The sequence below is a fragment of the Sceloporus occidentalis genome, unplaced genomic scaffold (genome assembly GCF_023333645.1).
Source record: "Sceloporus occidentalis isolate IW3139 unplaced genomic scaffold, rSceOcc1.0.p SCAF_7, whole genome shotgun sequence".
In the NCBI taxonomy this organism is placed as follows: Eukaryota; Metazoa; Chordata; class Lepidosauria; order Squamata; family Phrynosomatidae; genus Sceloporus; species Sceloporus occidentalis.
The window spans coordinates 83,510,357-83,582,445 of NW_028316987.1; positions in this window are offsets into that span (position 1 = coordinate 83,510,357).

Here is a 72,089-nt window from a genome sequence, read left to right on the forward strand (position 1 = left end):
TGGTGTATCTATTGTTGAAATTCATTCTACTGATGAAGAGCATCAAAATGATTTCACATGTTTCTGGTAGTGGTTGTCAATATCATCTAAAAAAATTTGCTTGCATTCATAGAATGTATTCTACACACCAGAGTTAATTATGTGTTACTCCAGACTTTGTTATGAGTAGGCAGAATAGTGTACCGAGTGCTTCCTACCTTTTAAATAAAGAGCAGATGGAAACTCTATTTAAGGCCTCCATCTCTATTTTTGTGAGCATTGTTTGTTATCTGCAAACTGTTTATTTGAATGTCTTTAGCACTTTTTCATAAACTGTATTTTATGTAGGACTATATTCAACATGTGTTTCTACAGATTATGTTAAATGCAGTTGATAATATGAATTAAGATTTAGTAGTTGACAGTCTATGTCGTGAGTAATCTATTTTATGATTTCAGGCCTGCATATCTGTGATGGCATCCCATTATTTCTTATCTGCATAGGCCAGTGGTTCCCATCCTTTGGTCCGCCAGATGTTTTGCACTTCAGCTCTCATAATTCCTGACTGTTGGCCAAGTTGGCTGGTGCTCCTGGTATCTGAAGTCCAAAACAAATAGAGGACCAAAGGATGGGAACCACTAAGCTGCTGTTTTGACTGGAATTGTTGTCCTCTGTTTAGTCATCTCTGTCAGGGACGTAGCCGGGGGGGGGGGATTCTTGGGGTCCGGACCCCCCCCCCTTCCATTAGAAAAATGAATGGTGCGTGCTGCTGCACCGCCGCACCCAAGCCCCATTATAATGGTGGCACTTAGTCTGGACCCGCTCCTTCCTAAAATCCTGGCTACGTCCCTGCTCTGTCTGACTTAATCATCACTGTTCAGTTATCACTGGCTTAGTCATTTAATGGCTTGTTATTAATACTGTAATTTCCATTTCCATTTTCTTCTACTGGCATGTGTTTCATGCTTTTTAGTATTTTCATGCTTTTTTTTAAAAAAAACTTTCACATTGTGGAAAAAACATATACAGTGCGCCCGCGTCATACACAGTTGCGTTATACACTGTTTTCAGCGTATGCTTCTTCCGGCATTATGCACCAGAAGAAACAAAGGCACATGCACCAACACCGCGCGCCGCCACCACACGTCACTGCCACGAGCATGAGCCCCATTACTTGTAATGGGGCTCGAGCATTTTTTTACATGGGGGGGGAACGGATCCCCTGCGTAAAACAAGGGCGCACTGTAATTGTTTCTCATATATATTTTTACTGCTCTGTTTAGTATGTTACTGTGTTTGAGAACCTTACCTTTTGTTATTGTTACCATATTTGTTTTACATACTTTTACCCCTAAGTTTGTTCTGTGCCATATTGGCAATTAAAGAAAAAGAAAAAAGTCCAACAATTCACTTTTCATTTAAGCACAATTTTTCTCTGCAACACACACTGTTCATATATAGACATTTTTGTATCCATTTCCCGTAAAAATATACATGACTGCATAGATTTTTCCCTTCAAAATGTACATTTTTGTCAATTTTAAGCCCATTTTTGAGCCAAGATGGTACAATGACATTACCATTCTAAGATGCATAGGTCAGACAATTCACAATGTGGTTAGTTCACTTAAAAATGAGGACAAAAAAAGGATAGCTAAACACATGCCCACCAACATTTCACAGATAAAAATCAGAATACTTGCATTCAAGCAACATTAAAGAGTGGTTAAAAGTTATTAATAAAGTAGAAAGAACATGCAAGCTAGGAGATTTTTCAGCTTTTGCTTCAGCCTGCAGAGCAAGATTTCACCTCTCCTCTCCTCTTGTCTTCTCCTATTGAATTAACTGAGTGCAAACTAAGGCCCGTTACAGACAGGCCTCTAAGTACGTGCTGAGCACGTACTAGGGTTAGGAAGCAGCGGCACTTCCGCACACCCCCAACCCTAGTACGTGCTCAGCACGTACAAAATGGCGGCGGCTGTTCCACACGGCTGCTGCCATGACTACGTCACGACCGCGCAGCCTCCAAATGAGGCGGCATGGTTGTGAAGTAGTGGGGCCACGCAAGGGCGCCTAGTGTGCCCTTTTCGTGGGCCCGGAAGGAGCTCTGTTTCAGAGCTCCTTCCAGCTTTGCATCGCTGGGCGCAGCCTTTAGATTGCTGCGCCAGTGACGCAGAGGAGAAAGGGGTGAAGCGGCCCCTTTCTCCTCCTCCCCACCGTCGCCGGGTGTCCTTGGGGCTTGAAACCCCAAGGACACCCCTTTCCAAGCCTTTTGCCGCTTCCCCGCGGCCTGAAAAGCAGCAGATCGGGGCCTCGGAGGCTGCCGTTTTGGCAGCTGAGGCCCCGATACACCAGGGAAAGGAGCATCTACAGGCCACCCCAAAGGGGCGGTCTGTAACGTGCCTAAGTTTGCACTTTGAACTCAGTTTGTAGCAATTGAAGTAAACTGAGAACCAAAGGGAAAATGAGAGAAGAGGGGAGAAACTAGGATATTTTAAAAACAGCTGAAAAAGTGAAATGACAGAATTAATCAAGACTGTCCCTGTCAAATTGGGGCAGTTGAAGTGTATCTAAGCATCCCAAGTATCTAAGCATCCTAAACTGAAAGCTGACTTTTAATAGATTAGACTATTTGTCCATCTAGCCTAGCATTTTCTGACTGGCAGGAGCTCTACATGGCTTTGGATAGGCTTTTAGTTTAGTACTAGTTCTTCTTACCCAATTTAGAAATATTTATCAGTTTATAACAATATTTACCAGTTGGTGACAAGATTCATGCCATCGTTATGACTGTGCTCTGTGATGAAAAAATGGTGCTTGAGGGAGGCCAGATAACAGCTACAAATGTCTGTTAGACAGAACAAGTTCTATGCATAGGCTTCACACATCCTACAAGAAGGAACTAGCAATCGCCTTTCTGAGGCTGCAGCCTTTGGTTGCAGCTAAAGGATAATATTCTTCTGGGAAGTGATGGCTAAGCTTAATTATTATGTGACTTGCTTACTTGTTATGGGTTGCACGTGTCGTGTAGGAGAAGGTCCTTGCATCAGTCCTAATTGTAAGAAAAATCCTATTGGTGAGTTTGACCATTCAAAAACATACGACTGTGAGAAGATCTATGTTGGTTCTCTCCAAACTCTATCTAGTTCAGTGTACTATTTGCATAGTGGCCCACAACTTGCCAATGGAAACCTGACAGAAGGGCATGAGTACAATTGAACCTTTCACCTTGCAGAATACCTGAATTTACCCATATTAATCTCAACTAGATAATTAGACTTCAATGATGATCAATGATGAATGCTAAGATGCAAGGTTAAGGTCTTTCCCTCAAAAGCAAACGACAACAACAAAAAAGCGTATCCACATACTAATGCTGAATATTATCCAATTAAAAGCAGGGCACAAATCATTTACAAATACTCACTTGTGGAAATGATTATAGGTTTCTCAGTCAATACATTGACTGTCCTCAGTTTGTGACACTGCCATATTAGCCCAAGTGCATCTATTACAGCTTTTTTATCCAACCTTTGCAACTTTGATTTAAAGTCATGCATTCTAATATGTTTTGACAAGTAAATTGCTTGCCTTTTTTCCTTTGATAGCCAACCATATAAATAATGCATGCATAGTAATAGTGTGAGCAATAATGTAAAAGTCAAGTAACACTGCATGCATGGAATGTTAATGATAAAGGTGCCCTATCAATTTCAAAGGGGGAGACAAAATGAAAAGTGAGGGATGGCTGAGCCCTTGCCTCTTGGAATGGGCAGTTGTGTGATATACTGACTCTACCTTTCAAATAAATAGTCTGGGAGCATCCTGAACCAGTTTCTCAATTGCATTTATACCTTTGGCCAAAGAAAATGTTGGCTTAGCCTGCCTAGGCATGAGAAAAATGTTTGTTTTAGTTTTTTACAAGAATCAACTAAAATATGATTTCTTTTTCAAATATAGGCTGAAAAGAACATCAGGCAAAGGCAAGGTTACTGCTGAAAACAAAGAAAACAAAAACAATGCCCATGGAGGATGTACATAAATTCAACCTAAATAAAAAGGAAATCAAAATAGTTAAACATTTCCCATACCTTGGATCAAATATTAAGCTGAATGGAAACTGCAGTCAAAAAATTAGAACACTAAGAATGGAAAGAACAGCTATGAAAGAACTAGATAAGATCCTAAAGTGCAAAGATATACAACTGAACACTCAAGTTAGAATCATCCAAGCCATTGTATTCTCCACGATCATGTATGGATGTGAGAGCTAGACAATGAAGAAAGCAGATAGGAAGAAAAGCAACTCATTTGAGATGTGGTGCTGGAGAAGAGTGCTGAGGATACTGTGGACAGCCAAAAAGAAAAAGAAAAAGGAATCTAGAGCAGATCAAGCTTGAACTCTCATTGGAAACCAAGAAGACAAAACTGAGGCTGTCATGATTTGGTCACATCATGTCAAGGTATGACTCATTAGAAAAGATAATAATGCTAGAAAACATAAAGGGTAGTAGATAGAGAGAAAGATGGCATACCAGATGGATAGACACAATGAGGGAGATCACAGGCCTGAGTCTGCAGGACCTAAGCAGAGCCATAGAGGATAGGGGATCTTGGAGATGTGTCAACCACAGGGTCACCATGAGTTAACAACAACAAAGTAAATCTGGCCTAATTGTCAATCATACTTTACAGAGAGCTCTGGTCCTAATATTCTGTCCAGTGTGTGTTTGTGCGTGTGCGCACTTCTTCAAGTAGCCTGTCAACTTACGATAACCTCCTGAATTTCAGAGTTTTCCTAGGCAAGGAATACTCACAGATAGTTTTGCAAGTTGTTTCTGTCCAGTGCCTACCTCTTTTTGCCTGAATATTTGAGTTTTTCAGCCTAGATCTGAGTGAGCATAAGACTGTCAATTATGCTTAATACAGAACATAAACTAAGCTCTGCATTTTATTTTTAATTTTGAAAATTAAACATTCTTTTGTTTGCAGTGATAGGCTGGTGATTAATACTAATACGTGTTCTGGAACACAACTCTGCACACAATCTGTTTCTTTAATAAAAAGAAAAGAAAAAAACCAGAGCAAAGTGGTTTAAAATGTAATTATTAGTCCAATAAATGTTGCAGATGCAAGGGTGCATGTTCCTTTTGTTTCTCATTTTTAGTGCAATATCTAAACTGCCAGTATTTCTTTCTGATCAGTTTATCACCATATAATTTAAATGCTCATATCTTCCCAGAGAAAATGTATGATTAGCCACTTAAATACCCCCCATTTTATTCTTTTAAACAATTGCAGTAAAGAGCATCACACTTCTGTATCTGTGATGATTTTGAATAAGAATTAGACAGCATGTGGACTGCAATTCTAAATAATCAGACTGAACAGATAGGAATTTAAAAATATATATAATTTTATTGAAATGATGTTGAGATACAGACACAGGGCATTTGTAAAAAAGAATTCCATATGCAAAACAGATTTTGCACAAAATCAGATTTAAAGGCAATAGAATAAGAATGGATTTAAACAAATACACTTTAAAAATAGTGTATCCACACTGCAGAAATAAGGCAGTTTGACACTATTTTAGCTGCCATTGCTTTATCCTACAGAATCCTGGGATTTGTCATTTCATGAGGCAGTAGCCTGCTTTGACAGACCAGGCTGAATACCTCACTAAACATTAAATCCCACGATTCCACTGGGTGAAGCATTGACAATTAAAGTGATGTCAAACTGCTTTATTTCTGCACTATGGTGGGTCACAAAGTCTGCTTGGACAACCTTCCATGAAATTATGCTAGAAGAGCTCCCCCATCCTGTAGAAGAGTCTTCCTTGACTCACAAAACTTGAGTACTTTGGGCAGAAGGAACATCTTTGGTCTAGTAAATCATGCTCACTGGGAATCATGGGAGTTGCAATCCAACTGATATGGAGGGCACTGGCTGGGGAAGGGAAATCCTAGATCTACAAAAAAGCCCAAGTAACCTTGTATTCTTCTTTTCCTGATGGAGGAAAGTGCAAATAATTCCATGGTGACGCAAACAAATTCTGGGCAAGGACTGTGATGGAATTTTTCAAACTGAAAAGTATCTATTTTTCATTTGAATTGCACAGTTTCCACACACCAACAGAATATTGAAAACTCACTCTTTTAGACTACAACCCCCAGGATCCCTCAGCCAGCACATCCACAGGAGATTGCAGACCAAATAAGTAATGTGTTTAAGCTCTACAGAAGTCTGAACTCTTTGAAACAGTTTGCTCATGTCGATCATAATCCAAAATTGGCCTTTGTTCACTTGTAGGCTTCCTCCACGCTAGACTCAAGTCCCTTGTGTTTAATTTAATGTTTTGTTTACTTGTTCAGGTAGCTTAGCTTGCATAGATATCGCTTTCATTTTGACATCTTAATGTAGTCCTCACAGACGTGCTTTGACAGAGCTTACTTGTGTTTAGACAGTTTGGGTGTCTTCTTTCTTCAGACTGGTGCCTATCCTGCCTTTGCATTTTGAAGAGATAAAATCATGCAAATTTTACTCAGGGGTTAAAGTGGATCTTCTGTGAACAACTCCAGTGGACCTAGTTAAACGTTTTCCTTAGTTCTGCAATGTGTAGCAAAGGATCCAGCTCCTGGCAATGGGGTGACTAGACATGAAGAACAACAAAGCTCCTGCATGTTTATAACCATGCAGAAGGCCAAGACCATTCATTTCAGCAAGAAGTTACTGTAGAAAACATATTTTGTTGTTTTTAATCATTATTAAGTTCCATTTTATCTATCCCAATTAATGAAAATATTCATTGTGGCTTCAATATTGTCATCCTATTTGTGTTGCAAATGATTGTGGGACTTATCTAGTATGTGCATTTTTCAAAATCACGTCGCTGTCCAGTAATAGTCTTTACCAGTGCCATGTGTAAATAACAAATGAACCTTAGGACATATACCCAACCACTCTATTCTACTCTACTTCTTCACTCAAGGCAGGATCAGTAATGGTGAGACATGGCTGCATTTTACGGGATGTTTGCCTGCCACTACTGATTTCATTGAATAATGATCAACTTCTTTAAAATTAACCAAAATTTAGGGTTAAAAATGTTTTACCAAAAAAAGGGGATGTTCAGGTGACATGAAATACAAACTGCAAAAACAAAATGAAACCATTGACCCTAGCTATTTATAGACATAAGATGATCCCTTTTTCCTAGTCTGGCACCCTCTTTCACATGTTGGCCCCCTAAATGCCTAGAGGAAGCACATAAGCAAGACATGGACACAATAGACTTTTCCCACCTTTACTGTCCAGAAACTGGTACATATGAGTTATGATTCTGGAGATAGATACAGCCAAAAATGTCTAGGAGTATTTGATAGCCTTATCATCCACCAATTTATCTAATCCTCATTCAAAGCTATTTAAATGTCTGGCCATCCCCACATTTTATAGTTATGAATTCATTAAACTATCCTGAGGGCACACAGTTTTAAAAAAGAATGATATTTCTTAAGCACAAAATGATTAAGAATGACAGTTAGGGATGAGATGGAATATCATGGAACTGACCAAAGTTGGTAGACAGTGGTAAAGGTGTTGTGTTTATGAGCCAGAGCCTGCTTCTTTTGATGCATAAAGGAGTCATTAAGAAAGAGCTGCAGGTCACAAAATGACAAACATTCCCTGTATAACACAACATATTTACCAGCCTTGGCGTTTTGTTATATCCTATCCTGATTTGACATGTCACGACTTATGTTCAGATTAGACCACATGAAAATCCCATTGGAATTTTTCATTGACTGAATGCTGGTGTCACACTTACTACCTTGAGTTTCTTCCAAATGAAAAGTATGAGGTCAGTACACTGTGCTGGGACATGGGAGAGGGCTTTCTCAGCTGTGATACCCCAATTGCCTTCCCCTAAGAGGCCCATTTGGCAACAATAGCGCTGATTTCATTTAGGTGCCTAGTTAAACCCTGGCTTTGGGCCTCATTGATTCATTTCAAATACTGATGTACATAAATTTAATGTACATTTAACTTTTCTTAAAATATGAATTTATTGGCTGGCCCATAACCTCTGGAGTAACAAAACTAAGTTTGCTCCAACTCTTTCCAACTATTTGTAGGTGCCTGTCCTAACACACTTCATTCTCCTCTTCTTTAATGGGTTTATCACATGCCATTTAAAGCAACTTACCCCATTCATATTTAATTTTGAAGCCGAATTTTATTGCACTCACCTTCTGTTTTTGAAAAAATGCCAGATAAGCACAGCTGGGACCCAGGCTGCAGCCAGGTTGCACTTGCCCAGCTCCTGGTGCATGCGATAAAATCTGGCTTCAAAATTAAATGTAAATGAGGTAAGTTGCTTTAAATGGCATGCGATAAACTCCTAACTACCCTCGTTCCTCAACTTGGCTTGTTTTCCAGACCAATGATGTCAATAATGAATGATGACATCATTTTAATTAAATAAATAAATTCCTGTTCCACCTTTCTCTCTGAAGGGACCCAAGGCAGCCCACAATAACAATTTTAAAAACAAAATTAAATTACAAATATTAAAACCACAATAAAATCACAATACCCATCCCATATACAACCCATCCCATAACTGCACATTAAAAGGCTGCCTGAATAGAGCTGTTTTTACCTGCCGACGAAAGGCCAGAAAGGAGGGGGCCTGCTTTGCTTCTCATGGAAAGGCATTCCAGAGGGCAGAAGACAATGGTCCAAAAACACATTGCAGAAATAATCCAGTTTGAGACCACTTTAACTGCCCTAGCTCAGTGCTAGGGAATCCTGGGAACTGTAGGTAATTGTAGCACCAGAGGTCTCTAACAGAGGCTATATCTCTCACAAAACTACAGTTCCCAGAATTCCCCTAGCATCCAGCTAGAGCAGCTAAAGCTGTCTCAAACTGCCTTATTCATGCAATGTGTTTTTGGACCAATGCTGCTCAAGCAAGGTTCACTTGTGCAGAAATTCAATTATACTATTTCCTGGTGAGAAGGATCCAATAGCCAGTTTGGATAGGAGAAGTCAGGCAGGGGCTAAAGGGAAGATGTTACATGCTGTCCATTGTTTTACACACAAGGTAGCTATACACAGACAGAGAGCATTAGCACATGAGAAATCAAAGTGGAAACAGAGCCAGAGAGTAGCGGCTTTCTCTGTGCCTTGTCACATGACATCATAGCACTTCAGTTTTCTTCCCATGGGGGTGGTTGTAAAATCATGTCTTTTGTTGGACAGATTTTTCCAGCTAGAAAAAAGATGCACTTTGACAACCATCTCCCACAGGAAGAAAACTGAAACGCTACCACATCATGAGGTAAGGCCCAGAGAAAGTGACTACTGTCTGGCTCTGTTTCCTCTTTGTTTTCTCATGGAATAAATCTCCAAGTTACTCCTGAATGGAAGTACATTAAAGAGGTGGTGTCTGCAAACATGACTGAAATAGTATTCATATTATTATTATGAGCTATGAGGTTTATGTCATGCTCTTCCTATAAAATACTCAGTACAGGATGTGTGGGAATCATTCCATTTTATCTTCCTTATAACACTGTAGATAAATCATACTGAGATAGTTATCCAGTGGTAATTTGCTGGTTGAAGATAGGTCCAAACCCAGTATTCCGCTGTCCCACATCCTATAGTAGTTGCCACACTCTCTGTTACATCACATTGGTCCTTTCCTTTTGCTGTTCTGAACTATAACCACATCATTTATAGCTATTGGTTCACTCTTCCCTGCAACACAAGTCTTTCACAAGTCTTAAAATATTTACTTGAAAATAAAAAACTACAATAAAAGTTGAAAAATAAAATAACCTCTAAGGTTACTCAGAAATGACAGTGCAATTATCTTGGAAGAAAAATCCACCCAGAGTCCATTATTATCATGAATTTCTTTTTGAAGCACTTAGGGGAATTTGACAGATGAAAGGAATGGTGAGGAGTGAGGTGCTAATTCTTCAACATTATGCATTTTGGCACTGCCTTTCACCTGACAACAATTACTTCTCATACTGGAGAAGGCATTGCCACTGCATAATTAGAAGATGCATGGGTTAGCAAAGGCGATTTGGCCCCCCTTCAAATTTTATCAGATCAGAGTTCTTTCAGACCAACAAGCACTGTTTCCTGAATGTGTTATGTATAAATCAAAATCTATTAGGCTTGTCCATGATTAGAATTACAACAACAACCAGATCAGCAATGAGTACCGCAGAAAAAAGAAAGCTAATAAGCCTGTACTTTTCTAGGGAGATTGAAATCCTGACATGTCTTTATTTCCTGTACTGCTTTGCTGCCAGAAAAATGGCATTAGTCTCCCAAAGTCAATAGAGGGGTTCACATTACTGAAGAGATTGCTCACACACAAAGAGAAGAGATAGGAATCTGGTATTTTGTTGATTTAAAATTATTTATAGGACAATTTTAAGGATGCCCCCACCACTCCTGTTTCTCAGCTTTCTCTAATATTTGTTCTAACCTTTCTTTGGTGGCTTTTACTCTTTGCTAATGTCGGATGGAATAAGCTAGAGCTATGCTTCTGTAGCAAACAATTCATATGCATTCAGGCCTGTGACATGTTTGATACAATTGTAAATGGTCCCCAATCCTGCTTTACTGGGAAGCAGCCACTGTAAGCAACAGAGATATGTTCTGTCGATCAGGTCACCGCATACTGACATTTCTACACATTCAAAAGCAGGAACCTTGTTGGGATTCCTCTTCGTGTCTTGCTGGCCATACAGCAAAATACAGTTGGCTCTCTGTATTCAGGGATACTTTTTCCACCGATTCATACATCCATGGCTTGAAAATATATTTTTATTTTTTTATTTTTTATTGAAAATGCAAAGCTTGATTTTACCATTTATTTAAGGGACACCATTTTACTATTCCATTGTATTTAATGAACCTTGACATCCAGAGCTTTTGGTATCCACAGCAGTCCTGGAACCAAACGCCAGCAGATACCAAGGGTCCACTGTAAAACAAAAGCCACAGTTACTCTTGAATACTTTTCCAGGACTTGAAGATACCAGATTTTGCCACAAGAGGGAAGGTTTAACAAGAGGGAGCTAATTAACTCTCTGTGGCTTTAGCCACCAAGAAAGGGAAATGCTTTCATTTGGACTACAATTGGCAGGTTTTACCTATATAGTACCTAAAAGTTTCTCCAAATATGAGAGTCCAGGGACTTGTTGAGAAATTCAATATCCTCTGCCTTTAAAAAGATGCAGCAGAATAGGGAAACTGATGAGGAAACACAACCTCCAACTGATCTACAAACCAACCAAGAAAATCCAGCAAATGCTGCTCTAAGCGAAGGACAGGAGAGACCCTCTCATGACTGCAAGAGCTTACCACATACCGTGCAGCTGGGGACATGTCTACATAGGGACCACAAAACACAGCATCCAAACACGAATCAAGGAACATAAGAAACACTGCACATTGAATCAACCAGAAAAATCAGCAGTAGCAGAACACGTTATAAACCATCCAGGGCATAAAATGCTGCTGTTTGAAAACACTGAAATTCTGGACCAGGTCAGAATGCACAGGGAAACCATGGAAATCCACAAACGTCTGAACAAAGTCCACAGGATATACCCCACTCACTCCCATGCCAGCATTCCCTGAAGATGCCAGCTGCGGATGCTGGAGAAACGTCATGAATAAACTCTTCCAGAACATGGCCACATAGCCTGAAAAACCCACAAAAAACTATAGATGCAGCTAGTATTGCAAAGAGCAGGGACAACCTGGGTCTCAGGGAAACCCACTTTACCGTTGCTTACAGAGTTGAAATTTTATTACCTCTCTTTTATTGCCCTTTTTCCTGGTCCCCCCATGGCCAAGAAAGGGAGCAGCCTTTTGCTTGCATTGAGATCCTTCCAGAAGAACTGAACTATAAAAGAAACAATGTCTGACTTATACAAAATGTAGACCTGTGACTCTATCATTGACACTTTTCTTCTCCTGCATAATTTCTTAACACTGGCCTGTTACAGACTGCCAAAATAAAGCTGCTTCGGGTCTCTCTGGAGATATGCTATTTAAATGATGCATGGGTCCTAAGAGTCTGGAGGTCACGCCAAAACCACACTCCATTCCTAAGCACTGGAGTGCAGCTTTGGTGCAGCTTCCGGATTCTTAGGATGCATGCATCATTTAAACAGCATGCCTCCAAAGAGACCCGAAGCAGCTTTATTTTGGCAGTCTGTAACAGGCCATAATTTCTTATTTTGCCTGATGAAGAAACCAGTAGTCAGTAAGTCAGTCAGTCATAATTTATTATAGTCCATAGACTCAAAATTTGGGCATTCAATGAAGAAGCCAGTAGAGCTTCAAAAATGTGCAGGATGTATTTTGGTCATTTCACTTGACCTATAAAGGCATCACTCTTTTGAGGTTTTTAGGTTTTGTTGTATTTTACTGTATGGACAACACATCTAACCCTGAATAAGAGGGAAGCTTTCCTTGCACAAAGGTCGGCTCCGAGGAATGGTGTCAGTGCAAACACCTGATTCTGAAACATCTCTGGGCACACATGTTGCTCATGCTCATCAACAGGACTTGTTTCATTTTTGGCAGTCAAATACTGATAACATAAATGGTTTAAGACATCCCACATGCTCTTTCACTTTGCATGCAGAAAGCCTTTCTCACTATTGTAGTAATGGTATGCAAATTGTACCTCTGGCACCACATAATTACCTGCACATAATCACCTGAATGCAAAGAGGGATTCAACTTCTTAATTGCATTAAAATTTATTCAAGTAATTAAAGCCAAAGCATTGTAACTAAGAACTTGCAAACAAAATAACTATTAGACAAATGAGGACAAAAGCAGGTAGAAAGATTCTCTCAGCACTCTATGGGTTGTTTAATAAAATCATTAAGAACTGCTCTTTATTGTTTAGGAAATAATCCTTATTCTTCATTACCAATGCTCATCTAGGATGGAAGGAGCCAGAACCAAGCTGTTCTCAGGTGCACAAAACTCCTTGAGAATTTTCACTAGTGTTATTAAACACATGGATGGATGAGCCATCCTAATTCTACTACATGTCAATTCCATATGTGTTTGCACATTAATCCATTGCCTGTTTGCAAAATAATCAGCAATATTTTTCTGGGAAAATCTCCTCCAAATCAAGAATTGCATTTAATTATTTATTTTTAAGATTGCCATTTTATGGTTCCTGGGAAGATGTGCCATCCCCACCTGAGTACCACAGAAATGTCCATGGCATTTCTTGTTCTATATTGGAGCTCCCAAAGCAGTTGGAAGCATCTGTGTCACTCATCATCATCATCAGCATCATCATCTTGACAATCCCAACAATCCTTCTTCATCCCGCCTTAGCTCCCTGTTTGCTTCTTTTGGCCTTCAGCCTCATTCTATCTCCTCAACCCATTCTTCTGGTCACTGTCTCGACCTAATTCTTGCAGCTAAATGTGTCATTTCCGACTACCTGGCATCTGATTTTCCATTATCTGACCACCATTTGATTTCTTTTACTCTTACTTATATCCCACCTCCTCGTCGTACTGTCCAGCACCATTTCCGCTACCTTCAGTCTGTTAACTCTGACCATCTCAGTAAAACTTTGAATTCATCTCTCTCTTCTCTTGATCTTGGAGACTCTGCTGATTCAGCAATGTCTTTATTTAATTCCACTCTTTCTTCAACTCTCGACAGCTTTGCTCCTGTATCTGTACGCATGTCTTCCCCTATGACGAGGCCTCAGCCCTGGCTCACTCCCACTATCAGGTTCCTCCGGTCCTGCTCTAGAGCGGCCGAACGTCTTTGGAAAAAGTCTAGGGAACCGGCCGATTTCATTCATTATAAATTCATCCTTTTCTCTTTTTCACGTGCTCTGTCTATGGCAAAACAGAACTATTTTAAATCGCTGATCTGAGCTAATGAGAGGCGTCCGCAGCGTTTGTTCTCCTGCTTCAATACACTACTAAAACCTTCCTCTCCCCCTGTCTTCTCATCATTTTCCCCTACTGACTTCGCCAACTACTTCATCACTAAAGTCACTACTATTCGATCTGAAATAGTTCCTCCCGACTTGCCCCCTACCACTAACCTCCCGGTACCTTCTACTAATAAACTCTCTGGGTTTCCCCCTGTTTCTATGGATGAACTCTCTACGCTGCTAAATTCTTCCAAACCTACTGCCTGCTCTCTTGATCCTATTCCCTCCCGTCTCCTAATCTCTATAGCCCCTTCTCTCCTGCCCTCGCTCCTCTATATCTTTAATCTCTCTCTCTCTCTATGGGTTCCTTCCCTTCTTACTTCAAACATGCTCTCGTTTCCCCAATTCTGAAGAAACCCTCTCTCGACCCCTCTTCTTTGTCTAGCTATTGTCCAATTTCTCTTCTTCCTTTTCTTTCTAAGGTCCTAGAACGGGTCGTTTATTCTCGCTGTATTAAGTTTCTTGAAGCCAACTCCATCCTGGACCCTTTCCAGTCTGGCTTCCGCCCACGGCACTCTACAGAGACAGCCCTCACCAAGATCTCAAACGATCTCTTGCGGGCCAAGACAAATGGCCTCTACTCTATTCTCATTCTTTTTGATTTGCCTGTGGCCTTTGACACTGTTGATCACTGTCTCCTGGTTGATTTACTCTCTGACCTTGGGTTCTCCAACTCTGCTCTCGACTGGTTTAAATCTTACTTGTCAGACAGATCTTTTGCAGTGGTTACGGGTGGTCAGACTTCATCCTCTGTTCCCCTATCTGTTGGAGTTCCCCAGGGCTCTGTCTTGGGTCCCCTTCTGTTCTCTCTATACACACTGTCCCTAGGTAAACTCGTCAGTTCTTTTGGTTTCTCCTATCATCTGTACGTCGACGACACTCAGCTGTGTCTCTCCACCCCTGACCTTTTGACGGGGCTTGAACAGCAAGTTTCTTTTTGTCTGACTGCCATCTCTCAGTGGATGCGGCTTTGGCGCTTGAAGCTCAACATGTCTAAGACTGAGCTTCTTGTCTTTCCACCTAAACCCACCCTTCACTATTCCTTTTCTGTTTCTGTCGATGACACTTCTATCCAACCGGTTCATCAAGCCCGCAGTCTTGGCTTCATTTTTGACTCTTCTCTGTCATTTATTCCCCAGATCCAGGCCACCGCCAAGACCTGTAGATTCTTTCTCCACAACATTGCCAAGATCCATCCGTTCCTCTCAGCCTCTACTGCCAAGACTCTAGTCCATGCCCTAGTGGTTTCGCGACTAGATTATTGTAAACTCCTTCTGACAGGGCTTCCTCTTTCACACCTCCATCCTTTAATCTCTGTCCAGTATTCAGCTGCCCGTATTGTCACATCCGCTCGCCGCTTTGACCATGTTTCACCTCTTTTATCCTCCCTTCATTGGCTCCCCTTCCCCTTCCGCATCCGGTACAAGCTTTTATTATTGACTTTCAAAGCCCTCCATGGATTGGCCCCTCCTTACTTATCTGACCTTCTTTCTCCTTACATTCCTACTCGCACCCTCCACTCTTGTAGTCAAGTTCTCCTGTCACAGTGTAGGACTACCACTGCCCCCTCCCGAATTCGTCCCTTCTTGCTTGCTGCCCCTTACTCCTGGAACCTTCTTCCCCCACATGCACACCTCATAACTTCTCTACCCAGTTTCAAAACTGAGTTAAAGACTATGGCGGGATACAGACAGGCAAAAAGGGGTGTGTTCATGACGTCATGAAGGTATAGCCTTCAGACAGCCCTTACCTGAATGCCGCCATGAACACGCCACCCGCACTCCCCAAGCGGGAAGAAGCGGCATTAAAAAGGTGCTGCTTTTCCCCGCTTCTTTTCTATATCGTGCGCAGCTGCGCATCTCCGTCTGTAAGCTGCTGCACCGGTACGCCAGAATTGCTACGCCGCTAATTTAAGTTGCCCATTTAAAAGCTCCATGTCCGCTGTGTCGCATAATGAGTCGGGGTCCTGGAACATGCGCAGTTTGCAGTCAGGCTTTAATTGCAGCGTCAGCTGCCATGCCGGTGTGGAAGCTGCAGCACAGCTGCAGCGCATTTTAAGACTCGTAACCCTAACCCTAACCCTAACCCTAACCCTAACCCTAGAGCTGCATGTACGCATGCGCTGCTAGAATCGTGGAAAGTTTGGAATTTAAAGTGAACCCCTACACACATTCCTGCGCCATTTTCACCTAACAATAAAAAACGCTAAAACTTTAAATATTTACATATGTACAAGGGAGGTGATGGGGGATGGCAGGGGGACAGCGGTGGCAGCGGCGACAGCTGTGGCTCTGCATTGCAGATTCAACAAGAGTGCAGGGACCAAAGTAGAGGAGGCATCCATGATGCTGGTGACACTGGCAATGTGCAAGCGGACAAGGATGCCAACACCAGCTGATCACCAGCTGGCAGGAGACCACCTTTGTTCTTGGCCAGGGTGGGGGAAAAAGTTTAAAGGGGCTTGGGTGCTTTAAATGTGCACATATGCTTTCTGCCGCCGGTGCTGAGCGCCGCAGCTGCGCAGCTGCGCATCCGCCAGCCGGCAAAAGAAAAAAAGCCCCGTTTTTGGCCGCCCGTGAGGAAACTGCCTCTCTCTTTGCGGCGTCCTCCAAGGCGGCGGTATGGAAACTGCGGGTCAGAAACGGCCCCAGGTGAGGCGTCTTCACTGCCCCCCATGTGGAAGCCCCATACGCCTTAGCCACGCCCCCGGGGCGAGCGGTCTGGAGGCTCCGTATTCAGCAGAATACACCTCCAAGACGTCTTCCCCTGCCCGTCTGTATCCCGCCTATATTGTTTAGAGAAGCATTCCCAGAGGCTAGCCCCTCTCTGACCCAGGAAGCCTCCTTTTAACCATTAATTAAGAAGCCAAGCACTTCCTCCAGTCCATCTGCCTTGGTCCAGGCCTGGGAGGTGGAGAACTGCTAGACCTGATCTCATTCCCCACCACCACTCCCTTCTCCTTTTGTGTCATGTCTTCTTAGATTGTAAGCCTGAGGGCAGGGAACCGTCTAACTAAAAGATTGTATGTACAGCGCTGTGTAAATTTACAGCGCTTTATAAATAAAGGTTAATAATAATAATAATAATAATAATAATAATAATAATCCACTCTGAGTTTTAGATCAGATTTTAAAATATCTATCCAAGCTCCATAATAAGTTCACAAAAAGGGTAGATTCATTTGCCCAGTGACATAGAAGTGACCTACCACCACTGGGAACTCCACAGTAATAATGGTGGTTCTCATCCTATGGTTCTCTGGCTTGATGTTGTGTGGATTTATCAGAGGAAGGTATGTGAGAACCTCTCTGTTGTACTGCATTTCTCAGAGTCCCACCTGAATTTTTTCTCTATCTATAGGCACATCTACACTGTAGAACTAACTCTAACTGCCATGGCTCCATCCTACAGACTCCTGGGATTTATAGTTTTGTGAGACACCAGTGCTTTCTGACAGAGAAGGTGAAAGATCTTGTAAAACTTCTAAACCCAGATTCCATCGCACTTAAAGTGGTTTCAAACTGCACTGATTCTATAGTATAGTACAGTACAGTATAGTATAGTATAGATTCACCCTCAGTTTCATACTGGATTGTGAGGCTTTGTTTGTTTCTTAGAATGGAAATTCACATACTAAAATGTGCATGAATTGTGCACATTTTAATAATTTTCCCCTCAAAATATGCACACTTTTGTATATATTTTTTCATTGACCAAAATATGTTTGTGCTAATATACTGCACATTTATTTCTATCTGAGAACTGCATAACAAATTTTAGATAAATACAAAAAACTTGAGGATAATTGTACCCTGGATCTTCTATTATTGTGTGTGAACCAGGTAATTTTGAACCAAAACATGAACCAACCAGTTCCCCTGCCATAATTTTCCAGAGCACAGATTCTATTGCTGGCATTTCCAGGCCAATATGGCTAAGAATTATAGAATATTGATTCCAGAAAGTTTCTGGGTGCTGCAACTTGAGAAAAAAAAAATTTTTTTTTTCAAATTCTAGGTAGAACTTTTCTAAGATCTGAATAGATAGTTTTAGGCAGATGAGCTTCTTATGTCCACGGAGCAGTTAGGCTCATGAAGAAAATGAACTGGAAAGGTTTATGGTGTTCTAAAATAATTTTTTAATTGTCGTAGGTTTTCGTTATTGTTTTATTGTCTTCAACAATCCATTTTATTGCACCTTCTTTTTAAACCATTTCTTTTTAAAGTATATATATAATAGTATAAAAAGGAATTGTAAATTATGATGATGATGATGATGATGCCGCCTATGTACTACTAGATTGATAAACTCACACTGTTTCTCTAAAATAAAACCAGTATGAGATCAAGACAAACATATGATCTAAATATATTGCCTAAGTCATTCAATAATCCTTGGAATGTCTTATGACTGGTAAATTTGAAAAGCAGATCAACACACACAGACACACACACGCACACTTGTATGTTATGTCAGTTCCCAGAGGTAAGAACAAGACTTTATTGTCCTAATTAACAGAATAGTCAGCCCATGCCATGTAAATGCATTGATGTTTTCTGTATCCTGACCAATGATAATGCTTTATTTTGCAATCTTAGGAAATATTTGCTAGTTAATATTCACTAAGTAATTCCTTTCTCTTTCTGATTTTCAACCCCTTGACCACCCCCCTCTTCAAATCAATTTGCTGTTGATCTTAGTTTCTGCTCTCTTTTTTTTCCCAAAAAAAAGAAAAAAGAAAAAGAAAACTGTTCTGAGAAAAGTGAGAGCAACATGAACAAAATTATTCTACGGGAAAACTAAAGCTTTCATATGTCCTGCCCCCAAAGGAAGTCTGTAACACAGTAATTAATTCACACTGAAAATCCAGTTTGGTTAAACTGATCCAGATAGGGTCATGATTTAGGTCCAGAGTCCAATCTTATCCATTTTGGGCTGAATCAAACTCTTGACTGAAAGCCCACACTTCTCCCCCTTGCTTTCTTTGCTACTGAACATTTGAAGATTTTCCAAAGCAGCTTTGATAACACTTACACATTCTTCAGAGTTCTTCAGACTTTTGTGACAGAAGACTTTAGAACATTTCTATCTTATATAAAATAATATTTGAAATAGTTATCCATTTGAAATGATGTCTAGTCCAAGTTCAGTTTAAAAATAAATAAATTAAGGCCTTCAAAATGGACATCAGCAATTATTCCCTGGGCAGTAAAGTGAGCATTCACACAGATCACCTGGTTTCAGTGAGATATATTATATTTATACTTAAATTATAGCTATTGTTTTTAAATGTGCAATTCCTGCATTCTCTTTATTCATGACACATTTTCTCCACATCCTAATTCCTCACCTGTTATAATATTTTGTTTTTACCTTTTAAAATTTGTGTGCATCAGGAATTCTGGGGACAGGTGCATCAGGTGCATCAGGAATTCTGGGGACAGAACAGACATTTTTAAAAATCAAATGTGGAGAATGTGAAACTGACAGATTTGTCCTTCCAGTAAGAAAAGCCTGGAATGCTTATTTTGAATCCTTATGTTAATTCAACCATGTTCTCATTTGTAAAACTTATATGAAAAGTCAGTACATCATGGTCATCTACTTGCTAGAAGTAGCAGTACCTCTTGAATTTGTCCGGTACAAATGGAAGAATAGGGCAGGGATGTTCAAGCAAGGATATAATTCTTTACTGGTTTTCTTCTTGAACGAAGCAATGAGAAATTTTAGCACATCTGCACATTGGGGCACCACATTTGCATCATTGATGCAACACAGTGTGCAATGGCGCACTGATGGTGGCACCCCTGGGCACCAAAATCAACCCGCTTTTAATGGGTTCTTTTTGGTGCGGAGGGAGCCTGAGCACTTTGGTTGCTGTGGGCTCCCTCTGGAGGGAAAACAGGAGGCTCCAAAGATTCTCATCAATCTAGAACATTTTCAATAAAAATTTTTTGAATATTTTCAAATATTCTTTCCATCCCTAATCTCATATTAAGGTATTCTGAATTTTAAAATAACATGCTCTGAACCCATATCCACCCCATTCACTGTTGTGTGTTCCATTATCATCTATTTTAATTTGTGTGTGTTTTTCAATGATAGTGCTGTTTTTTGTTTTTGTTTTTCCATCTGAAACATTGCCTCTGGGAATGAGCAACCAAGTCAAGAATTGCCCCCAGTTACCTTGATAAAAAGCTGTTTGATAACTGCAGAAATAATTTCTATTCCATGCCTCTAAGGCCAAATGTAGAAGAGAAGGAGGGAAAAACTAATGTAGAATTAGCCGCTCAGCAAGATTTCCATCAAGATGTGGGAAGGGAAGACATTGATTGAGACACGTTGGCGTTTCATTAGCATTGTTTGTCTTTGAGAAAGTTCTCATTGGGCTGACAGATGAAGAGACATTGGAGAATGAAGAGAAAATGAAGATAACTGATGCAAAAAATAGAAAAATAATGAAGAGCCATACCGTTAAGAAGTAATTACATTAAGATTGATATCACTTAGCAGAAGAGTGTTGCTTCGTCTTCCCAAAATGCCTGATTATTTAGACAGCATGCCAAGAGGTTTCAGAGTTTGAGACATCATTAAATATCTCACAATTATAACATTAGCACAATCTGTGATGGTTTTGTGCACCCAAAATAGATTCTGTGTTTAGCATTTGGAAAGGTAAATCTTGTTATCTTTATACAGAGGCAATTTGAAAACAGCATCCTCCCAACACACACAAAAAGTAAGAGCGTGTTGGTGGGCAAGTCTACATGTGTGTGTGTATGTAGTTAGGAGACAGAGAAAATATTTTCAGTTACAAAGAGGTGATTTAATTCATTTTGTGGGGGAATAATGATTGTGTTATTTCCTTGTCAGTGTTTCAAGCAAATGGACTGTTGAAATTCTCAGAGATAATGGCAGAGATTGTTTCATGCCAGATTTCTTCATGTGAGTGAGAAATTTTCAAATAGCTTACCAGGTTAGGGCTCAAAATTATTCGGATGAGGTAAGTAAGAATAAAGGAAAGGACATTGTTAGAAGACATCTCTCTCTCTCTCTCTCTCTCTCTCTCTCTCTCTCTCCCTCCCTCCCTCCCTCCCTCCCTCCTTTTTCCATTCAATGAGAGGAACTTACCAATTAAAATCAATTAAATTATTAAGTAAGTTGGAAATTTCCTAACAAAAAGGGGCAAGGTAATCAAAATTATTTTAACTAAGTGATTGAATTAAGTTGGAATTTCAACGTGAACTTAATTCCAGAACTAAATTATCAATTGATTTTTTTTAAAAAATTTAATTAAATGGGAAACAGTGCTGATGAGCCTTTAAAAAATTACAATTCCCAGCTGGTTGTCTTGGATTTTCCTAAAACTATTTCTTGCTTTTTCTTAGTCTGTTGGATGGGACAAATGACAGTGTTTGTAGTCAGAAAGTTCAAATTTACTTACCACTTACTGAATACCAACTCTAATAAGATGTATCCGGGGAAGCAGGCCAAGGGCGGAAATAGACAGCCCTAAAGAGGAGACTTGACACTACCCCTTTGATCACCAGATTGGGGCTGCAGCAACCACACACTGCAGCCCTGATCTGGAGTTTTTATGGTCCCAAAAGAAGCGGCAAAATACTGGGAAAAGGATGGCTTTTCTGCTGCCGCCGTGACTTTTCTGCACTCCAGCAGCATGCAGTGTATGAACACCATGCCACTGGAGTGCCACAATGCTGCCCGCCATATTGGTGGGTAGTCAGCATGATACTAGCTTGGGGACGTCATCGGGGCATACATCGTCTAAACACCACATCCCCATGCCACCCAAAAGCCAGCATATTGTGTTGGTCTGTTTTGCCCCCAAGTCTGCAAAAGCTTATGCTTTGACTTCTTTTACTCAGTCTCAAAGGTGCTACAAGATCCTCTTGCATACCTATATTCCATTAGGATGAATTGTGTTAAGGACTTTTGAGGTTAGCAGTTCTAATAATTAATTCTCCCCCAGCCACCCCATATCTGAAAATAATGAAGGTCTCAAGGGATGCCTTAGTTGTTATACCATTGGTATCCTAGGAATGCCTGAAGGAGTTAGGTATTGGGGGCACTGCACTCCAGTGGCTCCACTCCTACCTCTCGGGCAGATTCCAGATGGTGAGGCTGGGGGACAGCTGCTCTTCTAGGAGACAGCTGACATCTGGCATCCCTCAAGGTGCCATTCTGTCCCCCATGCTGTTTAACATTTACATGAAGCCACTGGGAGAGATCATCCAGAGACATGGGGTGCGGTGTTATCAGTACACTGATGACACCCAAATATGTTTATCTATGCCTCCGACTATTACAGTGACTGGATGAGGGAAAACAAACTCAAACTGAATCCAGAAAAAACGGAGGTACTTGCGATAGGATCCTCAGGTCTGAGGAAGGAAATTTGTCAACCTGTCCTGGATGGGGTCACACTCCCCCTAAAGGATGAAGTTCATAGTTTGGGAGTACTCCTGGATCCATCTCTACAGTTGTCATCTCAAGTAGATGCGACGGCCAGGAGTGCGTGGTTGATATGCCAACTGTGTCCCAACTGGACCAAAAGTGGTACATGCTCTGGTAATCTCTCTTCTTGATTTCTGTAATGTGCTCTACATGGGACTACCTTTGAACCAGGTTCAGAAGCTTCAATTAGTACAAAATATGGCAGCCAGATTGGTCACCAGCTCCTCAAGGTTTGACCATATAACACCAATCTTAAAAGATCTTCACTGGCTACCAATTTGCTTCCGAGTGCAATACAAGGTGTTGGTTATTACCTTTAAAGCCCTACATGGCTTGGGCCCGAGTTACTTACGGGAACACATCTCCCTACATAATCCACCCTATATAATCCGCCCCACACTCTCAGAACAACAGGGAAGAATTTGCTGGAATTAAAAACATCTAGACTAGCCTCAACTTCCCAAATATCTTTTCCTATAGTTACTCCAAGATTGTGGAATAGTCTCCCAGAAGAGATCCGTCTTGCTACCTCCTTAGAGACCATTATGAGAGCACTTAAGACAGATCTCTTCTGGCAAGCATACCCATCTGATCTTGTATAAGACACACAGATTCACCTCCTTTGAACAGAATTGGAATATCTTACACCACAGTCACTTGTTGATATGCTGTTTTTAATTGTTAATTTTTTATGTATTTCAGTGTTGTGCTTGTATTAGGTTGTAATCCTGCCTCGATCCACCCGAGTGAGGCAGGAAAATATAAATATATTATTATTATTATTATTATTATTATTATTATTATTATTATGCTTTTAGCTATAGGGTCACAGCCAGGCATCTCTTTGCTGCCCTGAACTTTCCACCAACAATTACATAGTCATTGAGGAGGCTTCCTGAAAGAGGAAGGTGAGTCCTGCAGCATTCCTGCAGGGTTTTGGCTGTTGCATAAAAGACAAAGAAAATTCCTCCTTCCACAACAAGCAAAGAAGTTCATATGTCACTAACATGATTCCAGCCAATATCTATACTACTAAACAGAATAATTTAACAAGTAATGTCCAGTGTAAAAACATATTCCTACCACAGCAAAATATTTTTAAAAAAAATAGATACCAAAATTTGAACATATACAATTAAACAGATGCATATTTATAAAAGTAACCATTAGAGAACCTGTGTGGTATAAGTTGAAGCATTTGACCACAACTCTAGGGACCAGGGTTCAAATCCCCACTCAGCCATGGAAACTTACTGGGTGACCTTGGCCAAGTTACACTCTCTAAGGTCCAAATAATCCATTTTGAGATTTAACTGCTCTGGCTCAGTGCTAGGGAATCCTGGGATTTGTAGTTTCTTGTGGCCCATAGCTCTTTAACAGAGAAGGCTAAATGTCTCATAAAACTATACCTCCCAGAATTCTCTAGTATTGACCCAGAGCAGTTAAAGTGGTCTCAATCTGGATTATCTCTGCAGTGTATTTTGGACCTAAGCAAAGGCAAACTCCCAATCTTGCCAAGAACCTGTGACAGGTTCAGCTTAAGGTTGCCATAAAACAAAAACAACTTCAAGGTGCACAAAAACAACAAAACATAACCACCACTGTTCTTAGCCCTAAATCCTAGATAGTTCCAGTAGAGCAGACATAATGAATCAACACTTCAGTTGTGTTACCTATGTGAGTTTACTCTATTTAGAATTAGCAATAGGATTTAAGCCTTAACCAGCCAAATTTAAATTTGCTTTTGGGACAAAGCGTAGGTACATGTAGTCCTCCAGATGTTATATTGCAACTCCTCTAACCATTGATTATGGCAGCTAGGGCTGATCTGAGTGGCAGTTTAACAAGCTCTGGAAAACTAAGGGGCTGAACAGACAGGCCAAGATAAAGCTGCTTCGGGCCACTTTGGAAGTGTGCTGTTTAAATGACATATGCATCTTAAGAGGCCAGAAGCTGCGCCAAAGCTGCGCTCCAGTCCTTAGGACTTCAGCATGGCTTTGGCGTGGCTTCCAGCCTCTTAGAACACATTTAAACAGCACACTTCCAAAGTGGCCCAAAGCAGTTTTATTTTGGCCTGTCTGTTCAGGCCCAAAATGTTCCTCATCTTTGCATTGGGATATGTCCCAGTGAAGCAGAAAGCCCTCCCATGATATTTGGCCTCTGATTCTTTTACAGAGAAGTAGATGGAATCCGTATGCTATAATGCAGAATCCTATATTGTGCTTTCACAGAGTAAATGTACACTCATGCAATTGCATCTTATTCTATATCACTCTTCTGCTGAATATATATATTCACATGATGCAACCTATTGCATACCTTCATTCATGCTCATTGTTTGATGTGCAGTGCAAAATGCACAATGACTACTTGCACAGTCCCAGTGAATCAAATGCACTGAAGCCATTGGTAAATACTTATGTTATCCAAAACTGTGCAACTCTGTATACAGAGGGGTCTTGTAGCACCTTTAAGACTCAAAGTGCTACAAGATCACTTTGCATACTGATTTTCCAGACTAACATGGCTATGTCCTTGAATTGTGCAACTCCATGTGCAACAATTACACCTGTGGGGTGTTATTTATGCAACTGTAAATAAAAATGTGCTCATTACACAATGAGTAAAAATATATATTACTGCATGGTTATCACAGCAACAGGATTCTGGCTGTAATTCATGCAATCTTTCCAATATTTTGACCTAAAATTAGAAAGCAGTCTGAAGGCGTCATTTTAGAAATGCAGTACCAGGCTGTTAATTCAGGTCTATTAGAACCAAGGGGAGCTTTACAATTTGTTTCAATGGGAAGTGGATTAGAACCATTACTGCCTAATTTATGTACATGCCTTTATCTTTTTCATAGGATATCTGAGATGCACATACTGTTTCAAAAAGCCTTGGGATACATAGCTTGAAAGGCACTCTAGAAGAACAGTTGTTGTTCTTATTACAGCACACTGCAACAAGGCAGATTAAACATTCAATTAAAGAGGAAATGTGCCCATGTAAAAAGCTCACAGGAAGAGGCTTAACAATGCTCATGTTTATGAGCTGTTAAAGCTTTTGAAATTAATCACTCTAAAAATGTCTCTTCTTTTGCTTGCAGGTAAAAGACTCATCTGCTTCAACTATAGTAAAATTGCAATGACTTCATTTTAAAATTAAATTTTAAAAATCATGGATTTAAATCTAATTGATTTACCTTTTTAAAAAAAGATGAGCCACCACAATAAAGAGGCCAACTGTGTTTTCTTTGAAATTATGACAGTATAAATGAAATCATTGCTTTCATCTTAAAATGGCAAAGACACTCCCAAAATTAGGAATGGGTCGATCCAGAAATTTCATTTTCACAGACTGGTTTGTTCCTGTTTCTTTTTCCACACATTTGCATCAGTTTGCAGCTAAATTTATTAAATGAAGGTCTGCATGAAAATCCATATACTATCTTGTGCATATTTTTTCTACTGTATACATTGTTACATGTACTTTTCACACTGTACCCACTTTTAAAAAGTATTTTCCTTAAAATAATGCTCTGTTGTGACCACCTTTTGTCAACATACAGATATATTTGTATGCATTTTTCAGGTACAAATCAGATTGCAAAATTCTAAAAAGTGCCTTTCTGGAAGTGTATTCCCATCTGCACATAGTTTTTGCAGGTGTGAATTTGTAAGGTTGAACAAAAACAAATATGAAACTGGGGGGAAAATTCCTACACATCAACCCCCACCCCCCGCCACCAGCAAAAAATATTCTTTATACATCCCTGTGAACCATTCAGGATGGCTTACAATACTGTAACTGGAAGTCAAAGTCTGCTATCAGTTGGCCACTGTGATGATATCAGCACATCTGAGGGCGGCACTGCAAGCAATGGAAAGGATAAAATAGCCATTGACTGGCATAGGAAGCTGTCAGTACAGAAGGCTACCATGCCAGCTTACTCAGTAGCCAGCAAAAAATCTTTCTCTGGGGAAAGAGACAGCTTTCTTTCCCATTCCTGCCCCACTACTGTAGCATAGTAGTTTGAGTGTTGGACTAGAAAAATGAGAGACCAGGGTTGGAATTCCCACAACTATGGAAATGCACTGGGTGACCTTGGCCAAGTCAAACTCTCTCATTCTCAAAGGATGGGAAAAGCAACCCCCTCTGAACAAATCTTGCCAAGAAAACTTTGTGCTATGTTTCCCTTAGAGCCCCCATAAGTTAGAAATGACTAGAACACACTCAACAGCAAACCCACTACTCTATACTATTCCACAAGGTGCCTTCCACTGGTATAATGGAACATTACATGGACACGAATCATCAAGAGAATTCCAGCAATGGTGTCCAGTTGGTTTGGCCCAGTTCCAAAACTGGAAATTATAAGATAGATAGAGAGGTGACGATAGATAGATAGATAGATAGATAGATAGATAGATAGATAGATGATAGACAGACAGCAAGCAAACCGTAGGTTCTAGAGAATAGTAGTGGTAACAGCAAACATTCTTTTCTGTTGGAGGACAAAGCTGTGTGTGCCATGTAGTTTAATCTCTAAGCTATCCTCTCTAGTGGAGGCCATTCTCCCTTCATCAGTACTGACATAAAATTCAGCTACCACTCAAGCTTGCTTCTGTACACAGAGTGAAGAGAAGGACAGGACATCTTATCTTTTATCTTAAACAGAAAAACATCTGCAGCTGGCCCAGGCTAAGATTTGGTTCAGGTTCATCCACTGACTCCACTACTGCTTATTATCCCATTGTGCAGCTTTGAAAAGAAAGTACTATGGGTGTTTCTGTTGTCCTGGTGAATCAATCAGTACATTGAAGGCACTGGTGCCTCACCCAGGGGCCATTCAGACTACCTTTTACCCTGGATCAGGAACCGAATTATCCATGTGAAGTTCATATTCGCCCCGAAGCTTTCACAAGTGAATCAGAGGTTTCCACAACCATTTCAGGGCAAATGCCCCTTAGCATGGGTCATTTGGAATCAGGGTAAATGCTGGCTCTTTTGAAAAAAACCCAGGTTCTGCAAATATGAACTTGCCCCCGATCATGATTGGGGCAAGTTCAGGGGAAGGATTTAGGTCAGAGGGAGGACAGTGCTCAGAACATTCCCTCCCCTTCATCGGAGGAGGAGGAGGAGGAGGCAGGATCCGGGGGAGAGAAGGGAACCATGGAGGGCAATTGGGGTAACGGAGCAGGAGGAGGTTCAGGGTAGGTCAGAGGGAGGGCACTGGACGGAACAAGCCTCCGCTCTCACACCAGGGAGCTTTCTCTCTCTTTTTTTTAATGTTTTAAAATTATTTTTGACAAACTGTGCATGGTTTTTGCTACAGGTAGATTAGAAAGAAAGAAAGAAAGAAAGAAAGAAAGAAAGAAAGAAAGAAAGAAAGAAAGAAAGTGGCTGTCTGTCTGTTCACTTTCCCTTTCATTTCCAATTCCAGCAGCAAGGCACTGCAAACGGCTTTTGCAAAAGGCTTTTTTTCTACATTATTTTTTCTATGGGAATGCTACAATGCGAATGTTACAAACGTTTCTCTTTCCAATTTGGCAAATTGACACATGCTTTTGCTACTGTCTGTAAGGAATCCAGGGGTAGCTGAGGGAAAGCAAAGGATGCATGGCATCCTTTTCTGGCATTCCAAGGTAAGGCATTTATTATTGTTGTTGTTGTTGTTATTATTATTATTATTATTATTATTAGGCATTCTGGGGTGGCAAGGAGGAAGGATGCAGGATGCATTAGATTGCATTTTGGGGTTGAAAATGGAGGCAGGCAGGGGAAGATCCATAATCTGTAGTGACCCAAATCCCCACAACACACACACACACACACACAGAGAGAGAGAGAGAGAGAGAGAGATGGTTTTTAAATCTGACAGCATCTGCACATTCTGGCGCCTATTTTTTTTTTTTTAAAGGGGGCAAGCACAGTTCCGATTGCCCAATGGCTGACCAATGGCTGCAGGAAACATCACCTCCACGAATGCGGAAATAAATTTGATTGACAAGCATTGGCGCCACATTTTAAACCGATTCCTATCCGGAAGAGCTGCAAGGGCATTCAGGGTTTAATTACCCTGATTTTTAGTGGGCACTTGCTTCTGAAGAAATTTGGGAGTTGGAGACCCGATTCTGCCCAGTTCCTTCCAGGGCAAAAAGGTGAGTCTGAATAGGGCCCCAGAATGCAAAACTACATGGCTGAAATCCATGTTGGTTAGTCCCAAGTAGAGTAGACCCATTGTTGGATGTTGGATGGTGAGCTGGCACAAAGGTAAATCCCACAGATTTAGTTGCATTTTTCTATAATTGGGATTTTTTTAAAAAAATCCTTAGGGGAGTTTCTTCCAACCTAATCAGGAGATAGGGATGGTCAAAAACAGAACCCTGAAAACCATGTTAATTATGAGGAAGGAGGATTTGCAGTACAATTGATGAAAGGTTGACTTACAGTTCATTGAGGAAGTTGAGAGTTATTGCTTTATTTTTCTAACTTAAAAAAGCAAATATTTGTCTCCATGTGATGTCTTAGTTGCACACAGTAGCCCAGTCATGATGCCCTTAGGAATGCAGCTACAGTGTGAAAGTTATTCCTGCAAGTATTCTTGTGGGGAAAAGATTGCTGGCTTCACTTGCTTAGTCAGTCTAAGAACTACTAAAATGTCATTGCCTGTGGCTAAGTATATTGCATGTTCTGGAAAACATTATTTCCAGCAGCTATAAATGATGGGCAGCCCACATATGCAGCTCAGAGTTATGCGATGATGCACTCATGCAGACAGACTCAGCACCATGTTAACTGCAAAGCCAACTCTGTGTTTTACTCAGAGGTTATTTATTTAAAGCCCATGGAGAAAAATAGAGAATATCTTTCTTTGTGGAGTTTTCATGTTCAGGACTTCAAACACCAGATTTATTATCACTGTTATCACACTGACACCTGAGAAAAAATACTATCTTTTGTCTGCAGGCAGCAGATTTTATAAAATGTCATCGTCTCCTGAACAAGAAAGTATAGTCTCAAAAAACAGACTGTTTCTATATTCCAAGTCCACTGCTTGTTAGTGAGATTCATACTTTTAATGTGTTGTTATCATAATCAGAGTTTGGGGAAGTTACTTTTTGGACTACAACTCCCAGACTCCCTCAGATAGCATTGTCAGTGATCCATGTTAACTTCACCAGTGCATAATTATAAAGCCAGTTTGTCTCATTTCCACGTCCATTTGCCATATTTTTAAAATGAAAACTCTATACACAAACCTTTATACACAGTCTCCTATAACGCATGTATATATATATGTAATATTTCTTCCTGATATGAAAGCTTCCCTGATACACACACACACACACACAGTGTGTGTGTGTGTGTGTGTGTGTGTGTGTGTGTGTGTGTGTGTGTGTGAAGGAGAAAAAGGAGGGAAAGAAAAAATATTTCAGCAGCTTTAAGACTAATTGATTGTTTTAATGTATTTTAAACATTTTTCGATACCATAGACCATGGTATCCTTCTGGAGCGCCTGGCAGAGGTGGGAATTGGGGGCACTGCGCTCCAGTGGTTCCAGTCCTACCTCTCCGGGAGGTTCCAGATGGTGCAGCTGGGAGACGTGAGCTCCGATAAGAGGGCCCTTACATCAGGGGTCCCTCAAGGAGCCATTCTGCCTCCCATGCTTTTCAACATTTACATGAAACCGCTGGGAGAGATCATCCGGAGACATGGGGTGCGGGGTTATCAATATGCTGATGACACCCAAATAGTCTTCTCTATGTCTCCGACTGATGCAGTGACTGGGGATGGCATCTCTCCTCTCGTGGCCTGTCTGGAGTCGGTAATGGGCTGGATGAGGGAAAACCGACTCAGTCTGAATCCAGAGAAAACGGAAGTACTCGTGATAGGTTCTCCTGGCCCAGGGATGGCAGTGGTTCCACCTGTCCTGAACGGGATCACGCTTCCTGTGAAGGACTCGGTACACAGTCTGGGTGTGCTCCTTGATTCATCGCTCCACCTTACATCTCAGGTGGATGCGACGGTCAGGAGCACCTGTTATCAGCTTCAGCTGATATGCCAGCTGCGTCCCTACCTGGGCCAGGGGGACCTCGAAATGGTAGTACATGCTCTGGTAACCTCTCGTTTGGATTTCTGCAATGCGCTCTACATGGGGCAACCCTTGTACCATACCCGGAAGCTACAATTAGTGCAGAATATGGCAGCCAGACTGCTTACTGGCATACCCAGAGCCAGTCACATAACACCAGTGCTCAAAGATCCGCACTGGCTGCCTATTCACTTCCGGGTGCAATACAAGGTGTTGGTTATTACCTATAAAGCCCTAAATGGCTTGGGCCCAGGATACCTTAAGGACCGCCTCTCCTCATACAATCCGCCCCGCACTCTCAGGACATCTGGGCAGCAGTTATTGAGGGTTCCAGGGGCCAGACTAGCCTCCACGTCTAGGAGGACTTTTACCATCTCGGCCCCGACCCTCTGGAATTCCCTGCCCATTGAGCTCCACTCGGCCACCTCCCTGGCCCAGTTCAAAAAGGGGCTGAAGACCTTTTTGTTTAAACTTGCATTCCCTGATACAGGCCCCAACTAGCTGCCCCCTCTCTCTATGTCAGCAGTGGCAAGCTGGCTAGAATTGTTTTTAATTGTTTTTAATGTATTTGTTTTGATGTATTTGTAACCCTGTATTTTATGATGTTGTACACTGCCCTGGTTATATAGAAGGGCAGTATATAAATAAAATTATTATTATTATTATTATTATTATTATTATTATTATTATTATCTTTTTAAAATATTTATTTTATTCGTTGTAGTGGTTTAATTCTATTTTAATATACTATTTTTGTATGTTTTAAATTGTATTGTTTTCCAATGTGTAAGCCACCCTAAGTCCCAGTCTTGGGAGAAGGGCGGGATATAATAATAATAATAATAATAATAATAATAATAATTGTCTGCATTTGGTCATGTAATTTTTTAAAAGAAAATGAGGTGGAAAAATCTCAGCTGCATGATTCTACTATCCTCCTTTTTTAATCTTGTACATTATTTGAAGATGGAGAAAAGTTACCAAACCATTCTGGAGGGAAGGCGGGGGGAAGCAGTTGATGTCATGCTCTCCTAAAGGAAAGAAGAAAGAAAAGGGTTTAGAATCAAGAGTCTTCTCCAGAACACAGAAAAAGATTTCATTCAATTCACAGAAGAAAGAGGCAATATAACAGATTCACAGGTTATGTAAGGATTATCATTTGCGTCATTAATGTAAAAGTCAGAAATGCTTTCACATGAGATTTATAAAGCTAATGATTCCAGGAGGTGAAAGGGTGTCACACTTTGTACACACCTCTTCTAACATGTGGCTTTGTAAAACAACTTTTCTGATTCTCAGGAAAGAGGAATAACATATTTGCGTCCAGTTAAAGATGCTGATTACTTGGATCAAATATTGATCAAACAACCAGGAAGAAGACCTGGAATGGGAAGGGCAGCAATGAAAGAACTAGGCAAGATCCTAAAGAGTAGACAAAGTTAGCATCATCCAAGCCATTATATTCCCCATCAACATGTATGAATATGAGAGCTAGACAGTTTAGAAAGTAGACAAAAAGAAAATCAACTCATTTGAGATGTGGTGCTTTAGAAGAGTGCTGAGAATACTTTGGACAGCCAAAAAAGACAAACAAATGAGTCCTTGTTGGAAAATTTATGTTTGCACTCTCCTGTCCCTCCATAGTTAGACAGGGATACCCTCTCTCATTCTAACTATCATGTGACTTTTGGAGGCAGTTTAACAGCTCTCTCCCAAGATTCTAAACTGCTTCAAGCAGTCAGTTGTTGTAGTCTCTTCCTGCTATATATATATTAAAAGATGGTGAGATATCATCTCTTTCCCCAAACCATCACCAGTTAGGATAGGATTTAATTTGTTATGTATTATTTGTTAAAGCCATTATTATTTGTTTTTTAAACTACAAATGAGTTAGGACCTGTACAGACCAGCACTTTGGGTCAGCTGGGGGCTTAGTGTCTCCATGACACACACCTCGGCTCCGCCCTCAGGGTGCCATGAGAGTGCACACCACTCCACATGGCATGCAGCATCACAGCACTCCTATGCCATTGCATCCATATAACGCAGCACTGAAGGAGCAGCGTATAGCTGTGGTTCTGTAGCTATCGTGCCCTTTCCAGGACACAAAAAGGAACTACTTTTTGCAGCTTCTTTTCATGCCCTGGAAAGGCCAGATTGGGGCCATGGCATGCGGCTGCCACAGCCCCAATCCAGCTGAAGAAGAGGCAGCTGGAGGCCACCACTTCAGGGCTCTTTGTACAACCCCTTAGTCCTTATTCTTTAGATATTTCATACTGCATATTTTTGTTTCCCTTTAAAAGGGTTAACACCCTGGGAAACTAAAATTGCTCTCCACAGTCCTTGAACAGATCAAGCCCAGACTCTCCCTGGAAACCAAGATGATCAAGTTGAGGCTGTTGTACTTGGGCCACATCAGGAGAAAAGAAAAGCTAGAAAAGACAATAATGCTGGGAAAGGAAGAAGGAAGACCACATGCCAGATGGATAGACTCAATCAGGAAGGTCGCTGGCCAGAATCTACAGGACCTAAGCAGAGCAGTAGAGGATAGTGGGGCTTGAAAATGTTTCATACACAGAGTTGCTATGAGTCAAGGTTGACTCAAGGGCAGCTAACAACAAGAACAACAGCAAGTCTTCTCCTTGGAGGAGCTTGTTGTCTTGACTCCAAATAGCAAACTGAGCTGTGTCAGCAAAAAGACATTGACTGTGAGCAACATATGGGGATGAAAAAAACTAAGGAAAAGGAAAGGCACCAAGCAAAATCAGTACAAGAACCATACAGTGGATATCACAGAAGACTCCCTCTGGGGATGAGATGGTCTCCTGGATCAACTGTATTTATTCTAAAGTATGAATACACTCCTTTTCAGTACATAGCAAATGTAAAGGGTCACATAGTTCTCTGTGTTGAAATATGATGGTTGTTGAAACCTCCCTCTACAGATTACTGAAGAGTCACAGCAATTCGCAGATGCTCCCTGTTACAATAATTCTGAAAGACTGGCGCTGACTGTCTGTTCACTTCCTAACCCAATTCAATATCCTGGTGCTTTCCTTTAAAGCAGGGGTGGAAAACCTATAACTTTTCCAATGTTTTGACCTCCAAGTCCCTTCAGCCCCACATGGCATGGCCAATGAGAAGGCATTGTGGGAGTTGTTGGTCAACAGAGTCTGCAGGTCAGATGCTCTCCATCCCCACTTTCAGCCCCTAAATAGCCTTTCCCAACCTGCTACTGCAAAACTAGGGGTGTAATTCTTCATTCATTTTCTTTTTGAAAGAATCATTGTGTGAGTTTAGCAATTTTCTTCCTGCTACAAGAAAGCTTTGGATAACCACAGTTTTCAAAGGTTATTTGGGACTAATTTGGTGAAAAAATCACATGTGTTCCCCCTCCTCCCAGAAAACAGCTTTTTGTCCACTGAACAACTTATGTGCAAAAATATTATTTTTCTGTGCAGATCAATGACATTAAATTTGCACAGAATAAGTCCCCAATTATTTCTGCATAGGAATATTATGTGCTATGCCAAAAATACCATTCTCTGAACACAAAATGCTGTTTTCTGCACAAAACAATCACATCCAATTTGTGAAGATTCTCATCAGTCCAAGTTTCTTTTTGTGAGGGTTTTTTAACATGTGAAAATCATGCTTTTCAAATATTTTTAAAAATTATTTTCAAATATTTTTCTCATCTCTATGAAAAACCCAGATGCCTAAAATTACATCTCTGAGTAGTTGATAGCCCTAAAGTACATGCATGTAAAGAAACACAGGGGCTGTACAGACCAGCCCAAAAGGGGCAGGTCTGTGCCGCCCCTGGAAGCGCAGGATTGGGGCCATAGTAACCGCACGCACAGCCCTGTGGCCCCAATCCGGCGTTTTTCTGGGCCAAAGAGAAGCGGCAAAATGACGCTTCTCTTCGGCCCGGAAGAGGGGTGCCATTCCGGCTTCATGCCCACCGGCACCCCGACCCTAAAAAAGAGAAAGGGGTAATCCCTTTCTCCTCTGCATTGTTGACACAGCTGTGTGGTTGCCACGCCAGTGATGCACACGCAGAAAATAGCTGCGAAACACAGCTCCTTCCCGTGCCGCTGGTAATCGCTGGTAAGACACCATAAGCGTTCTCCAGAGGCATGCTGACGTCCTGTGAGATGCGCAGTTTGGATGCACTGCACAGGACACATCATGGCAGCACCCACACATACTAGGGTTAGGGAGTGTGCAATTACTGCGCACTCCCTAACCCTAATATCGGTGGCTGCACAGTGCTTTTGGCCCATCTGTCTTGGGCCACAGATAAATACTGACACTACCTGCCACTGAATATGATGGCAAGACATGCTGTGGACTTCTAATAACAAATAAAGCACCAGTAGTGTATTTAGCGTGTATATTTAACATGAAGATCATATACCTCTCCAGCTTTTAATACTGAGCCAGACAAATTATTGCAACGCGAATGAATACAGGATACAGAGGACAATGTAGTAGAGCCTTCAGCATTGATCCCTCTTATGAGAAAAGGAATACTGCATGTTCTTTCTCATTTTCATCTTTTATATCTTGGAGGGTATATGCAGTTGTGAGGTAGGAGTAACATATTTTATGTTAAATGCTGTCTGTTAAAATGCAAAGATCCTGCATTCTGTTACATGCACCTCTTCATGGTCAAACACATTAAACAGGATGAGAATGGCTGCCTTATCATCACCAAGTCATTTGTAATGGCCTTGCAGGGAATGAATGCCAATGATCTATACTTCAGACAGGCTTTGTATCTTTCTGAAGCAGACACACTGAATTTGAAATAAATAGAAGGCTTGCTAAAAGAGAAAGGGAAGGAATGAGAGTTCATGAACTACATGCCATGTCCGGAAAGAAATGTTTAATGCTGAAAAGCAGATCTTCCACAAAAGACCCATTCACACATTCCTGTGAATCAGCTGATTATTCTTTTTATTTTTTAAATATCAAAACAGAACCTTAGAAATTTATCACACAGGAGGCTTCCCATGAGTAAATCGCCATGAAATCATTAGAAATTGTAAAAGAAGTGTGATCAGGATTCATGCCCCCGCATGCTTCTTTCATGAGTAAATTGTCATGGAGGCATCGGGACCCACTTCTGCCATCAGTAAATCATCATGGAGCTGCCATTTGGTAATAACGGAAGATCCCAATTGGTGTTTGCACAAAAGCATCAATTTTAAACCAAAACAGTGTGCTTATGAAAGCAATTACAGATTCTTTCTGATTTTGGTAGCTAAACAGTGTCAGCCCTGGTTAGCAGTGGTATCACAAGGTTTGGTGACACCTAGTGTGGTAACTCATGATGTCACACATACATCCCCCCAAAAATCTATCTCCAAATCTTGGATTTGCCACATATTTCATCTTACCTTTTCATGTTCTGTTTGTGAAATCTGAGATTAATGCAGAAACAGACCAGGATCAACATAAGTGGCATAGAATGGAAAACAGACGGATTCAACCATTCAACTGATTCAACAGACTTGTTTCATCCATTCCTATTACAATGTTGGCTACTATGCTATATTAGCAGCTCTCTGGAAAATGGCCAGATGAGAGGATAGCAGTAAATAAGGCTCTGTATCTTGGCTTCAGCAAAGAAAGGTATTTGTTGAGTTTAATCCCAGCCCCCTCCTCCACTGCTCAACTCTTTTACTTTATCCTTGTCATTCTACTAGTGATACGTTAAATTAATTGCCTCCACTCACTCTGTAGATCCAGGCTAGTCAAATGAACCTCCACTAGATTGGCTGGGACTGTGGGAAAAGAGGCCCAGTGACGTTAATGAATTGGATGGCACTTCACATTTTGTTAATTTCATTTAAAGGTGTTCTGCTCTGCTGGGTGGAAGTCCAGTGGGAATGGTCCACAATGGTATATGCATTTCTCCCTGATGAGAGAGGAAATTGCTGCCACTAACTGTGGTCAAGAGACAATGCAGAATGCCATAGTCTGTCTCATCAGCAGAGACATAGCAGAGTAACAGTCCACCTCGTTAGCATAAAACAGTTTTAAAGCACACTAGAAGAAAGGACTGCGTACATTTCAGTGATTCTAAGGGTAAGCAAGATTAAATTCACTATGCAACTCATAGCATATTGCTATTTCAGTTGTCATTGTTATGTGCCTTCAAGTTGTTTCTGACTTATAAGGCAAATCTATCACAGGGTTTTCTTGAGAACAAATGTCCAGAGGGGCCTTGCCTTTGCCTTCCTTTGAGGCTGGAAGAGTGTGACTTGCCTGAGGCTAGCCAATGGGTTTCCACAGCCAAGTGGGGATTCAAACCCTGGTCTCCTGGTCTGCCCCTTTTGTGAAGACTGCATAACTGGATGTGAAACCAAATATGTATGCAGTCTGCCCAAGCATGTGCAAGGTGCATTGATACATAATGTATGTGCACATGCATACACAATGTACAACCACATGCAATGGTAACACATGTGCAACTTTGCTGTCATAATCTTGTACTGACCAAATGAAAACTCAGTTCCATAGAGGAATTTACACATGCACAACACAAAAACAGGACTCTGGCCATACATTTTGTGTTGACTGACATATACTTATAGAGGAGGGAGTAACTGTGGTCATCTAGATGATTTAGGCCTACAGTTCCCATCAGGAATAGCTACTGTTGTTGTTGTCCCATTCCTTCAAGTCATTTCTGGCTTAGGGCAGCCCTAAGGCAAGCCTTTCCCTGGTTTGTCTTGATAAAATTTGTTCGGAGCAGGTTTGTTACTGTCTTCCTCTTAGTATGAGAACATATGAGCACTCTATGCAAGGCTGCCTTTGAGAAATGCTCAAAAACTTCAGTTGTTTCAAAGGGCTGCAGCCATATTGTTAACTGGTGCTGGCTATAGGGAGCACACAACTCCCATGTTACAACAGCTCCACTGGCTGTTGGTCCATTTCCAGGCACAATTCAAAGTTCTGGTTTTGACCTAGAAAGCCCTATATGGCTTGGGCCTAGGTTATTTGAAGGACCTTTATGAGCCCACTAGAGCACTAAGGAGAGGAATCTTCCTCTGTCCCACCACCCTCTCAGGCATGTTTGGAGGAAACAAGAGAGAGAACCTTCTTGGTGGCTGCTCTCAGGCTCTAGAAAGGCCAGGTTCACCCCATCCCTGCTCTCCTTTTGGTGGCAGATAAAAACATTTTTATGCTGCCAGGCTTTCTTTTACTGACAAGGGTTGGACTTTAAATGCTGTGCAAGGTTTGTATATAGTTTTTAATATATTTTACATTTTAATGTGTGATGTTTTTAATTCTTTAAAATTGTTTAATTGTCTTTAAACTTAGTATTTACAGTTCAGTGCTTTGTATTGTTTTTAACTTGTGTTGTTTTAAAAATTTTTACCTGCCTTGAGTTCCTTATTTATATCCAGGTGTGATATAAATAAAATAAAATAATAGTAATATGACAGATTGTGACTTGTCTATAGTCACGTAGTGGGTTTTCATCACTAAGTGGAGATTGGAACCCTGGCCTCCCAGAGTCTTCCAGTGCAGTATCAAAACTACTACATCACACTGTCTCTCTCTCTCTATTTATATCTACCTTTGATTTATACTACTACAAATCTTTCAGTGCATAGATGCAGACATAGGTCCTGGATACACCCAGGAAGTGTTAATCCAGACATCTGGTAAAAGTTATGGATTTATGGAAATAAATGTACTTGTCATTGTGGAAGCAGGTTTCCGTGTGTCAATCACCTTGACAGATGATATGATAATGACATCAGGTTATCAAAATATTTTGATCTCTTTGCATTATGTTGGAATGTCTGATTCAGGACCTTGATAGCAATTAATACCAAAATCTCTCAATTGCATATAATTAAAAGGAAATTGCTGTTTTTAAGAGAAGCTGCTTGAAATGTGTGCATAAGTGACAGCCAGTGGTGTGATCAGCAATGGTAACCACACAGCAAAACATTCACCAAAATTGCCCACCATAACCAAAGTTGGAAAGCCACGTTTTTGGATTGCTTTCCCCCAAACCACCAGCCAGCATGCAACTTTTCCAAGTTCTATTTATAATGATTATTCATTAGAACTAATTGTGCCTGAAAATGTACGTCCTCAAATCTTCATTGGGCACTCTTTATTTTACTATATACACTTGATACACCTAAATGTATTTTGCTTATCTCTTTCACGTCAGGGATGTAGCCGGGGGGGGGGGGGGGTCTTGGGGTCTGGACCCCCCCTTCCATTAGAAAAATGAATGGTGTGTGCTGCTGCACCGCCGCACTCAAGCCCCATTATAATGGTAGCACTTAGTCTGGACCCCGCCTTCCTAAAATCCTAGCTATGCCCCTGTTCACATGGAATAGGTCTAGAGCTACACAGTGGGTTAGATCTAGTCTTAATCATACTTAGACCAGATCCATTGGACCCAACAGGACTCAAGGTAGTAATTACTTTCCATTGATTTTCATGGGCCTACTCTAGGTATAAAGAATGTGCTGCACCTTACACCTAACTCATTAAAAAGTGCCTATTTATTCATCTGAATGAAAAATTTAGAAAGGAAACTACTTTGATTTCCAATGATAGAACAATGGGGAAAATGGAATTGCAAATATAATTTAGGAAAGGTTGTGGCCTCTTTTTGCATAAACACATAATGATCAGGCATTACATTTACTTATTAAGAGCCAAAGAGAACATTTATCCACCCGTTATCTTTCCCCATTACATTAAATGTGTAACATAATTAACACCACAATCCAACATGTCTCAATAAGACCTATTTTCTCCCAAGAATGAATAAAGGAATGATTGGAGGGCAAATGGAGTGGCTTTTTGCAGTGAAAGCTAACAATAAGAGACAGGCGGGATTCTTATTATCTGCTATTAGCCAAGGCTTTCAGGTAGAAGAAAAAAACCCACCCTTTTCTTGGATCATTCATTGTAGCATCTTAACAGCTCCCCATTTCTGAAACAGGACAGTTAATATGAGGCCAAAAAAGGCGATTTTCTTAAAATTTAATTGTACACTATATTTTGCTTAAATGAAAGGTTGTGAAACCTCATGTTTAAAAGGAATTACTCTAAAACAATCACTACTCTCAGATGCACAAATGAATGTGGCAAACAGAAATCTTGAGGCTTAATTACAGATGTTCATTCCTCCATACACCTTGGATATATGAAGGAAATGTAAACACTGTGACTGCATTCCTTGTTAACTGACATCAAGTCAACTTTCACCAATGGTGATCCTATGAATAAAAGACCTCTAAGTCACCCTGCTATCAATAGGTTTTGTAAACTCATGGCTATGGCTTTCTTGATGAGTCTATCCATCTGCAATATGATCTTTCACATTGTTGTAGTCAAATCCATTTCACCAGGTTGTGGAAGGTCTTCAGCTAAGGTCAGAGGGAACAAGAGAAACCTGAAGAGGGACGGCAAATGATGCCACCATCTCTGTTAATCAAGAATTCCTGGCCCTGTGGGCCCTGGTTCCACTGTACCACTGCCTGTGAGCTCCCTGAAATAAATATGAAAGGCAGTATATAAATAAAACTGAACTATTAAGAGGCAGACTAGTTCCGACTCCTTGAGATGACCATCTCAGTGGAGACTGAATGGGCCAGAATTGCTTCTCCTCTACCTCTGGATAAAGCAGAAGTGGTCAACTTCAAAGGGTTTTGGAACAATTTTCCATCTCCTGGACCAGACTGCAACAGGCTACACCACCCCTTCGTACTAGAATTGGCCAGAAGCCCTTTTAATACCCCTCCGGTCTTTTTGGTCCAAACAAGGTGCACTGGAGCTTTGTGACTTGGTTTGAAGTACAATTTCCCTGTTTTAATATTTATCTAAAGAGAGGGGAGATTGTGGGATGGAAGCCCCCAAAGCCACAAAAAACAAGTGAGGGATCATGTGTTTCCCATCTTTACTGTAAAAGAATCTGATAATCTGCTAGGTTTGTTGCAGGTAGATGTTCTTAGCCTTACGAATACAGTTAACCTATTTCAGATTATCAGATGTAGAGTATGGGTGCATGCCAGCCTGGTCCAGCTGTACAGGATGATGTGCCTCTCAGACTTAGACTATAAGCACTCTGATCTTTCTCTTGGGAAGTCTCTGGCCAGCAGTGTAGAGTGTTCAGCGGAATGACAGCCATTGTTTTGTAACTTCATCTCCACCAGAGTCAGATGGGAGAATCGACCTGGTAGTGTTTTGTGTTCATTTCCCCAAGACAACACAAGCCCTAGCTTTGTTTTCCCCCTCTCTATGAATGCCTCAGCATGTGCACACACACACACACATACAGATATACATACTCACACTCCTGCGATGGCAACTGAGGCCAACAGTTTGGCATGGAGCCCAGAAGAATTTGACCCTGCTGTTTCACTTAGTATGGAGATGATATTCACACACATCAAGAGAGCCAACTATACTCTCAGACCCTTTAATCAAACGCACCATTACGGCATCATTACAGTCAACCTTGTTATGCCAATGATGCCGGCCAACTTCCTCGTAGTGAGTAAATTATCAGATAAATACATAGCCTTCCTTATCACTGAACAGATTGTGCTTTTGAATGTGTTTGTTGCATGCCACCAGATTGTTTCTGCACATAATTAAATCTGAGTTCATAGACTTGGTGTTAATGTGCTTTTTGTTCACACACACACACACACACACACTCTGCAATCCCATATGATCTCTGTGCATTCAGGGAGAGAGAACATCAGTTTTGTTGACTCAAATAAAGCAGAAAACCAGTGGCTGCCATCACTAAGAGACAAACCTTGTTACAACTCTAACAGATTTCTATTGCCAGTGCAAGACACACTTCCATCATGTGTTTCATCATCATAAGCAGCAGCGGCAGCAGCAGCAGCAGCAACAGCAGGATTGGTATTTTATATTGCTGTTACAGATCCATAATCTAGAGTTCCAGATCCATATCTGTGTTCAGTAAGAATATGTACATGTCCCCAGTCTACCTTAACAGGCAGCAGCCGCATATGACAAACAAGGTTTGTTCAGTTGCCAATTTGGGCACAAGGAAGATCAAGTTTTCCACTTGCTCCCACCAGAGAATGATGCTGTGATGACCATAAGTTGGACCCCTGTTGCAACCTCACTCACCACTGGAAGAGGGCTGGAAACATGATCCTCCTTATACCCTGATCAGATAGCAGCTGAACAGACTTCTTTTACCCAATGCAACTCCTGGCTATTTCAGCAGGTTTGAAAGATCAGGCCAGGAGACCTTCTTTAGTTAAAGATAACTAACTGTGCTCTGCTGGCCTATTTTGGTACTACAGAAAGCTTCCGTGGTAACAAAATCACCAGGAGAAGTGCAGCTTGGGGACAGGTGATGGTTGCGCAGCAGTGCAGCAGTAATTTTGTATGCAATAAAACCGATCTCCCTCCATTCCAGCCTGATCCCGTGTCGTGCCCAAATTGGGCTGAAAAGTGCATGCGATAAACTCCTAAGGCTGCTGTCAAACTGCAGAAATAAAACAGTTAGACACCACTTTAACTGCCATGAATCAATGCTATGGAGTTCTGGGATTTGTAGATTCATGAGTTGTTTAGCCTTCCCTGTCAGAGAGCTCTGGTGCCCCTTTTGTTGTTGTTAACTTCCCTCAGGTTGACTTTGAGCTCTGGCAACCCTGTGAATGAAGCATCTCCAAGCACCCTATCTTCAACAACAGTGCTAATTTCTGGCAGACTTAGGGCCTTCATCAAACTACAACTTCCAGACTTCCATAGCATTGATCCATGGAAGTTAAAATGGCTTGAAATTGTTTTATTTCTGCAGTATGGCAGAAGCCAATGTAGAATATCAATGAGGGGGTGGTTACATTAATCCTAAAACACTACAGTGGGAGAGTAGGGCTTTACTGTTAACTACATTAGGTTCAGACATAAGTTCTTGTGGTTGTAGGGTTACACCAGGAACCACATGCATCCTACCATGCCCCTCACTGTGACCTCCAAGTAGTTCCTATGGAGTACATGTAGACTCCCCCCCCCTCCTTTCAGCTTATAAATGGACAATCACCAGAAGTCACTGGGGGGTGATTTTCCATTTTAACACTATTTCAGTCTCTGCCACATTTCTTGAAATAGACCAGAAATAGTCTCCTTGTTACATCCAGGATTTTTTTTTTTATTTTTTATTTTTGAAAAAGGCAAATGAAGTCCATAAAGGTCCAAGAGGAGGGAAATAGGGTGGGTATAGCCTCTGTATTTGTCCGTGTTACACTGATCACTTGAATAGGCAATTACAGTCCACTGGGTTGAATATTCAATTAGGACCCATTAGCTCTACAAAAGTCCTGCTGCTGAGACAGATGGCAACTGCTGGAACTGACTGGTAAAGATGGATCAACACAGCTGCCTACATTTTTGGATTCTCCTTGGTACCATGGCTATGGGGGATGTTGTGATGAGTACTTGCACTATAAAATTTACCAGAAGACTACTGCTTGTGAGCCTTATGCTCTGAGAAATACATCCCAGCATTACTTTGTTTCATTGAAAGATTTGTTTCTTATACTGATGGTGCTTATTGCTAATTCGCAAGCAAGTATAATAATCAAGGAAGGCCAACAAACATGGCATTATAAACAGAATTGCTCCCAAGCCTCAGATTCATTAGGCTACACATAACTTCCAATCATCATCCCCTTAGCAATATTCTAATGCCTGCAGAAATGGTGCAACCCCGGTTGCACCAGGGCTGAGCCAAATTAGCATCAATTAACATCTAAATTGCATTCTGAAAGACGTGCATTGATACATGCACACCACTTATAGCCCTCTCCCTGGTAATTCATCTCACACTACAGACTGAACAGACAGCCTCCATCCATCCAACTTGCAAGGACTTCTGGTCTGCATCAGAATCAGTGGCACATGCTGATTAAAGAAAAATTCATAATGGTTTTGTTGAAATTTATGGCGAGGCTTGGCATGTATTTTACAGCAGGTATCTGCCTTTACAACACTAGCCAGAGGGCCAAATCACAACCTGATTTACTACTAACTCCCCAGTGACTGGTTCCTTTGGATGTTTTGCCAGGAGTTAGTTTGGCCCCATATATCACTACAAATGTGCTACATGCATAACTCTCTTTGGCATGACATCTCTTGATTGATTTTGAAGATATTCAGTGGCCATACCCCTCTATTAAGTACAAAGGTTAGTCTTGTTCAAGATTCACAAACAACCTTTGATTGCATCTGGGGTTCTCTGGCCACCTTAATGTGGGATAGAATCATTTGCAACATATCAAAGCAAAGTTAGAAGCAGTCACAGTGTCCCTGCTCTTGAACACAGCCTTTTTCTGCTGGAATACTTCAGTCACTGCAGTCAAACCTTGCATTACTTTTGATGACCGGCACTTCAGATTGTTGGTGGAATGAATAGACCCATTGTTTTGTTGGTCCTTACTACAAACATTGTTGCTGTGTGCCTTCAAGTCTTTTCTGACTCACTCTCAACAAACATTCATTCCCTAACTGATACTTACAGCCAGAGTGTGTGTCCCTTCTTCGCAGTACCAGGGCAATTGTGTGACATGGATCTACTACTAAAAATAATACCTGTGTTGGCTTCTCCTCTGTCATAACATTAGGATCATTCACCTCATTCCATCATATAATCACATTGTTGTTTTCTGTCTCCCTCAGTAACAGTAGTCCATGATGCACATACAGGATAGCAAAAAATACAATGGGAAGAAATCACAACAGCGAATGAAAGATCCAAAGCATCCAAGGAAAAGGGGTAAGAAGTCAACACTGAAGAGCCATTCACAGTGACAGCTTTATGTTTGTGCTGCCTGGGCCTTTTCAATGGCATAAAGATGCTCTCATTATTGAGAAGCTCTCAGGCATCATGATATATTTGAAAGGAGACTGCATTTATTGTTTTGGAGTATATCTCTTTTATTGCATCTCTTTCTAAAATGATATGTTAAAGTATATATTTATTTCAATTTTGCACAAAAATGATAAAAATGAACAAAGAACAACAACAACAGTAATCAAAACACCAGAGAATTACACAAACAAAAAAGAGTAGGGGGAAAAGACAAATAATAACAAAGGCAATTACTGCAGTTAAAAAAGAAAGAAAGAAAATCACCTTTATGAAATTTTGGATGGTTAGTTTTCCATGCTAGGTGTGTTTCCAAATGAACAGCTTCTGGTAAATTCAATAAAAAAAACTTTGTGCCATGGGAATGGAGATCTCTCTCTCTCTCTCTCTCTCTCTCTCTCTCTCTATATATATATATATATATATATATATATATATATATATGAAGAAATGGGAAATATTTTGGCTACAAGCCAAAAATAATGCCCATCCTGACCCTGGTAAAATTCTGTGAATTATACAAGGCAGTAGCCTCATAGTAAAACATAATCTGGGAGTATGCAAATTCTGTTTAAAGGCAATTAAAATACAAGTAAGTTGATTCATTTGCTTCAGCCATAGCAGTGCTCAGTCCTGCCATCCTTCCTAATAGGCACTTTTTGTGCAAAAGCAAGACACAGGCTTCTAATCTTGGCCGATGCTCCTTGGCTCTGAAAATCCCTTCTTAAAAACACTAGAGGTCCCGCCTTGCTGCCTTTCATTGGCAGATGAAGACTTTTTTATTCCAACAGACTTTTGGAAACTGATCTGCAAGGGCTTTATGAGAGTCCTCCACTATTTTTATCCTTTACTTTGAAATGGATATGTTTTAAATGGTTTGATGTTATTTCAGACATAACCTTTTGTATATTTTTATCTAAATGCATTTTTTACATTTTACATATCTCTCTCTTTATCTTTTCCATCCCCTTGAGTGCCAGCTTTGGGGAAACAACATGGTATAAATAAAGCAATGCACACAATGATATGATATAATACAGCACAATGCCTTGTTCTCTGACCTCTTCCAGTTCTCTATAAGGGATCACCGCTGCAACTGTGACAGAGATTGGTCAATTTAGGTTTTGGATTATAACTTCCAGAGTCCCCTAGCCTGCATGGCTCCTGGCTATGGGAACTGTAGTTCAAAAATGTAATTTGAACAAACTCTGATCAGTCTCAGAGGATGGCAATGGCAAACCCACTCTAAAAAACATGCCAAGAAAACCCCACGATAGGGTTGCAATAAGTCGAAAACAATTGAGGGCACACAAAAACAACAACAAATGACTTGAAGGCACATAACAACAACAACTGAAAAGCTTGCCAAGAAAACCCTGGGATAGGGTTGCTACCACAACAACAACAAACAACTGATATCTGGCCAAATGGAGGGGATTCTTACTCCTTAGATGGCAGATTCAGAGTATGGGCATTGCAACAGAGCCCACTTCTTTCTACATCCTATGACTACATAATTCATTGCCATTGCATGGAAAAAGCTTAAAAGAGACACTTAGAGATATCAAGCAAACTCTCGCCCTGGAGTCATAACTATTTAAAATTGTTCCTGGTACAGAGGCTAATGAAACAATAGGAAAAGCAAGGATGGAAAAGCCTTAAAGTTCAGAAACAGAGCCTTTGGACTATTCACTTGAAACTTAAAACTGCAACACTTTAAAGGAACTAACAGGACTGCTGAGCTGTTTATAGCAAAATATAAAGAGCAATAACAGCATGATAAAAATGATGTAAGGTTACCAAACAATGCTCCACATTTGGTATTCCAGTGAGAAGATATTAGGTTGTTTTTTTATTAGTAAGAAATATATGGTCCCATTTCACAAGAATTATGAAGAATACATGCCATTTCCAAAGGCACAAACCATACCAGACCTTTGCTTCTAACCTCTGAGGGGGAGAAAAAGACTCCCTTTCACCTGAATCTGGTAACTGCTAAGAAAACTCAATCTCAGCCTCAGTATAAAGGTTGCTTTTTTAAAAACCACAAGTCCCAGAATCCCACAGATAACATGGTTCATATAAAGAATTCTTTCTGTGAAGTGATGGATTCTCTCCCACTCACCCTCCATTAAAAAGAGTGTAGACCATTTATCCTTTATGTTTATTCCATGATGTTTTGTATGATTTATTGATAAACCACCTTCTTTTCATGTAAAAATTCTCAGATTAAATCTTTATCACCTCAAAGAAATGATCAAAAGGCCTCCAGCCTGAAATCCTAGAGCAGAGATGTGAATCTATGTATTGTTTATCTTCACATGTAAGGGTGTGAAGATACAATTTCCATAGTATCCTCTATGTTATTGGGAATACGAAACTCTCTGTGCAGTATTCTCCTGATATTCTCTCAGAGAGTGCTGTTTGACACTGCTTTATCTGTCATGGCTCCCTCCTATGGAATCCTGGGATTTGTAGTTTGTTTTCAGAGGAGGTTTGCCATTGCCTTCCCCTGAGGCTAAGCGCATGTGACTTGCTCAACGTCACATAGTGGGTTTCATTGTCAAATGGGGCATCAAACCCTGATCTCCACAGTTCAAGTCTAACACCCAAACCACTACACTATGCTGACTCTCTGAAGAAGAAGAAAAACCTTTGAAAAGTCATGTACATATTTGTATGAGATAATTCCCTCCAAAGACTTGGCAAACTGTGAAGACATTTGTGCCTGCTCTATTCTACTTGCAGAGTTTCTTGGGTTTTGTTGTTGTTGTTGTTGTTGTTGGGAAAACTCATTATTCTGCAAAGAAACAAGTAATCAATATGCTTTTCCATACTTTTCCTGGAGAGAAAGTTTTACCAACAACAATACTACTTAGATGAACCAGCCAACTCATCCATTCTAGTCAGTTCCCTATGCTCCAACTTTATCAATCAATCAATGTTTACTGATTAGCCCTTAGGCCATATCAAAATAACACAAAAGCAGATAAAACACGCTTTAAAAATTCTATAGAAATTCTACAGAAATTAGAAAAAGCTAAATATAATAAATCTAAAATATATGAATAAAATACCATACAGATACCTTGTGAATGCCATACAACTTTATCAGTTTCTCTTTTTATCATGCAAGATCTTGCCACAAACTCAGATGTCCAAATTTGCCCACACATCTACTTGGAAAATGGCATCACAGGACCTAATCACACAACCCACAATACAAAGGCGCTTTCATTGCTCAGGCTCTAATGTGATGTATGCCATCCTCTTGTCAACAATGCCCATCTGGCAAACAGGCCAGAGGATAAACATGCCAAAGGATAACATAAATCAAATATTAGGAATGGGAACACGCGCAAAAAGCTGTTGCAGAACATTTCAGTCTTCCTGGACATTCCATCTTTAACCTTGAAACAGTGGTCCTTGGACAAAAGAAAACTATAAAGGAAGATTGGAAAGAGGAACAGCTGAATTAGAATATATCCACGAACTACAATTCATCAACAGTAGGTTGAACAGAGACAATGGCTTCCTGTCACACTACACATAATATTGGTTAACACACATGTTACAACACTGGTTAATACCCCAGTCTCATGAGGATGCTCTCGGCCAGTTTATCGTATCTCCTTTCTGGTTGCTAACCTTCACACACCACATTCCAAAACTCTCTCCAACTTTCATAAGGTCATCTACACACCCTCATCTTAGGCAACATTTTTTCCCATCAGCTTCCTTTACTGTCCAGGTTTCACATCTGTACATACAAGGTGAAAATAGATGGTCCTAACTTTGATATCAAATTACTCATTTATTCATGTATTAGTAAGTTAGTCACACCATTTAATATCACCAGTTAACAAAACATTCTCCAGGTAGTATACTTTCTTTATCAAAATCATTAACTATTTAAAAAGGTAATGTGACAAGAAAGAGAAAGTTTTAAAAGCATGGGGAAAAAAACTTTTTAAAATGGCAAGGCTTAGGAAAATGAAAACTTCTGTAAATGATGCCAAAAGGCACCAAGTGACCTTCCCTGGAAACGAGGATGTGTGAAAACCAATGTGTTGTCCTGAAAATGCAATTCATTCATTGTACCGTATTTCATTCTCCACTTTCATTGTCACTTTTCAGTGAATTAAATACAACTGTTACTCCCAACTAGACCCAATGAATAAATGAGAACTGGGTAAATCAGCAATTATGTAAGAGTTTCTTCCCTTTGTTTAAATTAGCAAGTAGATTTAGGCCATTGTTTTCAACATGTTTTGGGCCATAGAAGATCAATTTAATGCATCATATCCCAAAAAACATGGTAAAATCATCCACTTTGCATTAAAATCAGTTATTTGTATGGTGTTGGTGAACTATGTGATTAGCAGCAAAGAATCATCACTGGTAGTTTTTAAGTGTACCTTTACATTAATCTTTGTACTTGGAGATAGTCTGCCAACTCTGATGTTATGGTTCTACAAAGCTGCTAATATGTGTATTAAAGGAGGCCTTTTTCATGCAGGTTTGGAAGGCTTGCCAGAAACAAAAGAGATGTGGTCCAAATAGCTAATTAATTCATTCATGTTGAAGGAGGAAGTTGGGAATTACTGTAGACAGATTAATATTTAACTTTGCCTTATATGAAGGGGATATCAGATACTGCGGGTATGTCAGCACCAGCTGGTTTTCACACAATCTGTCACTGAACATAATATGAGCAGCTGGTGTGAGGGATGGATGAATATATCCACTTCTGGTCCATGTCATTTTCACATGTCTTCGATCAAAAGTCCATTTCATGTAATTCCTGATTCCATTTGCATTTCAAACAAAAACTCATGAAAATGCACATTTACTTTTTATGCAACTTTTCCTGAAATTTACTACAGCTCCCAGAACCTCCCACCCAGCATGTTTAGTGTCCAGGCTGCCTGGAGTATTCTTGCAAATGTAATCAAAATGAAGTTTCTCATACTGAGAATTTTTGCGTGCACATCTTTATATGTAACATTGTAGCCAAGAAAGCACTGCAAAATTCAGAGATAAGTGTTCTTATTTGCATATCATCCTGGGAAGTGTGAATGTCAAAAGAAACCAGCCTCTGTCATATTGTCAGTCCCAACCAGAGGAGAACCATTTAATGACTTAGATTTACCTACATGTTGATCTACTTAATACTTAGCAACTGTTTCATTTGGGAAAAACCAACAAGATTCCACCAACTTACAAAATCTTCTGTTTTTTCAAAGTTAGCTTTTAAAAAAAATAAGGTTTGCAGTTTTCCACCAGACCATTTTTAAAGTACTATAAGTAAAATTTTTGAAAGGTTTTAAAAAGCTTTGAGAAAATCAGATTTACCCCCAAATTCCTTAATCTATAATTATATCACTCATATATTTTCTCCCATTATCAACCGTTCATTTTATGTCTTGCCAATTATAGCTATGGGTTATCTATTTTAATTTCTGTATAACCTTTAGACCAGTTTTTTCTCTGCCTTATAAATCACACACTTACAAATCTGTTTACTTCAACTTTAAGGGTGACCCTCAGATTGTATCTTCTACACTGCAATTCACATATAAAAATGGAAAAGAGTGTATATATTTAATCTGTATATATCCCACTCTTGTCCCAATGTAAAATATTTCTTTCTGTAAAAAATGTCCTACATGTTATAAAATGAAATCTAACACAACCATAATAATAATCGCAATATAAAAATACTTTAACTTTGTAGATGGAATCAAAAGCTTAACCCTCTCTAATTGTAACCTAAAACTAAGTTTATATTATTGTTTTCCATTCCCCTCCTCATGTCTGCCATCGCATAATACTAGGGAAAGATCCACTCTCTCACTCTCTCTTTTTTTAAACCCATGGGGTATTTTAATGATTATTACAGGACTTGTGGCTTTGGGACTGCAAGGTGTACCAAGAGATAAGGACTCCAAGTTAAAAAGCGCTTGATAAGATTTTTTTAAAAAAACTTTCTGAAGCTACCTGTTCCAGAAAGCTTTTCTTGGTGATTTTCTGGCTCAACCTATTTGCTTATTTGTTGGTTTATCTATCCATCAGTGCTCTGTGGTCAATGAAACAAAAATGTATGGCAATTGCAACTAGAATGAAATAAAGCACTGTGTTTGTAGTGGCAAACAGCCACATCCTATAACAATACTAGAAACGAGTGATCCATTGTAGAGCTCTGGAAAATTAGCCATTTAGTGCTGAGGAGCATTAAATGTTCAGGTCAGAAGTCTTCCGGCCAAGCAAAATGGTGCCCCTCAGCACTCAATGGGGACAGCTTGGCGCCGGGGGACAGAACGTGGCCATTTTGAGGATGATTTGCAGTGCGATAAAATCCATTTTTCCCGGTCACGCGCAGCCCCAAAAGTCCCCTTCCTGTTCCCATAATGGAGAAAATAATGTGTGCAATAAGGTTCTAGGACTCCAGGAGATGAAGGTCTAGATTTTGCTCAACCAGGGAAACCTAATGGGTGGCTTTGGGAAAATTGCAGTCTCTCAGCCTAAGAGGAAGGCATGGACTACCTCAGAGTGTGATGAACTCTCCATCTTTGTTGGTCTCTAAGCAGAAACTGGATGGTGATCTTTCAGGAGTGGTGTCATGGTGTATTCCTGCATGGCAGGGGTTTGGACCAGTTGGCTTTGATGGTCCCTTCCAACTCTGTTTTTTATGATCCATCCTGTGCTATGATTCATTCTCCTCTACCCTCATTCCTAGCTACAATGCCAAGCAATGACTGCAGGCCCAATCCCCGAAGTCCCCATTTACCGGGTGAAAGCCACTGGGATCATCAGGGGTATGTCCTTCTGTTATTTGGAAAGCAGTTGACTGACATTCCCACATTGTCATACAGTGCAAGCAATCTCCAGTGTGACAGACAGAAACAAGGATCTTATCTTAATTTCCCCTCTCATCAGAAATTGCTTGCACAAGAGAAGGTTGGACCATAGGCCATCTACTTTCCAATGCCCAGTAAGTGGGGAATTAGGGAAATTTCACTGTCTCTATGTAGACTCTTGTGAATACACAGCACTCACAAGTGCATAACTCTAGGTTACACATTTGTGACTGCTATACAAGATTCCAGCCAATGTTTTAAAATTAAATTTCATGGGGTTGGGAAACTCTTCTGAATAATTTATTCTTTTGAGACAAATTATCTAGTGTAGCAGTGAGGACAAAATATTAATGTATGTACTGTGCAAAACTATGGGGGGAAAATGGTCCATAGATTAGAAACAATTGATATACAATTCCCAAGAAAGGGGACAAAGGGGATTGGGGCAACTACAGAATCATTGCACTGATTTCCCAACAATTATGCAAAACAACAATAACAACAACAACAACAACTTCATTATCCCTGATCATACCTGTGCTGATGATCTGGAATTTGTAAATATATCCCAGTTCAATTGATTATCTTTCATTCTCAGCTTGAAATCTCTTTGTTAAACAACTCTATTTAAAGGTTTTTGATTGTATGCCCATGAAAATGAAAATGTTCTGCCACTAATTTGGGGGGTATTGGCTCTTCTAAGATCAAATTTGTGTCCATTAGAACTGCATTTCACATCAGCAATAAAACGGTGAAGAGTTAACACATTTTTCTTTGTGTCACAAGAAAAGAATGTGGAAGAAGCTAAATGCACTAGCCACTAAAATGGAAACAGATACAGGCATTTAGAACTATTTAATATTCCAGTGAAAAACTTTGAGGCTGTCATTTAAAACATTTTCATATGCTGAAAATTTTAATTGACATTGTCATTATAACTGGTCAAAACAGTTTTGAATGAATAATTTTAAAAGGCTTTCCAATTTTTTAAATGAAAATGACATTTTCTCTTGAATGAAAATTGGAGTTTACAATATTCTAATGTTGGAAAATGTCAAAATAGTTGTGGCGTCTTTGAGACAAAAAAATTAAGAATTGCAAAATAGCAGTGGCATTTCACATCTTTCTCAATGACAGCTTATTTCAAAATCCATTGTCACAGAAAACTAAAACCACTGTACATCTTACCCAACTGCCTGTTTGTTATTTCCATTTTTATGATGCCAGTTCAGAAGTGTTGGATTGCTTTGTGACTTATTCAAAGTGAAGATAAGTATGTGGGAGATTGGAAATCTACTGGTGAGCTCCTTATCCCAACAGTTAAGAGATTGCCCCACCAAAAATGGGGGGTATTTCTAATCCTTCTCCTAATATCTTCCTGTGATTGAAAAAAAAATTGTTTTTGGCCCAGAATTTCTCATCCAGCAGTGGCAAGGGATTGTGAGAGTAATAGTCAAAGAAGGAGCTTTTTCAAGCCCTGCTATTTGCCCAGCAGAGAATGGAGTCAGCCCCCGATATTGGTGGGTGTTTGGTTCCGGACACCTCCCCACCCAATGGATACCAAGAAACACAGGGCCTCAGGACTCACTACTTAAATGTCTAATTAACAAATTGTAAGCCACTCTGATAGCCTTGGCTGAAGAGCAGGGTATAAATAAATAAGTATTAGTATTAAGTATTATTCAATGGACACCAACATGTGCATAACTGCATACACCACCATTGATGATAACTGAGTGGGGCAATAGAGCTGTGTACACATTATAAAGCAAGAAGATTTCAGCCAATATTATTCCCTCTCCCCTAAAGGGAATGTTGCAAGCAGGTTAAAAAGAAATATATGAATTCATACAGTATCCAGATGCTCACTGAAGGGGGTAGAGCATAAGACACTATGAAGGTACAGTTGGCTCTTGGTATCCGTTGAGGTTTGGTTATAGGATCATCTGTGGATATCAAAATCTGTGGACGCTCAAGTCCTATTAAATACAGTGGTGTCACAAAATGATGTCCCTTATATAAAATGGATAAATCATGGTTTGCTTTTAGGGCTTTATACACACACACACACACAGTTGACACTCCACATTTGCTGGGGTTAGGGGCACAGGACCCCTGTGAAAGTGGGAAAACCACAAATTTAAAAAAAAAACACTTTTACCTGAGTGAACACCTCTGTAGGAATCTCTAGGTCATCCAGTGCAACTCTATGGTCAACATCTGCCAGACATTGACCATAGAATCATGCTGAAGTACATACAGATGCCTACAGAAGTGTTTTCTCTAGTAATCTCCAAGTCCTCCAGTGCAACTTTATCGTCATTTTCCAGCAGAGTTATGCTGAAGGACCTAGAAATTCCTAGAGATAACATATTAATCAAATCCACAAATAATCAGATCTGCAAAAGTCAAAGCTGCAAATGTGAAGGGCCCACTGTATATTGAAAATTTTCAAGCCATGGATAGTTGGTTCCTTGGATAAGGAATCTATGGATACTGAGGACTGATTGTATATCCTACCCTCTTTCTTGTCTCTTCTCTTAGTCCACATCATGGTGACCTACAGTCTCACCCCTTAGATGGCATCATAGGCAGTATTGGTTGCTTTAGGACCAAGTAATTATTTAAAAACCTCATGGGGCCTAACTGACTGTAGGACATAAATTTTTCACCTGCTTTTCTATACTGAGAGAACTGGCAGGCCAATTCTGAGCAGCATGCTTGGAGCAGTAATTTTCTAACCTCACAATGGCTACTGGCTTGCCATTGCAAGATTGTCCAGGGGGCTGGGGTTCCTGCTGGAGCCCAGACAATTCATGAGAAATGTTTCTCTTGCAATATTTGAAGTGGGCCCTATATTAGCCAGCTTCACACGTCCCCAGCTAGTCTTGAGCTTGGAAATGAGTTGCAAGGATGTCTCCACCCTTCATGTTGCATTATCAGTTTCAACTAAATATTACTATTTAGAAAACCTGCCAGTCTTCTTCCTACCTGAGTTTATTCCTCTGTTTGCTGCAGATCTGTTGCTGCATATCTCTTGTAAATATCCAGCAATGGGTGGCTCTAATTGCTCCATGCTGGAGCTTTGGAAACTTGCTTTTTTTGGACTCCAGCCAATGTAACTTGTTACTGTGGCTGGAAAATTCTGGGAACTATCATCCAAAAAAAGTAACTTTTTCAAAATGTGGCAGCCAGATTATTGTTAGCTGTGTGCTTTCAAGACCCAGTATTACTACTCTTTTAAGAACTGTATTGGCTTCCAATTTGTATCCTAGTTCAGTTCAAGGTGTTATATAAAGTCCTAAATGGTTTGTGACCAGGACAACTGAAAGACTACCTTCTCTCATATAAGTCTGCCGCAAATCCGAGATCCTAAGGGAAGTCCTGTTGTGCATCCCATATTCACATGTGGGTACTCTGCACAGGAAACAGCATTTTCTGCACAGGAAGCAGAATTTTATGTTCTGAAAATAATATTCTTATGCAAAAACAAATTTTGTTAAAAAAACCAAAAGCTGGTCAGTACATCAGAGAATTTGGAAGGAGTGTGGATTCTGAAGTGCACAATGGTCCAATCTGTATTATTTGGAAGTGACAGATTGTGCTCCCTCAGTCTGGAATGCTGACCCCTGCTTTTAGCATCCCTATTTTTAACTTTGTATATTTTAAATTTTATATTTATAATTTTTATATTTTAATAATAATAATAATAATAATAATAACAACAATAAAGTTTATTTATATCTTCCCGCCTCTCCCAATTGGATCGAGGCAAGATCACAGCAGAGTTTAAAAAATACAATTAAAATGTTACAATATTATTACAATTATGATTTTAATTGTTGTGTTTTATGTATGTTAGCTGCCTTGGGTCCCACTTTGGGAAAAAGGCAGGATAAAAATATAAATAAATAAATAAGTATAGCAAAGTAGATCACCCAAGGTCACCAATATGATAGTCAGGTGGATGGACCTTGTATTAAAATCTCTTGAAGTTGCAATAAAAATTCAATAGACTGTATAAATACTAAAGTGGTATATTAAAACCAGCCACAGTTTCTGATTAAATTGCATGATAATCTGCCTTCAGCACACTCACATGCCAAACAATTTGCTTTAATTAATTCTCTCAGTGCAGTAACAATGCTATTACAAAATCATATCAAGAAGGCAAACAGGACCATTAACTAGTGCAGTGAGGTTGTTTCACTTAAACAAACATTTCCATTAATGCTCTTTGCAAAAGGATTCCCATCCTGGCATACAGAGTAAAAGCTCAGTCCCCTGGTGGTCGCTCACCTGAAACTCTTATGCCACTAATATTTAAAATGGCTGGAATGAGACTTAATAACATGTATTGCACGGAAACTCGTGTGAGTATTTGAAAACCCACTGAGAACACTTACTAAGGTAGAGATTTAAATGCAGGTATAATTATGGCACAATGCAATAAAGAGAGGCTGTGCATAATATGCTTGATCTGAAACTCAGGAGCATTCTGCATGCTGAGCACATTATGTGTGATGGGGAAGGGAGGTTTTTTTTACAAAATTTGGTGGTTTCTCACTAAGATGTAGAGAAGTAAAAGAGATAAAACCAAGGGTCACTAAAGGAAGAATAATTAGGTTCAGAAAAAACCCTGAGGGATAAGATATTAGAATCTCTTCAACAGAGGAGTGGGAAGTACAGTGGTAAGTAAACCACCTGACACCTGGGTCCAGCTAGTAAGAGAAAGAAGAGTTGTTGTTTTGTGCCTTCAAGTTGTTTTCAACTTATAGAGACCCTAAGGCGAACCTGTCACACTGATTTGGAGGCAGGATTTGTTAAGAGGAGGTTTGCCAATACCTTTCCCTGAGGCTGAAAGCATGTGACTCGCCCAAAGTCACCCAGTGGTTTTTTTTTTTGGGGGGGGGGGGGGGTTGGTTCAGGCTATGTGGCCATGTTCTAGAAGAGTTTTCTTCTGGATGTTTCACCAGCATCTGTGGCTGGCATCAGCTACAGATGCTGGCGAAACATCAGGAAGAAAACTCTTCTAGAACATGGCCACATAGCCCGAAAACCCCACAAAAAACTATGGATGCCAGCCATGAAAGCCTTCGACTCACCCAGTGGGCTTCATAGCCAAGCTGGGAACTGAACCTTGGTCTCCAGAGCAACACTTTGCCAGTCTCCAGTCCAACACTTTGCCACTATGGCTTTCCTGTATAAATTCATGGTGGTAGTGGATAATTTGATGAGCTAATGGGATGGATGGGGAGTGGAAGAGAGACATTTTGTAGGACTGATGCCCATAACTAACATTACTTCAGTCCTTTCAGATGTACATGTGCTCATACAGTGTAGTTCTCTTGTCAACAGTAAAGGAAGATGAATAGTCTCTAGCACTGTTCCTGTTCAATGTTCCAGTCATGCATCCTTTCTGATTATTCTATGCTATTTTTGCTCTCCAGAGGTTTCTGTTTTTTACCCCAACAGATAGCCAAGATTCCCTGCCCAGACAGTTATGGTGGGCTGCTTCTTCCACTGTTCTTCAAGGTACCTGGTCAGTGCCAGAGCACACCTCCACAGTCATTTAGTGGCCAAGAAATGGTAAGAGGTGCCTAAGTAGCATCTAGCTGCAGCTTTGCAGCCAGGGAAGGAAAAGAGTTATTGATTTCCCAAAACTCCAGAAAAAAAAATTCTTGCAAAATACCATTGCTGCATGTAGGTGGTGGGGCTCCATGTTTTTTGGAAATTGTTAGTTTTGGAAATTGTATTCTAAAACATGAAATCTTATCTTACAACCTATTCAATTAAGTTTTGCCATTGGTCTGCATCTTCCTTCTCTTTCCACCCACACCAGGATATATCCTCTTAATTTGCTCTATAAGCACCTTCCTTGTTAACAGTTAACGAGGAGTAATGTTGAAGGTTAATAAGGAATGGTGTATTTATTTCACCTAGAGGACACCAATCTACTGCAAGTGGGGCAATATATGGCTAACTATAGAGGTTCTACAAAGACACCCTAATGGGGGAGTGGCATGACTACTCCCTAAATTTTTGCCTTTTGGCAGAGATGGGTTGTGGCATTCATCCACATCCCTTTAAAATCCTGGAGTTCAGCAAAACTGAGTGGTGCAAGATTGAGTGGGCGGAGAAAAGAGAGGCCTCTGGGATTTGTTTTGTTTTTAAGTACTCTTTTAAATTTTCTTTAAAAATATCACATCTTACCAAATTTTCACTTTAACCATATTAAACTAAGTAAATGTAAACACATTTAGACTGTATATATGATATTGTAATTTAAAGATATAATTTTAATTTTTCTAGCTGTTTATGTCAGAACTATTGCAATTACAGTGATTTATGAAAATTACAATTTACAAGTAACATTATGTCAGGATCTGAGGCATGGGCAGCCTGGATTCCAAGGTGGGCTGCCAGGGCTGTAGATCATGAGCTAAAGAGTCTAATGGGCCAGAGGAGAAGGCTGAGTCAAGAAACAGACCAGGTCTAAACACAGCAAAGTAAACAAGGCAAAATACAAACAGAGCAGCTACAGGAAACACAGAAGACTGTGTTGCTATAGCAAGGATACAGAGTCCAATGCAACGATTAAATAACTGTACCTCCAGCTGCTCCACCTGCCATGTGTGAGTAGAGCCAGCTGTGCCTGTTGGCTTAGCCCTGATCTTTCCAGGCCTCTGGCTGCTCGGGCCTGGCCCTGCAAAGACTTTAGTAACAGGACTCCAGCAGCCAGAAATCCCATCCTGCAATGACTTACACAGGTGGGCCCTTACACATTAGTACAAAAAACATTACTAAAGATTCTGTATGGTGTAACATGTGGGAAGGTCAATCGGGGCATGACACCAACCCTAGTGACACCAATGAACACAATTCAAAATAAACATAGATAAATTGAAACATGGCTACATTTGCACTGAAGAAATAATCCAGGTTGAACCACTATAACTGCCATGGCTGAGTGCTACAGAATTCTGTGAATCTTAGCTTTGTGAGACATTTAGCCTCCTCTGTCAAAGAGCTTTGGTGCCACAACAAAGTGCAATTCCCAGAATTCCATGGCAGTTAAAGTGGTGTCAACCTGGATTATTTTTGCAATGTGGATGCAGCCATTGTGTAAGGGTAACCCTCTGAAATATTCTGTCTTGTTTAATCCAGCCCAAAATAGCATGGGTATATGAACTTTAATTTTATGAAAGACAAGTGGCTATAGAGACAGTACTGTTGTGGTCATCATTTCCACTTTCATGTTCAGTTAAGCACTTTAACTTCTCCTTCCTGAAATAAAAAGCAGAAAGATGTTTCTTTAAAAAAAAAAAAAAAACAGAAGGCTGGAGAGAGAAAGGAGAAAACAATGCATTTGTTTTCCCTGACAAAGTGCCTTTTACAACCTGCGAGAGTTTAGCGTGCTTGTGAGGCGTATCAGCTCCCTCCAATTCATTTTGAAAATGCATACCACACTCACAAGCTTAGAGGGAGCTTAATTACAATCAATGGAATAATTAAATGGAGAGGAATGTGCAATAGAGAACAGAAATGAATAGGAAGCATATGCGTAAGTGCACCTTTGGGCAAATGCATTAGAGGCACAAGACTGTCATTACCCCTCTCAAATCACATCTCTATTTGCTTATGTGTCTCGGAAAGAGACAGGCAGACATATACAGCTTGTGAATGTAGATCCTGAATTATGTTGAAGCTGGGTGTAGGGTTTTTAATTCCAGTGGTTCATTTGACTTTCCTGAGCATCTGTAACACCGAAAAGAAAGAACGGCTCGGAATATGTAGTAAATGCTGAAATTACTAACGCCTTGAAAAGGTAAGTATATTTCTCTCTTTCCTTTACCTCATGCAAGGATGGAGAAAACCAAGAGCATAACTGCCCCCATCAACAATCTCTGGGTCAATCTGAAGCCTCTTTTTTCAATTTGAAAATAATTAAGTGGTTACTGCTTTTTGACCACTTAACTAGGAAACTCATTAGGTGGCCTTGGGTCAGATGCTCTCTCTCATCCTGATCCCCTTCACAGGGTTGTTTTGAGAATGCAGTGGGGAAGAAGAAATGCATTTATTGTATATACTCAAGTATAAGTCTAGAAATTTTAGTCAAAAAATTGACCCAAAAAAATCTGAGTCGACTTATCCACATGTCAATGTAAGTACTGTAACTTAATTGTCATAAAAATAGAAACAATGCCCTGGTGAAATGCAAGAGTGTAATCTGTCCTGGGAGCATTAACCCCCCCCCCCCCCGCTCCCACACTCCTTCATCTATCCTTCCTTCAGTGTGAACACAAACAGTTATGCCTCCTGCAATTTTATAAGTTCTTTGGCATTGTTTTCCTTTGCTTCATCCTCTAGATCCTTTGTTACGTGACCCTAAGTCTTACTCTCGACCTATCCACAAATCATATCAAAATCCATCATTTGAGCCCCAAAATCTGCTTTCGACTTATACATTAAGTCGACTTATAGTTGAGTATATACAGTATGTCGCACTGAGCTCATTGGAAGAATAGTGGGATATAAATAAGTTAATACAAAAACAATAAAGAGCTGGCATGGAATTCTGGGAATAGATGCCTCAAAGTAACATTTCCAGACTGATTGCCACGGATCTAATTGCATCACTAGACAAATGGACAGAATGCCACCCTCACAACATGGACATACCTTCTAACTGTTCTGATTTGGCAGGGATATAGTCCCACTTAGTCCTCTGACATAGCAGCTCTTAAAAGGTCTCAGATTTTTCTCCTCCTCTCACCTTCCCCCTTCATTCTCAGTTTATTTCAGATATTGCAAACTGAGCAAAGGGCAAAAGTAGTTTTTGCTTAATTAACTCAGGTGGGGAAAAGGAGAGGGGGGCATAATCTTACCCTTTCTAGTAGGCTCAGGCCAAAGGAAATTGCTGCAGCTTCTCCTGGCTTGTCCTTCCTTGTTAGTAACTGTTGCCATCTTGATCTCACTCTGATGTTGCTCAGCCAAACATATCCCAGTTTTCATTTCTGAAGTGTTGATGGTTATGTACAGAGCACATGCTGACATCTACTAAAAATGAGAAAATCCGTGTTGCTTTGGCAGTAGAGTCAAAGTCATGAGCAAGAAGAAGAGAACAGTCACGTTGTCATTATGGAGACCTTTCCTTACCTCCTAGAAAGCATTAATGTTTTCCTACTCAGGACAGTGTGATCCAACACAGAACAGGCCAATGGTTCATAAGCCTGTCAAGAGCCCATCTGGAAAGATCAGCCCCTCCCCAAGTTCTTTTGCAGTAAAAAGAAATAATTGAGAACTGGAGAGAGTTTGAGGAGACTGAAAAATAAAAAGTCTCCTTCACTCAAATGGCAGTGGCACATGTCAGCTATGGCAGTCTCTCTCTGCACCACAATGACCAGATATACAGCAGTCACCACAGAGGGATTCATTTAGAAGGATACATAATTATGGGGATTTATCTCTTTATGGTGAGAAATCCTGGTAAACAGATCATATAGATTCATCCTAATGGTACTTCTCAATTTGCCTTTTCTCCCTTTCTACATTCCATCAGTAGCAAATGAATATACAGTAATACCCAGAGCCTCCTCTGTCCACTGGAAAAGTTTATTTTCATTAATAAAAGCTACACTTTTTAACAACATTTCACTGTTTGTTTAACTGGCAAATTTAAAAAGAAAATTATGCTGGGCTATATTTTAATTCATCTTTGTAATATTGACAACCATGCACGTTTCCTCAGGGAACATCCTGCTATGCTATCCATTTCATACTAGTTAGCATAAGCCTTGAGGGCCTCGCTGTTGAATCGGATTGATGAGCTTTGTTATGGTTATATAAGAGCCCAATAAATTAAGAGCCTCTCTATGTGTTATTGTTCATCTTGTTATTTTTAAGATCATGGATAAAAATACTGAAGTGATGGAGGGGGGAATCTCCTCCATCAAGTGAAAGCCATGCCCTATAAGGAGCTACGTAGGGAGCAGGGTATGTTTAGCCTGGAGAAGAGAAGGTTAAGAGGTGATATGATAGCCCTGTTTAAATATTTGAAGGGATGTCATATTTAGGATAAAGCAAGTTTGTTTTCTCCAGCTGCAGAGAATAGGACCCAGAGCAATGGGTTCAAACTACAGGAGAGGAAATTCCACCTTCACATTAGGAGGAACTTCCTGACAGTAAGGGCTGTTCAACAATGGAACACACTCCCTCGGAGTGTGGCGGAGTCTCCTTCCTTGGATGGTCTTTAAACAGAGGCTGGATGGCCATCTGTCAGGAGTGCTTTGATTGTGTATTCTTGCATGGCAGGGGGTTAAACTGGTTGAACCCTTGTGGTCTCTTCTAATTCTATGATTCTATGTTGATGCAACCTTGGGGAAACGACAACAAGTCAGGATCCCATTTGGGAGCACTGGGTTGGGACAAGTAGAGATGTAGCACAGCCAAAGTTTGTTTCCATATGTTTGAAAATGCCAGTGCAGTCATCATTTTCTGAAACTGTTCCTTTTATATCACTAACTTGCTTGGCCCAGCAGGGAGATTTGGTTGTGTCTTTTGTGTTGGAAGAGAAATAAAGTGCCACAGCACTAAGGACTATGTGCCTACATGGGGCAACAACAGTGGAGACAGAAAATTCGGGTCACCTGAATCTTCCCTTGTTTATTTTGTCTGATCTACCTTCTCTTTACATAAACTGATATTTTCAGGGTGACTTCAGTTGTTTCCTCCCTTTTCCTTCTCCTACCTGTCTCTCCCAGGCATATAAATAGCAATTCCACCCCAAGCTTGTCTTCCTGTCTCTAAATGGAGTCCCTGTTAAAATTTTCTTTTCCTTTACTCTCAAATTAAGGTAGGAATACTAGGAACGTCCAGGTGTTGAACCACTGGCTGTGCAGTCTAGGGCCACTGAGAGGTGTAGTCCAACAATACATGGAAAACTCTATGATTCCCACTGCTGCTCTAAAAGGTATTTGCTGCCCATTAAAAGCACCAGTCTCTCATGTCATCATCCCTCATACAAATCTGCACCAGGCACAATCTCTGCACCCTCAAGCAGCTTCTATGGGGCTCAGCATCCAAGCAGTATCTGACAGCACCTTCCCTGGATTTCCTGGATATAGGTTAATTTAACAGTGGCAGATGGCCGTTTCAAATTTCCTACAAAGCTCTAAGGTAGCTTTTCTGCAGATAACTGTGGGAAATTTAAATGACATCCATCTTAATATATCATGAGTCCCTGGAGCAATGTTACATTCATTGCTTTGCAAAAAAGCAGTTGTGACAGTGCCAGGTAAGTCTATTCCTAGAAGCCCATTGATGCATGAGGGATCCAACCTGAGGATGCTTTGCTCAGTGTCTCCTCAGACCTGGAATCAGGCTTCCTAAGAATCAGAGACTGGATATTACTCTTAGGAAGAAAGAAGTAGCAGCAGCAGCAATACAGTACTCATTGGTTTTGAAAAGTAACACATTACTTGTTAGTTTTTATTGACTACAGGATTTGTTACTACATGTTGAGTCTCCCTTATCCAAATGATTGGGACCAGATTTTGGATTTTTTAAATTTTATTTTAGTTTGGAATATTGGGGTGCACTTAATGCGATATCTTGGAGAGGGGACCCAAATCTAAACACAATATTAATTTATGTTTTACACCTTATAAACATAGTCTAGGGGTAATTCTATAATATATTTATAAAAATTTATTAATTAAGCAAAGTTTTGTAAACTGAACCATTAGAAACCAAAAGTGTCACTATTTTAGCTATGCAAGAAAAAAGTTTTGGAATATTTCAGATGTCAGACTTCCAGATAAGGGCAACTCAACCTTTAATACAGTGGGCCCTTGGTATTTGCTGGAGTTTGGTTCCAGGACCTCCCACAGATACCAAAATTTGTGGATGCTCAAGTCCCATTAAACACAATGGCATAGTAAAATGATGTCCCTTGTATAAAATAGTAAAATCAAGGTTTGCTTTTTGGAATTTATATGTTTTTAAATAGTTTTTTAAAAAATTGTAAAAAATTCAAGCATAGATGCTTGAATTCATGGATAAAAAAATCTGTAGATATGGAGGGCTGGCTATATTGATCTCGGCCTTAGCTTTTAAAAAAAAATGCCCAAAATCCCCAAAATTGGCCAATCAGTCACCAAAATCCCTGCAAATAGCAAGTAAGCATTACTCATAGTAAAGGGAGAAACCACTAAAGGCCTGGTACAAACGGGCCCCAAACGACACCCTCATCACATGCTAGTGTTGCCTCAGAGCGGAGCGCCCACATGCCCTGCATCCCTAGCACGTGACTAGGGCATCATCACTGCTCAGCACCATGTAGACAGTGCACATGGTGATGACGTCGCTGCTGCACTGCATCCAAATGGAGCAGTGCAGCAGCAATGTGTTTGAGCCACCGCAGGCTGCTTCCGGCAATGCAAAAAGGAGCCGCTTTTTAGTGCTCCTTTTTTGCTGTGCAGCAACAAAAGGCAGCCCCAGCCCATCCTTTCTGGCCTGTTTGTACCAGGCCTATATTAACATTATTAAAATGTTGAAAAGTAACATTGCCTCCTATTACTTCTGTTCAACTAGTAAAACATAATTGTGTGAATAGTAATGCCTTACTTCCAATCTCTACTCATGGTACACATTGTGGAAATGTGAATTACCACTTTTCTAGAGTAAATATCACCTAGACCATGGTAGGGTAAACATTGTATAAGACAATTCTTTTTTAAAAAAAATTGCTATGATCATCTTTACTAGGCATTTACTAGCCAGCAGTTGTGCCATTTTTTGAAAAGTTTGGCCTGGTACATACCAGCAGGAAGCGGCATCCTGGCGGCGATTCTAGGGTTAAGGAGTGCGCACCAATTGCACACTCCCTAACCTTAGCACGTCACAGCAGCAGCATAATGGTGGCCTCCCATCCACACGGGGGCTGCCATCGTGACATAAACGACGCACAGTGTATCGATGTTGCTGCATGTCGCTTACATCATGAGTGCACCAATGGTGCTCTCTTGATGTCTGCATGGCATCCCAAGAAGAACCTGTTTTTTCCAGGTTCTTTTTGGGGTGGAGGAATGCCACGCAGTTTGGCTGCTGCAGCATCCCTCTGGAGGAAAAACGTCCGCCTCCAGACCACTCTTTTGGGGTGGTTTGTTTTGCCCCTTGGTCCCAGCAGGTAGACAACTGCTATAATTACTTACTTTTTGGAGAGAAAAATGAGTAAAGAATTATATGCCTAATTTGAAATAACCCTATATTTGAAGGAATGTCAAGTACATACCTGACTTATCCCTTAGCATTGTGTTACAGAATTCATACAGAATTACACCTACAAGGTAGGCATTTTATGTCATTAGCACCTGAAGAGTTGATAACCATGTTCCCAAGTTTCACCCACTTGCCATGGGCAGTTTGTTTGTTTATTGGTTTAATAGACAACAACTGGTAAGTGTAAAAATTATACCAACTGTCCTATTGACCTTTGATGCTGAAGCATTTTTCCATCCCAGTTAATGCAATGTCATTGTTGTTGTTGTGTGCCTTCAAGTTGTTTTCAACTTATGACAGCCCTAAAGCCAACCTATCATGGGTTTCTTCTATCATGGCAAATTTCTTCAGAGGAGGTTGCCATTGCCATCCTCTGAGGCTGAGAGAGTGTGGGTTGCTCACTAAGACAAAAAAAGGGGGAGATATTCCAGTAGATTGGTCCCATTCAGAGAGAATGGAGGATTTTAGCATTGGCATTCCCAGTGAATTCAGGAAATTGAAGATGTGTTAGATTTCTGCTAACTACTAACCACAACCGCTCAATATATATAAATTCCAATGAGGTGAGAAAATACCCTACAACTCATTCAATGAACCATATTTTATTTTTTAAAAATCCTGTGAATGAAGGTAAAAGGGGGGGAAAAGATATTTTAAGAAGAAAGAGCAGAGCCTAACCAATGGTGGGTTTGATGTTGTTCTTAACACCACTTAATAACTGAACAGCACAATCAGCAGGCACACAAGTCACCTGGGGAGCATTATTACTATGCAATTATAGTACTATTCCACTTATACTACCTTGATCCCATCCTATGAAATACTGGGACTTGGAGTTTAGAGAAAGGCATTTAGAATTCTCAGCCAGAAAACTATAGGAGAATATCACACGGGAGGCTTACCATGTGTAAATCGTCAGGAAATTGTCATAAATTGTGTGAAATCAGTGATCTGCTTTCACACCCCACACAATTTTCCTGTGAGTGAATCATCATGGAGGCATCAGTGCTTGCTTGTCCCATCAGTAAAATGTTCTTAGAGCTGCCATTTGGCAATAACGGGATCTTCCATTATTGCAAAATGGTGGCCCCAAGAACGCTTTACTGAGGGGACAAGCAAGTGCTGTTGCTTCCATGATGATTCACTCACAGGAGAAGTGTAGAGGTGTGTGAAAGCAGATCATGTATTTCTCACAATTTATGATGATTTTCTGACAATTTACACATGGTAGATCTCCCATGTGATATGACTCCTAGAGATTCAACAGATTACAACCCCCAGGATAGAACTATGGCAGTTAATGTGGAATAATAGCACTATAACTGTATAGTGTGAATCAGGCCCTGGTCATAGCCTTCCCTACCACTATGTGGAGTAATTCCATTTAAATTATACTCATGTTTTCCCTACATTTGCCACCTTGGGTTTGTATAAGCAGATTATTATATGCAAATTTCTGTCCTCTGTTTTTCCAGAAATGCATAAATGATCAGTGAAGAGTAGATATTCAGATCTTATGAAATACAGACCTCTTCAGCAAAAGAAGGGAGTGGGGGAGAAAATTCACTGTTATCTCACTTTCATACAAAGTAACCCTATTTTTGTCAGTGACATTTTGTAGGAGATGCTATTTGGCTTTTTGTTCCAATCTTCTATGGCAGATCTGAACATCCGCAGTGCTTTGAAAAGAAAAAACTTGAAACAGAAGCTTTTAGGAAAGGGACATCTGACTTCCCTGGATATTTTTGATAGGAGAAAAAGCTCCTTGCTTGCTGGCCAAAGCTGTGTAATAAAAAGACAAAAGGAAGTAGTGAACTCTCAGGAAGATTTTTTTGTTGTGACCTTTTCCATACTGATAGTGGTGATGGTTGTTTAGCTTTGGTGTCAATAGAATGCTGTCATAGCAAGGCCCAATATTTTATCCTCCCTGAAATCGGCAGTTATGCAAGTAATGTTTTCTATGAGCATTACTGAAATAAGGGTGGATGAAATGGGGGCAAGGTCAGCATGGGGGGGCCTAGATCAGCAGTTTTTTCTGGCCTGCAACCCACTCCTTTACCCCCACAGACTTCTGGCCAAAGGATGTATTTACTCTCTTTCAAGAAAGTCACCTAAGGTTTCTAGATCTCAGGATCTGGCCCTGATTCTCAAGGACTGGGTCACCTGTCATCAGTGTGTGAGGAAGAAATTTGTCTTGCCCTGCCTCCAAGACTCCAATGCAGACTCTCAGTGCATGCGCATTGCAGAAATAATCCAGTTTGACACCACTTTAACTGGCATGGCTCAAGGCTATGGAATTCTGGGCTATGGAAGTTTGTTGCAGCGCCAGAGCTCTGCTTTTTCTGCAGTGCAGATGCAGCCCTTGACACTGACAATGAGTACTCAGACAGAATGATGGGGAGGCCTGTCAGTGCATAGAGGGGCTCATATGGCCTCTGTCCCAGCAGCCCATAGACACTGCTGTAGACACAGACCTGGTAGTATAGGGCCTAGTTGAGTATCATTGAGAAAAGGGGGGGGGGGGGGCAGAGCACTCTGAACATTTATATCTAAAATGCTCCTCAAACAGCATTGTGGGAGACTTCCACATCATAAATAGCCTTTCACCTTTCTCCAGAAGCTGTTGTTGGCCACTGAACTCCTTGGTAGAAGCAAGTTCTATGTCTGTTCATGCTTTAGACCTTGCTCTGTTTTTTTGGCTATGCTCCTGGAATCTCCCTTTGGACGGTTGCCTGGCTTTATCACTGGATTGTGTATAATTTGGACTGAAATGAATTTACTACTTCAACCTCCAAGTGTCTCCCTGTGTTTGTCTTGGCTCTGTATTTTCCTGTGTTCTCTTCTGAGGCTCTGGATGTTTGCTGAGACCAGAATGGGACAGAATCTCAGGGTGAAAGCTTTGCCTTGAAAATTGAGTTTTTATATATTTTCCTCCTTTGTGAGACTTGATTTTTTCATTTGAATGACATCTTCTTTGCCCTTGTGGTTGATGTTTAATGTGTCTTGTAGTTCAGGGACTTCCTCTTGTAGCATCACACTTGTGACACTGCCACATCTGTGACAAAACCTGTCACTAGATCTTTAGGTTTTGCTCCTGAATTCTCAAGGCTTGGGATAGTCCTCAGCTGGCAAACCTAAAGCCTTCAGTAATACCAATTCTCCTATGGTTGTACACCGACACACACACTGCACTTCTCAACATCAAAAAGTTACTTATTTAAAAAAAACAACACTGAAGTTGACGACTAGCAATTTCTGGGTTTGTTTGGTGTGTTTTGGGGGTTATATATTTATTTGCCTTTATTGGCATTTTTCACTGTCCATCCTTTCACAGAAAATGGCCTCCAGATCTGCCACTGTTGCCCAGTCTTAGTCTACATATGCCATAAGCCTACTTTTGTCTCCATGTGACATCCAAAGGTAATGACTTCTTCTCCTATTACAGAAAGAAAACAGGGTATCTACAAGAAACTGAGGCACATTTACCTAGTAATAACAATTATTCTTTATGGATTTCTTTAAAAGTCATGCACAGTAATCTACTGTTTGTGTACATTCTCTCTCTCTCTCTCTCTCTCCTTTCCTTCCTCCTCTCTTATCCTCAGAAGGATAGAAGTTCGAAACATCTATGGGGGCACCAACATCTCCTTTTTCATCATAGGTCAGAGCAAGGTGGCTGTTGTTTTTGACAGCTCAGGCCAAAAGAAAATATAGGCCTTGAGGGTGTGCAATACCTTTTCTTATGGAGATGACAGTTGCAAACCAAAGGTCTATCTCTAGGCCAGCATTCTGTCTGCAGCAATATTCTGGCAGATCCACTTGGGAACTATGGATTTATTTTGTTCCAGTCACGCATACCATATGAACACTCAAGGTGACTTCAGTATGTAGCGTTCCCCATTCCACTAAAATCTCTAAGGAAAGCTCTAAGAATTTCAAGATCAGTGAATTTCCGCACCCAAACAATGAAGGTGCAGCTATCTACTTCGGATCACTTTCATGCGGTTTTACTCATAATTGTTTTCAGTTCATGCATTCATCTGCAAGTTGGTTAAAAATCCTCTCAAAATGTATATTCTCTCAATAATTAAAAAAAACAAACAGGAGATTATCGCATTTCCTTCGCTGCTGGGATAGACCCAGGATGCAACTTTCTTAAGGCAGATCTTATCGCATTCAGCCATCACTGGGCAGTATGCAGCCCATATGCAACACGAACTTCTCTCACAGATTTTCAAGAATGGGATTTTCTCATTCCTGAAAAGATGTGGGACAAGCCTGGAGAAGCTGGCTGTACTTTGAAAACCCTACAATGAAACAATCCAAAATGCTATCCATTGCACCCAAAAAATGGAATTCTCCTTCATTGTGTTACTTTTTTAATGTAATTCTGTTCTGCACTTGTTATCCCATAAAGATCATTCACTGCAATTCATTTCAATTAACTGTGTTATTTTAAATTGGTACTTCCAAACTTTGATTATCGTTGAACGTCTTCCTCTTTCTGAGATGTGTTAGATGAGCTAGTTTTCTTGAATTTCATGATATACTGCTAGGAAATTGCATTCCACTCTTATACATTCTTTCAATCATTTCAGTTGCTGCTGTACAGAATTCTTTGCTCTTGGCCTGATCTATTCTGTGCAGCTGCTATGTTTTGCCATGGCCAATGTCCATTTCCAATTTGGAAATCAGTTTGTAAAGACCTTTGGGATGGACTGTGCTACACAAATGTGTGCTCAGCAGCATTCTGAATGTGTCTGATATTAAGGTCAATTGGCCATACCCATCTGGAGGTAGCTCAGTAAAGCCTATGGTGTTAGCCCTGAGATGAACTTGATGCCCTGTGTGATTTCACTCTAGTCTCCAAAACAGAAAACAAGAAAGTTAATGCAAGTCTTCCATTCTCCTTGGGGGTGAAATTTACAGTTCTTTTTTGAATTAGTAGCATTGAGTACTTTCAGTCCTCTCATCATGCTGGCTAACTGAAATATCTACTCCAGTACATGGCATGAATTTCACTGAAGCAGTTGATCTTTTGCTTATATGGTCTAAAGTGATCCTTTCCATAAAAAGATTCAATACATGTCTGCAGGTCAGGCAGCACAACTTCTGGTTGTCACAATAATGAATAAGTAGCTATCATGAATACAGAACATTGACAGATGAGGAAATCTAGATAACTGTGCTGTATACATGATAGCTACTTGGTCATAATTGTAATACTATTGCGACAATCATAATCCCACCCCCTGCTAACCTACTTTTCCAGGCATCTGCTGAATGTGGAGAAGGAGACCCATTCGGCTGGTGATCAGACCATGTGTGAAGGATTTGGGAAGATCAGGCCAGGAGAAATTAAGTACATCTTATTTAAGTATACTTAACAAAGTAGCTGGACTCTTGAATCCCAAAAGTCCATAGTGTGGACATAGTGTCTAAAGTACCTTCAAACATCTATAATTGTGCAATGTGAATACACTATAAGTCTCCATTCAGTACTCTGGGTGTGGTAGGGTTTACTGCCACCGAAATAGATTGAAGTGGAAATATCACAGAAGTTGGCATGATTTGGATCATGGTGCAGAAAGGCACAAGGAGCTGCAATGGAATGACGTAAAAAGGTAGAGAAGTTCCACTGCTGCAGTGAGGTAGTGTACATTTTTTCCAGTTGCTTTGATCTAAATATATGCTGTTCCTGTCTGTTGCTGTCTAGTTAAATTTGATAATATAAATTTACATTGAACCGATAATAATGAATTGGACTGTTCTGATAATCAGATTGGATATGTCTTTTTTTAAAAAAGTAAAACAATGTCTCTGGAAAACAAGATAGGAGCTTCAGAGCACTGCTGCAAAGCTGTTGTGGAGGCGTACCAGCTGTTCCTGAACTTTGACTCCCTTTGCTTTCACTTGTGTGGAACCTGCTTTATTACCATTATATAAGAAGTTCTGTAATGACCTGAGTAGGCTAGGTTACCTTAACTTGTAAGGAGCTAGATAAGCAATCTGTGGAAAGGAGAAAACTTTACGAAGTTGAGAAAGTTGAGTAGGGCAGAAAAAGAGTAGCAGACAGAAACTCAAGTGTCATTGGTATATGATTAGAATATAGGGCTTAGTAATTTTGGAACAAGTTTTAATTGCTTGTTTTTAGTTCTGCCAGCATGGCATAGTGGTTTGAGCATTGGAGCATTGGATTCTGGAGACCAGGGTTTGAATCCTGGTTAAGCCATGTAAACTCAGCTAACATCCTGCCTTGGCTATGTGAACCCTTTCAACCCCAGGGGAAGGCAATGGCAAACCTCCTCTAAAGAAACCTTGCCTATAGACAGACAGACAGACAGACAAGAGGGGCCAATACTGCTCCATTTTCAGCCCCACTAAGTTGTTTTAGAGCCATGGGTTTAAAAAAAACTGGAAGTGATCAAGAGTCAAATCTGTGTTGCTGGATAGCTTCTCTCTGGGCCTAAATCAGCTTGTGGGTATAAACATGACAAAACACTCTCCAGACTCTCTATGGGATCTAAGGGGCTTTTGAAATGGAGTGGTCAGGATTTCTTTAAGCTGGAACTGATGTCTACAGGTCATTCTCTTCTTTGAAGTATTGCAATGCATCCAGTGTTACTGGAGACTGACTTTGTTGGTGGGTGTTATGTGCCTTCTAGTCATTTTCGACTTATGGTAACCCTAAAGTGAACCCATCCTAGGGTTTCCTTGGTGGGGTTCTTCAGAGGAGCCCTGGTGGTGCAGTGGTTAAATGCCTGTACTGCAGCCACTCACTCAAAACCATAAGATTGAGTTCAATACCAGCAAAAGGGCTCAAGCTCTACTCAGGCTTGCATCCTTCCGAGATCCTTAAAATGAGTACCCAGCTAGTTGGGGGCAATTAGCTTACAGTTGTAAACTGCTTAGACACTGTTAGTTCAGTATGAAGCGGTATATAAATGAAGCTGTTTGTTTGCCATCCTTTGAGGCTGAGAGAGAGTGACTTGCCCAAGGTCACCCAGTGGGTTTCCATGGCTAAGCTGTGCTTTGAACCCTGGTCTCCAGAGTTGTAGTCAAATGCTCAAACCATTACACCATGCTGGAACTCAGGAGACTGGCTGCTGGGCATGAAAAGGCGTAACTACTTTGTGCCATTTACATTGCCTTGTTAATTTGTTTGGTAGCACTAAAACGCCACCAGTAGTGTAAAACAGTCCATTAGTCAGCTTTGTGGGTTTGAAGAATAACAGGAGCACAATGTAAACAGTGTCTGGTTCCACCACTTTCTTAAGAGCCAAACAATAGCACAATCAAGCTGGTCATCATTTTCCTGTAATCATTTTGTCCATCATGATGTATGTTCTTTTAGTCTCTGTTGCATGCCTTCTGTTCATTGCTTGGTGCATGCTCAAGTAATTGCCATCCAGTCAAAAATGAGCACTTTATTTTTCAGTTTCCTGGTTTTTCAACCCTCTGCTTAG